The following is a 72089-nucleotide window of genomic DNA, read 5'->3' on the forward strand; positions in this document are numbered from 1 at the left end:
GACACGAGAGTTGACGAAAATTCATGTTGTCTCATTTTTTTTCAGTAGTGAAATATTATAGATAAAAATAATATTTCTCAATTTCTTTCAGTTTAGTTTAAGTTTTTGTTGAAGGTTTTAGTTTTTATTTAGCTTCAGTTTACTAAAAATATTCTTCACTGCTTATTTTCCTTTTGGTTTTAGTTTCCTATAATAACCCTGTTTAGAATTCCAAACAACATGAAGGATTCTATTAATCCTACACAAGATGAGGACACACGATGGTTCCTTGTTTTGTGTATGTAGCTATGTATGACGTATGTTGTACATTTGAAAATCTTTTTCCTCCATTGTATAACTGGTGGGTATTAGTTCCAGCATTAGGGGAGATTATAGAGGTTTGAAGGAAGAAATAAAGCCCCGTAGCTGCCCAGAAGCCATGACCTTGGGTGGGCTAAATTGGTTTCCGTTGGCCTGCTTTGTAGCAGGGATTGAGTCCCTCTGAACCTGTGCCAGATCAGTTTGGCACCCTAACCCCTTCACTGACTCTGTTTTTGTCCTTCTGCTGCCCTGCGAAGGGCAGATGAATTAGCACATACCTTTCAGCTCCATTAGGGGAACGAGTCACGGCATCGGTGCTATTTCAGTACTATGCATTGCTGCCATTGTTACACGGACGCTTTTAAGATCTGGAGCACACACTGGGACAAGACACTGGAAATATCAAACCTATTACACATAACATTTCAGTGTTTCCCCTAGGTTTGTGGAAGACTTAGGTGCGCATATTTGGCATGGGTTTAGATAGATAGATAGACAGATAGACAGACAGATAGACAGATAGACAGACAGACAGACAGACAGATAGACAGATAGATAGATAATTAATCCCAAACTGGGAAATTACTCTGTTACAGCAGCAAGTTACAGGGCATACACACATACTCACTCACACACATACAGAAAATATTCTAGAAATAATAAGATCAAAAATAAGATAAAATAAGATAGCAAAGATAAAATGCCAGAATAACTACTGAACAAAATATACTTAGAGGAATGAAAGAATGTACATGTATATAATAAAAATGCACAACCTACGTACATAGTACGTATAATAAAGTAAATTATAGCTGCTCCGCAGCGATGATCGGGGTAGAGCATTTTAAACTCGCAGGGAAGGTGTCCAAAGCACAAATTGGTGATTTTCTATAAGATGTGGCATTGCGACCATTGAACTTTGAACTCACAATCTTCCGGTCCAAAGGAAAACACTGATCTCAGTGAGCTATTGTCCAGGTGATGCTTCTTGAGCTATTTAGGCTATATATTATTGACTTTCCTTAACTGGAACTGGATTGATTGTTAATCAGAATCATGTGTGTTAATGCAGACACACATTTAAAATATGCAGGGCAGCTGTCCACAGCACAATGACTTGATATGATCACCTTGCAACACCATGTGCTCGAACTCCATTGAGGCCGTCGGCAGGTTCTGATCTCAGGGAGCTATTATCTGGGTGATGTCACAACTGGCATCGCAACACCTAGTAGACAAGGAGCAGGTTTGGGTGAAAATGCAGAATTTAAAGCTGCTGTAAAAAAAAAAAAAAAAAAAAAAAAAAAAATATATATATATATATATATATATTCTTATTAGAAAATTCTAAGAATTTGTGTACTTGGTTGAGACAACATAGAGATGCCTGTAATTTATTTTCAAAAAGGTCAATAAATGCCAAACTGCTGTTTAAAGTTGCTCTATTTAATGCGTAGATGGGAACCCAATACAATTTCAATTTTACAGTTTTTCTCAATTGCTAAAACACAATTTCTGAAAATTGCTCCATTTTCTGAAAACATTCAACACAAAACCTCCTCTTCAAGCACTATTTACAAAACCTCTGACTCCTCTCGCAAGATGAAACTTTCGCCTCAAAACAGTTTTACCTGTGTTCAAAATCAAACACTGCTCTCAAATCATAAACAAAGTGATCAAAATGATATACACTATCAAGCAGTCAGTAAACAATACACCAAAAAATAGAATTTTTTTTTTTCAAAACAGTTCTCAGGGAGAAGTACATTTTTAATCTCAAAACAAATTTCATATTTTTCCGTCATTGTCTCTAGATGAACAAAAACATGTTCTATCATAGTAGCTCAAAATTGATCAGAAATTACTACTCTGCTTTGCTCTTTGCAATTTTTTTCGTTCTTCCTCCTACTTGTACCCCTATTTTTTACAGTACTGTACCCTGCATCTCACAAACTTGTCCTTTGTCTCTGTGATACTGTACTTCTTGTTCTTTGTTGATATGAACCTGCAACCAGTCAAAATCTACTGAGCAGTCAGTACTGTTACAGTTTTTCTCAATTGCTAAAACACTAAAACCCATTGGCTGAACAAAGTTCTCAGTTGCCTGATCTCATTTAGCTAATTGTGCAGTCTGTTGTCAATACCTTAAACCATTTCACATGGTCAAACACAATTTGCAGATCTCACTTAGACTTTTCAGCAAAACTCTAAACACATTCTCATTCTCAAAACACATTCTGCACTCTAATGCACATGTCATCCATACTGGTAAACACAAGTGGCAACAATCAAATACAAATAGAGAACACATGACATTGATGGAACACAACCACTCAAAATCAATTTCACTTGTTTCAAATGATGTGACACAACCAATATAAGCCGGTTCAGAGAGCAAACAGGTTGTTGAAGGTGGGAAGGAGAAAGTCTGAGAATGGATAGAAGAAACAATGTGAGAAGACGAGGACGAGTGCGTATGCGAGGTGTCAGGGCTGGATACGGCACACAAGAGGCTTCTTCCCCCGTTGCTTCAGGAGGGACAATATTGCTTGTGATGTCGACGAAGTGCTCTGGCCTGACCCAGCCTAAAGACAAGAAGAAGCACATTGATCACATGTTTACTCCTTTGATTTTTGTCCCCTTTAGTATTGTATACTGTAGTACAGTGCATTGTAGGCTGTATACTGTACAATAAACAAATTGTATGGCCCTGAACATTGTGCTGAATGTCCTTTCAGCACCAACCATGTTTGTGTGACACCTCAGACCACTGACTTTATATGCAAACACACACCTCTATTATTTGCTTTACATTCATTCTAAGCACCATCTACGTATGATGAGGTCATTCTATTGGTCTGTGCATCCATGTTTGGTCCAGAGCAAAATATAGCCCGAGTGGATGATTCTGAAATTATTTTGGTGACCACTAACCTATTGTGAAGTGACACCGTCAGCTTTGACTGACACTTATTACATAACAAGGTATCTCTAAAACTAATGGTTGGATTTCCACAAAGTCTTTTTTGGTGACCCCATGCCCGTTTCCCCTAACCAAACCATTAGACCAGCATTTCCACCAAACTTAATTTAAGAAATAATGGTAATGGACAGATTGCTTTGAATTTTACTATGCATGTACAGTATACTACCCAGTAGAGCAGGGGTGGCCAACCAGTTCAGCATAAAGAGCCACAAAAAAACCCGCACCATAGCAAAAAGCCACACAACACATGCACGTCCACACTACAACAGCAACAACAGTGACTTCCAGATCTGATGACAGTCATAATACATAGCAGTTTTCATAGTTTTTTTTCTCACTTAGATTGACTCAGTGGGAAATCTGACAGTCTTTGTTATCCACAATCCTTTTCAGGTCTTGCTAGAACTCGGTTGTGGCCACTCGAAGCGACTCTTTCACTCGTTTGTCACTAGAGGGGCTTTCAAACAATCTGATTCAGCAGTGAAAGGGTTAACGAGGAAGGTGATCTGTGGCAGCTTTTTTTTCCTTGGGTTGCAGAATTTGTCCTCAAAACTCTGCTGCATTATTTTTTATTTTAAAATAATTGGCAAATGTATTGACAAGTGTATTCCATTTTTTTTTGTACTTATCTGAAATGTTTCAAAAAGTAAAAAAAAAAAAAAAAAAAATCACAAAACACTTACTGTGTGGCTGGGGGCTCCCAGCCACACAGTAAGAGCCTCAAAGGAGCAGGCAAAGAGCCGCATATGGCTCAAGAGCCACAGGTTCGCCACCCCTGCAGTAGAGTATATACTCATGCAACTGAAGTTTGTGCATAAGATACTGTATCCTATCCTAATCTAATTGGCAGGTTGCCAGAAAATTGGCTTTTGAGTCATGCTGAGAATTGACGTTTTTGATTTTACTGCCTACAAGACCTTACCTCTAGCACTACCTTCTGGATAAACATGACATGTTTAGCCTTACTACTGGTAAGGCCCTAAGGATAGCAAAAGCATCAGTTTGTTGACAGATACAACAACAACTTTTGTATTATGACTTGTAAGTAATGAAAGCCACTAGTGAGGATTTAGAGTTTTATTCTGGAGATATTCAGTGGCCCTTCCTCTTCTTACCCCCAATTTCCATCAGTTGCGGAACGGCGGCGGAGTCAATAGGTCCATTAAAGTCAATGTGTGTATTTCCACTGACTGCGGTACGTCTGCGTTCCAACTGCGTCCCAGCTCCGGTGGACCGCAGCCCTCCAGAGCAGATACGCAGAGCTTCTATTTTTGCCGGACGCCGGAGAGCTCCGCAGCAATTCAGCACAATTCAGATTGTGCGGGACAGGAAGTTGAGCACAGAAGCAAAATAAAACATCCGGTTAATTTTCAAAATAATATACACTGTGCTCATGGCGGATCATATTTCCCTGCACTACACCTTGAAAACACAGCACAGAGTTGTTTCCCCTCTACTCCTCTGGATGGAAACAAACTGTTGTTGGTTTTGTGGTTCTATTCTACGTGAATTCGCGAGATCTCATGGGTCCTCGTGACTTCAGTTGTCAGTAATGGCCGCAGCCGTACCGCAACAAATCCGGACCTGGTGGGTATTGACGGACGGCAGAGCACGGAGCCGTTCCGCAGCAGTTCCACAACTGGTGGAAATGAGGAATAACAGTATTTTTCACTAATAATGCCAGTCTATAGTGTCTCTGGCAGAAGGTGACCCACGCATATGTAAGACAAGGTTAAAGCCGAGTGACGAGCTAAGATTGACATCCATAATGATCTAGGGTTGAAATGTATGCTCACTGCATATAATCCCCTGTCATATATACACTTTCTCATCTCACAGTCCCAATTATGGTCTTATTGGACATTTCCTTCCTGTCCAATGTTGAGGTCAGGTGTCCATTATAGCCCTGGTGTGTAAGCTCTGGGGCTGCTTCCAGATGTACTGGTGCATATGTACATACTGAATGAGAAAGGCACAAAAGTGGAGAGGGAAGCCAGCATGTCATCTATCCAAGTCAAAGTAGCAGCTGAACTAATAGATCTGCTGCCAGAGAGACAGGAAGGCTGGATCAGTAATTCAGCATTGTCTTTACGTATGCAGCTGGGCCCGGGACTCAGGAGTAAATGCTTCCTTTTGTTGGTCAGTTTTATCAAAGGGACACATGATACGCCTTGGAGCGTATACAATTCACATCCTCAAACCATTTTTCAAATGTTGGTTCATGTGTTCAGATTTCCAAAATGGAATCCATTACAGGTAAACACACATTCAGCTGCTTAGAGATCAAAAGATATTTGATTTGGACCAATGGAGGATGTAATGAGGCTTGATTTGTCCAATAACATAGTGCACATGCACTGGCATGATGTCATTATAGGATCATCATGTGTGTGTTAGACAGGGAATCATTGGTGAGAATGTCACTTTAAATAATGTTAAAAGGGTATTATTCAACCACTAGTCTATATTAACGTTTCGTTTCCCAGAATTGCTCCTGTGCCGCCGGAAATTCGGTTGGATGTCCCTCATTTTTGGCCAGATGTCCGTCACCTTCCTCTTTCTTTGTGTTGGCGTTCTAAACTCTGGTGGATTTCTGAGGACTATGGTTAACTGTTCCTCAGATCTCTGCAGGGTAAATCCAGACAGCTAGCTAGACTACCTGTCTAATCTGAGTTTTCTGTTTTCTGTATACATGTTCATGGCTAACACCCCATCTATGTACATGAACATATGTTCTTTGACACTACACAGAACAGACATTTTTTTTCTGCACATCTACAACATGAGATAGGTGTGTAGGAGGGGGACAAGCAGGTCAAAAGTTGCAAAGAAACTCCTGCACACTGTCTAACTTGTAAAGGATATAAAGTTTAATAGTAGGCAACGTTTTGGTACTACACCATCTTCAGGCAAATGGTGTTAAATCCGGAGTAGCTATTACACTACACAAAAGTGAACTCCAATAGGGAATTGATTGTTCACTAAGCCCAACGTCCTTACTTACTATGGCAACAGCCAGTGGCGGAGTAAGGGTGTATGAGGGGCATGGGTGGAAAAAAAGGAGGCACCAGCTGCATGCGGTGGGGCACTAGTGCAGAACGTGTTCTAGCTTGTAGGGCAGCCAGTATGGCACTGAATCACATTTTCTCCACTAGAAGGTCACCCTAAAGCATGGTTTTATTTCAGTTATCCTAATAGCTGGTTTGATTTGCATTGAGAGATGATTTTATGGAAAGTACCATGCCAATCTCTAGGTATGGTGAAGGGTATGTGATGATGTGGGGCTATTTTAATTCCAAAGGCCAAGGGAACTTTATCAGGATGCATAGTATCCTGGATCCATGAAATAACTGGCCTTTAAAAATAAAAATCTGCCTGCCTCTATGGGAATTTAACATAGGGGTGTGTATACTTATGCCCTCTGTATTTTAAGGAAGAACATTTATTTATTTACGATACATCATTCATTCACAAAGAGAACTGGTGTCCTTAAAAGTTGGATTTTTCCAATTTTTTTTAATTAAGGCATTAAGATCAATTTCCAAAAGATGACTTTTTATTCCTCCTTTTAGTCAACTTTAGCATGGGTGTGTAAACTTATGCAAGCCACTGTACACTGTAAATTATTTCACTGGAATTTACTGCAAAATTTTACGTTTTTTTTTCAGCTTTTTCTACATTAAGTGTTAATACCATAAAAATACATAAAAACATTAAATAAAGGTTGCAGTATGTAAATTGATATAATGAGATAATATAGTTGTTTAACAGGATAATTCCATTGCTTAATGGGCTTGAAAGTTAAATTACATTGAATTTTATGTAAAAAGACAAAACATAAACATCATTTTACTGAGTGTAAAATTGAGGCTTTTTTTTTTTTTTTTACAGTTAAACCTTAAATTTAATGTAAAGAAACGTAAAAAAACAGTAAAAAGTCTGGCAGCAAAAGTTGCCAAACACTTACCGTGAAATGACAGTCATAAACCATACGTTATTCTACAAAGAACTTCTTTTTAAAATACAGATATTTACTGTACATTGTCTGTATTTTCACAGTCCAACTATTGTAGAATTAAAAAGAATTGTAATCATAAAACATATTTAGAATGTTAAACAAATGTATAAATCTGTACAAACACTGAAAAATATTGCAAAATACCTTAACATTACATAATTTAAATGAAAACTGTGTTTTCATACTGTTTTCTTTGGTAAATTCACAAGATTATCCAATCCATCCACAAGAACTCCCTGTCAAAGTACAGATTTCTGGATGTAAAACACACAAAAATCATGTAAAATTAATGTAAAATTACCCTCTTTGACAGCCCATTAATCGTATCTTAAAAGCTTTAGTCATTTATTTTATTTGATTATCCAATCTATTTACAGTAAATTCCTGTTTAATACTAGTTTTCTACTGTACAAAAAAGCAACTATCTAATATATCTACATACTTACACCATTAATATATCAGGTTTACTTTATATAAACAATACTTTATAGTGATTAAATGCAACTATTCAATATATCTACAGACTTATCCCATTAATGTACTGTATGTTTACTTTGTAAAAACATTTGACAGTATTTACAAATAACTATCCAATATATGCATCAGAGACTCTTCAGAGGGTAAATATTGGTATAATGTATAGGGGTCCATTTTAGCTTATTCAATGTGGTCTCATACATACTGTGTGTTAGTGTTTTAATCGCTGTCAAACATCATCCTTGCCAGTATCTCTTAATGCAAATCTACTAAAGGGTAGGGGTGGTACGGTTCATGAAATAACATCCGAACCGCTCGGTTCGCATGTCTCGGTTCAGAGCGTGTGTGCGTCGCACAGTTCGTCAGTACACTGTTAATGTGCACTAACCACTTACTGCCGTAGTGCCCACTTTCGACACCTATGTTAAAACACTTACTGGAAACGACGAGGGGGATGAACGTGACGAACGCAACACATGGCAGCTGATTGGATGAACGTGTCACGTGGTTCTTGCTGCTCTTGAATTTCAAAACAGACTCTAATGGCGTCTCGTTCTGAATACGATCTCGTATTTTTCGAAAATAGTTCACCGAAAAGTGTTTCTGAAAACATTTTAAGCGAGAAATAGGCCATACAGTTGCTGAATCTGTCTGTTTTTTTGATCGACAAAGGTCAGTTTAAAAGATTTTCATCAGATTTTGAGAGGCGCCGAGCCGACCGCTCCTCAGGTGGAGTGTGGAGTGCTGCAGGTCACGTCACATGTAGAAATGTTAAGTGGGAGAGATAAGGAAGGCTGCCCGGAGCTGGAGGATGCGCCAGCGTCGTATATAGTCTGGTGTGTGGGAACATTTTGGATTTCATGTTACCTATGATGACAGCAGAAATAAAACAATAGATAGAACTGCCACTGTGTGCATGTATTGTGCAACATGCATTCAATATGCTAATTTTAGCTATGATAATGCTGAAGTATATTTCTGGAGTGTTAAAGATTAAAAGAAAAAATAACAAGAACCGTACAGAACCGAAAACCGTGACCCTAAAACCGTGATACGAACCGAACCGTGGATTTTGTGAACCGTACCACCCCTACTAAAGGGGTTAACAGAGGTACTGAGACAGGTAGGACCAGCCATACCTGTTTAATGCATTGAATGAGGCTGACATGAACCCTCACTGCATGGCCTCAACCACTCCACAGCACAAACCCACAAGCAATTGTTCTCAAGTATAGTTGGATCAATGTATATATTTTGTAAGCATATTTATGGTAATACAAACAGTAAAACAACTTGGCAGCACACAAGCTTAAAAAAACAGCTAAAGCTGTACTGCACCAAATCACCACTGGGGCCTATGCAGACAAAGATGCTGTACTTAGATCTGTCTTTGTAAAAATAAACATTCTTTCAACTAAATATTTGTGGAAACAAAGCCATAGCTTCAGTTAAGGGAATGCATAAGAGACAAGAATCAACCTAAACTATAAGCCTTGGATGTACATGATTTTAGTCCAAGTCTGTGATATGCTCATCACTATATAATCATGTTTTGGTCTGGCGATTGAGTTGACAAAAGAATCATGCACCCACAGTTCACATCACATAGGCCCACAACCCTATAGGCCTACAGGAAAACGATACAGTACACAAAGAGCAAGGAAGCCTGCAGCCTGTGTAAGCCTACATCTTCACCATTCTAATATTTTAGGGGGCATCTGATGTTCTTGCCTCATTTCACTGCCATGTGAGGCTATTTCAGATTCATGGCCCAACATCTTTTTCCATTGACTGCTTACATTGCTGATGTCTGCTGTGATGTCTTATACTGTGTCCACTCTGGCTTCTGATGTGTGTTCCTGTCTATATGCAAACAGCTCAGATCATGAGCTTCCCTCTTATGTGGGGTAGAATGAATATTCATGCATGTCCAGTACCTCAAATGCCTCACCAGCACCTGACAAGACCTGTGATCTGACCCACCTCTGCCTCTGAAATTACACTGCAATTTCCATACACTTGCAATGGTTACACAGGCATTGATGTACATATGGCCTAGGCAATGTGTGTTTCATGTAGGTGTAACATTAATACGTTAAATGGATTGCCTGTGCCACATCTTTGCTACACTTTTATAAGGGGTGGAAAATCAATATTCATGCACACCAGGACCTCAAATACGTACCTGCTTGCCTAACTTGCACACCACCTAACCTAACTTGTTCCACTAGTTCCAACCCTCATACAGTTTATTTCAACCCTGCGTTGATACGCCACAACAGACACGACAGAGCCATACGTGTAATGGCAGATGTTGCTTGATAGTGTCCTATACCTGTAATTTAATGTAACAATAAAGGAATCTTGAATTGTGTGCGGCTGCCCATTTAAAGTGTGTCCCCTCCTATTAAAGTCAGGTTATCTGTGATTTCATAGGCCTTTAATAAAAGGCTGTTAATTAGTGGTGTCAACAATAATCGATTCGGCAATGCATCGCAATGCGGGGCATGCACGATTCAGCATCGATGCGGCAAAGTGCCATAATCGATTATGTCACTAAAACCTGCCACACTAAAATCAAGCACGCTGGCAATACAACTAACTTCACGAACCATGTTGATCGTTGGCATCCTGAGTTGGCTTCAACAAGAACAAATCATCACTCATTCAAAGCACTGAAAGCAGTGATTTATGTTTTCTTTTTCAGGTTTGAAAATGCCATATCCAATACCCTGTACCATTCAGTTTTGGCATGGCATTTATGTCAAAGATACAGGAGAATGAAAATACACACATAGCAGCCAATAAAATATGTTGTTCAATATCTGACTGCTTGTATTGCCTCATGACTGATGAAAAATGTGCCTTGTTGTGTGCAGTAGAATTTTGATGCATCGCAATGCATCGTAGAATCGAATTGAATCGAATCGTTACCTGGTGAATCGTAATCAAATCGAATTGTGAGGGCAGTGCCAATGCACACCCCTACTGTTAATCCACTTTAAAAACGTTGGAGGCTGTCTTCCAATACAATATGTTAGACCAGAGGTTTTGAAAGTGGGAGGCAGGCCTCCTTAAGAAGCTCCAAACTGTTTTAGGGGAGGCTCGTGAATGTAAATGAAAATTAGGAATTCAGAAATACAGTAGTTTGGGGAAGTTTTTACTGTTTTTTTCCACTTTGCCACAGTCAGAAACTAATAAATGCATGCGGGACAGACCTCTTTTTTATGTATTTGGTGTACTTGAAATAATATATGTAGCATACATGTTCTTTTCCTTATGAAGGTGCATGATACATTTGTTAATTTTTTTTCTCTTAATATTAAGACCCAAAGTGAGTCACAGTGTTCAACAAAATGCAAGGTCCCTGTGCAGTCCTACTGCTCCCTGGGGGCTAATATGTGCTAACGTCAAGATCATCTCAATGGCACAGAGACACTGAGTGGATAACGTAGCTAATGCAGGACATTTCCACGATGATTCACATTCAGCTTTCACTTAAGGTAAAGTAATACTGTTGTTTTTATTTGCATGCAGTTTTCTCACGAGATATCAACTGGACATGAGTTAAGATAACACATACATTTCACCATTTTAAAATGTCAGCAGGGATAACGTTAGCACTTGCCGTTTATGTGCCTTATCAAAGTGTGTCTGGCGTTAGCTAATGTTACATTATGCCTATCCTTAGCATAACGTTAGCCTTGAATGTGAACCATGCACCAGTCGTAATGTTAGCTAGCTAAATATATAACAGTTAACTATATTATATTTGTCATTTGACTAACGCTAATTTAGTAACGTCAACGTTCCATGTTTAACTTAAGTTCCTATTTCCTTGTGCAAACACTGACCTGACAAAGACAGGTGGCAGTTAACTTAGTAATGTTAACTTGCTAAATAACGTAATGTTAGTAGTAGACCGTTTAGCAGGTTAGCTTGATTAGGTACTAATACTAGTAATTAAAGAAACGTTATAACGCTCCGTTGCTCCTAACGCTAGGTAGTTAACATTACTGTTAATACGTAACCGGTAACCCGCCGTTTAACGTTACCACCTAGGTTATGCCTCAGTTTTACATAAGCTATCTCAGCTGACTAACTTTAAGTTGGTGCTACTTTATGAACAGTGAACCACACGTAATTAACATTTTACCCCTGCTTCATTTAAGATTTACAAGTGTAACAAGTTACAACATGACAGTAAATGGAGAGTCTGCTTTTTGGACCACAACATCTTAATTTGAACGTGATCGTTATTTTCACTCATGATTGTGAATGTCCAACTTAACATTACCATTCAGTCTTTCCAGAGAGAATATTTCCATTCTCGCTTTCCACATAAAAATAAATGGACAGGGAATTGAACAAATTCAGAAATAAGATATAGGCTACCTGCTCTATTTATAAGTGTTTCTCCCTCCAGACAATTGCACTCAGTCTGTAATTAAATATGTATTTTAAGTTTCATTTTTGCTGTAAATCTAAATAAATAAATACCTGGTGGTCAATGCTGGCAAGCCTCCACAAATAAATCTATGTTCAGTACTGTTACAGTAATGTTCAAATCTCACCCTAATTCTTTAATCCTTGTTTAGGCAAGTTGGAAGAAAGGAGGATACCAAGATTAAGAAGATCAAGGAGATAAAGAAAGCTAAAGTAAAGCGATGTTCACCATAGAGTATCACACGTTATTAGCTGTACCTTACCACATCTTTCTCACCCATGTTATGGCTCTCATTCTGTGTTCAGTTCGGATCAACAGACCAGACAGCTCTCCCACAGCCAGTCTGAGAACCTGCTTTACGGTCTGAAATTATAGCCTCTGTGAAGTTGAAGACCCCTCTACTGGTCAAATGATCAATGATCAAATGGCTGAGAACAGGATAGCCCAGAGCAAGAGGGAGCCCAGCAGAGGTTAAGAAGGAGGCAGCAAAGGAGTTCACAAACCCACATACAGCTGAAGGAGGTACCGAATGACAGGTCCATTTCAGAAAGCAGGTTTAGTGAAAACTCTGAGTTTGCTAACCCTGAGATGAGAGTAACTCTGGGTTTTCTGTTTCAGAAAGAGAGGTAACTTAACCTCAGAGTCAGTTACTATGGTAACTGAGTCTGTGAACCTAACCTGGTCGGGAGCAGGTTTTCTTCAATAAACCTCGAGTTTCTCTCAGTCTCCTCCCTCTGACACAGCGCTCTTTCATTTCCTCATTCGTTCACTCAGTCTGTATCAGGCGCATTTTAGCGCAGTTTGTTATCTGCCTGAATAAAAAAAACATTGTTGGTTTATTAACTGTGTTAGGCAGACTATAAAGCATTTTTTTTTTTTTAAAAACATGGCATGTCCTTGTGTAAATGATCCCGTTGATGAAGAAGCTGTATTACTTCGCAGAGAGTTAAACATACGTCGGGAGATGATATTAAGGCCCCGACGCATTTCAATTTCCGGATAACTTCCTATTTGAGCGCCATAGTTTTTCTTCCCAGTCTATCAGTTATGTAGCCTACATAACCTTATCCGTCCTCATATCACTAACGTCACCCATCGTAGTAATACTCTACATCCCAGCAGATTATTTGTCTCACATTACATTTTTTTGCAAACGGCAGTTTTCTTTACAACATTGGTGATGCGGATCATATTAGTAAAGCTGTATAGCAAAGCGCCGTCAGAAGAGTGTGCCTCGCTCTGAAATGTGTTTTAAACGTTTCTGTAGTGTTCCCTGGACACAAACCAGTAAGAGATATTAAAAAGGAGTTCCACAGTATTGCAGGTGAATGATGTAAACCCTTTGAAATAAAAGATTATGAATTATAATTCTGTTAATGATGGTGCTGCAGCCTCAGAATGGGATTAGTAGGCGTAGTACTTTTTCACCCACAGGATTGCACCTAAATGAAATAGATTATAGGTTCAATACCATTTCACCAGTAATATTATACTTATGATTAAATATGGTTGAAATGTCTCCTCAGTGTTGCAGGAATTTCAACAGTCAACAGTCCTTTGTTTGACAAGTTTAGAACACCACAGATTCATGTGGCAAAATATCACAATAAAGTAAAATCATTAAAAAGTAAAAAAACAAAAAAACAAACAGATTTCATTGTGACTTAAAAAGCCACACTGTGTGATTTGTAAGTGATTAATAAATCTCCAGGACACAGTGTATCTTGCCTAGTTAGAACAAAATAATTTGGCTGAGTGGCAGGGTGTCTTCGGATCTGATAACAATCTGAGCCGGCTGGAATTCCCAGGAATTCCAGTTAAGGAGACACTGAGGAGCCATGTCTCACTGGGCAGGTTTCTCTGTCTCCCTGTCACGGACTAGCTGTGCTGACAGATCCCGTCAACGCTCTCAACCCTGCTCTGCTTTACACATCCACACATCCACACATCCACACACACACACACACACAGTGTACTCTTACATACGCTCACACTCAATCACTCACCATCCTCTGACTGCCATTTGGTCTTAACTCACACATGTAGTCATTAGGAAAATCTGTGTGTAGTAAGAAATATTACCATACATGTGAAAAAGCATATGAGCATCACATATAGAAGTGCTAAACTCAAATGTATGAGACAGAGCGGCTGTAATGCGTGCAGCTTGTCTGTGTTGTTTGTGCCAAATCTGAAACTCCTGTGTGTTTTCTAACACCCTTGGGTTGGTCCTCTCAGTGTGCTGTATCTTTTTTTTTTCTTATCACTGAATTCCTATCAGGTCAGCCAAACATGTCAGAGTACAGTGATCTAAGACATTTCTCTGCTACTCTGCTCAGCGAGGTTCAGCGGGGCTGGAAGAATGCAGCCCTGCCAAGATTACAATACGCCAGTGTGTACTGTATGTGTATCAACCCTTCACTTCCTGTCAAAGTAAAGTAGCTCAGACAGGACCAAATGACATTAGCTGAGCTTAATCACTACTTAAGAACTACTACTAAGAACACTACTGTCTGAAAATCTCACACCGACATTGGACCTCATTCACCAATATCTTTGTTATTCTCTTTTGTTTGTTCTCTTTGTTTTCTCTTAAAAATGTTCTTAAGAAAGTCCCTAAGAAAAGTCTACGTCTGATTCATGACGTGTTCTTAAACAGCAGAATTGTTCGCAGGTGTGTTCTTAGAATGATGAATTTCAATGTCTTTGTAAATTGAAAGCTTGTGCCCGTTGCTCCTATTTACTATTGGTAAAATCCCCGTTAATTCCCATAAAAGGGCATGAGATGGCAGGGCCGTGTCATGTGCACACTTAGAGAAATGTCCAAAAGACGTGGCAAAGAAGGTGAAGGCCTCGACTCCAAAAGAAAGAAAAACTTTAGTAATTCTGAAGTGGAGGTACTGCTGCAAGAAGTTAACAAAAAACAAGACATCATATTTAGTAGCATCAGCAGTGGATACTAAGCAACAAATAAAACCGATGCATGGAATGCAGGTACTCATGCAGTGAATGCTGTATCCGGAGAAGGGCGCAGAACCGATGAAATAGAAAAAGAAATACTTTGATCTGAAATCTGAGGCAATTTTTTTTTAAATTTAAAAACATAGAAGATACTCTTGGCATATAAATAGCGTGATCAATCACTTATTGGATGGCAGGGTTCCCCGTTAACATAATTAATGTGAACTGAAGGCAAAGCAAGGCAAGTTTATTTATATAGGCTTAGCACAATTCATAGGCAATGGCAATTCAAAGTGCTTTACAAATGAGCAGTAGTGTGCATTTATTAAAACAAACATATAATTATGTGTAAAATAATGAAAATAATTAGTTACAAAATGGAGAGAAATGTTAAATTTGAAATTAGAATGGACGAAAATGGTAAAGCTACTTGTTTTGCGCAAACATGTCAGCTCTCAATTGTGCGTAAGAGTGCTCTTGAGTGTGCGTAGATTTGGTTCTTACCTAAGAACAAATAAAAATAAGAAAACATTGGTGAATACCAGAATCTTCATGAAAACTGCATAAGTGGAGTTTAAGAACACATTTGTTCTTAAGAACGTTCGGTTAATTGAGGCCCATTGATGTTTCAGACAAAAAGGTCAAAACATCTAGCCTGGATGCCAGCCGAACTTAACCCCACAACATTCAAGGTCGGGAAGTTCGGTCTGGACTTGATCCGTTGTGGAGCAATTATGCTCGAACAAGAGCTGTTCAGACCAATCAAATTGTGAGGGCGGGCTTTATACGATGATGGACAGATACAGTAACGAACAGTAACGTCTCATGCATGCACGCACGCACGCACACGCACACGCACACACACACACACACACACACACACACACAGCTGATGGTGTTTCTGTGACTCAGCTGTTCAAGTCACAGAGGCTGGTTTTAGAATGTAAGAGACTTCACCTGTTTCAACGGCCAATAGAGAAGTCAGCTGGTAAAGTCAGCTAAAAACTAGAGAAATAAAATTATCAATAATCCATTTTATTTCTATGTTACAAACAGCTTTACAAAATGGCAGAGTTTTAGACAGAGCGGAGCCTCAACAACCTCCCGAAAGCACGGTAGCGTTTAAATGGTGGTATATTAGAAGCACTTTTCCGGTGATGGCTGAGCGTTACTGAGCAGCCTCCAACTGAGAGAGACGACGTAGATGTGACGTGAGCAACCTGTCTGAAAGTTGGAAGTCTTCTGGTAGCTGTGCCAAGAGAAATCTCAATCATTCCCAATCTTGCAGAGACGGAGAGCGTAGCTATATGTAAGGAGATAACATGGACACAGGCTAATTATTGCTAACTAAAATGCTAGTTAACATTAGTAATTAAACTTAAACAGCTAATTTAAGTCAAAACTGTCTGCGAGCTTCTCCTGTACTATACGGTAATTCCTCTACTATGAGACAGTAAGTCTCGTGGTTATGACACAATCGTTAGCCTATTTTTATAAAAACGTCTGCTACGGAGCCATAACGTGAGGTACAAGGTAATGGAGCCTTTTATACATTGTCGTGTTTCTTTAGAAATTAACAATGGACAAATAAAGTCTTTAAATGCTTTAGATGTAAAGTTATTCGCTGTCAAAGTGACGTCAAAATAAATGGCAGTCAATGGAATGCTAACAGGGGGTGATGGCTTATTAGTATCAAAATGGCGCCATAGGAGGTTCGGGTTATGAGGAGACGCTTACCCCCTTGGTCTGTTGACAGTTGAGTTGAGTTGAGTTGCTCTGATTGGTTGTAGGTCTATCCAATGAGTGCAGAGGAATTTTCTTTCCTGTTTCGGTTGAAACACGCCCCATAATCACAGCCCAATAGAGCGGTTTCAGACTCACATTCTGACTAGAATCTGAGTATGACAACGTCAGGCTATAAAACATCACCAAAGAGTAGTAAAAGGATTCCTCTCTGTCAGCTCCACAAAATGAATGCTGAATTGACTATTTTACAAATATTAGTTGTGCTTGACGCGGTTGATGTTGGCATGTGGCTGGGAGTCCCTCATCAGGATCGGGATAATCTGCATCGATGACGAGTCATTTAGGGGATAGTTCCGGTGACGCTGGAAGATCAGCCGGATGTCCGTCACCTTCCTCTTTGTGTTGGCGTTCTTAACTCTGGTGGATTTCTGAGGACTATGGTTAACTGCTCCTCAGATCTCTGCAGGGTAAATCCAGACAGCTAGCTAGACTATCTGTCCAATCTGAGTTTTCTGTTGCACGACTAAAACTACTTTTGAACCAAAACAAGGCCCGAGGCTATTTTGCAGAGGCACCGTTGATCCGTCCGGTGCGTAGCACCGCCCAAGACGATTGTGATTGGTTTAAAGAAATGCCAATAAACCGGAGCACGTTTTTCTCCCATCCCAGAATGCTGTGTGGACTAGCCAGACCCTCCTCCGCAGCGCTGTGGAGAAAAAGGTCTAGCAACGCGAGACTAGGATCGGGAAATCAACCTGCCGGTCTCCTGCTAACCTCCTGCAAAGTCTGCTAGCCTGGGTTAGCTAGCCAGGCTCAAGCTTTTAAATGTAACCATCAGAGTAAACACGGGAAAAGGGTTTAATAGATAAGATCAAGCTAGCAAGACCCTTCCTGTGGCCATCTCATGACTATGAGTCGCTTATCAGGATAGGAAATCAACTCCGCAGTCTCCTGCTGACTCTGCTAGCCTGGCCGCTCAACGTTTTCAAATGTAAACATCAGAGGAATCACAGAGGAAAAGATGACGATGTCTATCAGCTACGTCCTATGACTATGATGCCGACTACGTGCACAAGCAAGACCATCTCTAAGTCCATCTCCAACTCTACATCAGAGGGGGCACCGAGGCAAGCATGGAGGAATTGAACACCGGCTGCGACGTCTCTTCTGGGCATGCTGGCCGGTGTGCAGGCATCAGACGGGGAGCCGGGTGGCCTCCATGCCGGGTGGCCTCCGTGCCTCTGTGGGTTTCCAGCGAGATGGTCAGGAGCTGTGATGTCCTTTTTGTCTGAGACTTGGCTGGATCCTGGAGCGCTGGTGCTGTTCAACCGGGTGACTCTTTTTCTGTGTGCCGATCTGACGGCCACATTCTGCGTTATGATGAATCATGCACAAGTTGATGAATCATGCACAAGTTGATGAATCATGCACAAGTTGATGGGAAAACATTCCATAGATAGATGGATAGATGGATAGATGGATGGATGGGTGTAAACATGAGTGTCATACAGTAAATATAATAAATCAGTCCATAACAATGTGTGAGTAATGCTATGCTAAATAAAATGCTTTTAATGTATAAACACAATGTGAGTTTGTCATTGTAAAGTAAAATAATGAATATTGTGATACCATTGGATCTGGTTGAAGTTCATTTCTTTAACTTGTATTGTAGCTTTAGTGATCTCTCGACGTCATGACTGGTTGTTCATAGCGTATGCAAATTAGTTTTTTTTCTTCTTTTGCTTCTCTGCATTGTTTAACTGGTTTTCTTTGATTTACAACATGACAACACTTCACTCTACGTGTGTTTTTGGAAGTTTGTAAGGCAACCACCGTGCAACCACCAACAATTGTATGTGGTGACATAAAAATGGCACTGTGCAGAGGTTTAAAGTTTTAATCCAGGCTTCCGGCCTCAGAGTCATTTAGTCAAAGTAATTAGAGGGTTGTGTCAGCAGCGTAGCAGAGTAACACACTATAATTCTGGTCAGAGTTAATTTCTCCCTACTCTCACATGGTATTTGCCACACACAAAGCCACACATGCTCGCACACACATGCACACACAAACTCCTGAGCTTCTTCCAAAAGTAACCTGTGTGATGAGGGACATAAGAGTGAATTTAAAACCAAGATTATTCCTGACCATGCAGACAGAGGACGATATTTTAAGACAAGAAAAAGAAAAGAAAAAAAAAAAAAAGAGTCATATTATTGTAAGAGTCTCCAACAGTGCTCATCCCGTCTGGCTCTGGCAGTTGGACCGCAGACTGACAGTAATCACGCTTAGATTACAGCAGTGATGACGCCAGAGGAATCATTCATAACATTGAAGTTGCATTTTTCAATCTTTTGATATTAACAATGAATCAAATGACTATGTGTAATGTAAAAGGTGATCCTGATAGTGAACCCACAGAGAGTTATTGCACGACTCTGCAGCTCATTGTTTAGCTTTTTCAGCCCGCCATAGGCGTAGATTTCAGGGGGGGGGGGGATACAGGGGATATGTCCCCCCCCCCCATTTGTCCCCCTCAAGAATTATGAAAGACAACCCACTCCCCAAAAGAGGTAAAAAGAAAAAACGTTCAGGGGCCTCAAAACATGTACAGAAAACAAGAACTGTGTCTACTTTGCTACATCGGGGGGGGGATAAAGAACACAATAGGAGTGAGAAAAATCAAAATACATTTTTGTAGATTTAAACTTTGCAGCTTCTGGCTTTAACAAGGTCTCATTCTCTAACAGATTGGTTGTTGAGATGTACAAGATTCCTAAAAAAGACGCGTGATGTTTTGAATATGCAGAAAGTCTTGAACAATACAGGAGAAAAATGATTTCTTTTACATAAATAAAAACATTTAAACCATAAATTGATGCAGAAATATTCACCAGAAGGCAGGAAATGAAGTGTTTGACACCCAAAATTGTGGTTATGAAGTGTGCCCCCCCCCCCGAATGTTGAAAGAAAACCTACGCCCTTCCAGCCTGCAGTTCTACTGTTACGATCCACTCTCACAGCTCTCACTGGACCTGGATTCCAGCTGCAGCTGTTTTCAGCAAAAAACGATCTGATAAACCAACTGTACACGGCACAAAAACACCCGATTTGTTTAGTTTGGTTGTAACGAACTCAGCGTGTTTACCTGCTTAGTTGGACTGGTGTGAAAGCTATCAAGTATGACTCATTTTAATTTATCTTGTTCTTGTAAACCCATATGGGCTGGGTGTAGTTGTATCCATAACACAATAATAAAACTGTCATTCATTTGTTCATTCTGAAGCGACCAAACAAGAAAAACAAGGACTGCCTGGTTCAAAGCGGACTAGTTTGTGGTGTGAAAGCAAAGCAGAGTAATCTTGTAAGTAATAGTGGAGAAAGTGGTTGTATTATTAATTCAAAATCTAAACTACTATTACATCCATTTGCTTATCCTAAACTGTTAAAAAAGCGAGATATATATATATATATATATATAGATATATATATATATATATATATATATATATATATATATATATATAAAACAATGCGGGCTGTTCTTATGAACCAATCCTACATTCATTCAACCTTTATTTATCCTCGAGAGATCATTGAGGAGCAACCCTCATTTTGAATGTCATCGGGTCAGATTACAAAGACAAAAACAGAGCAACAACACAGAAAGTACAGTCATAAGAAACATAGAAAGACAAAACTTTATGAATTGGAAAATGATTTGATAAAACAAAGTGCAACTACAGTGTGTAAAGCAGTTACATAAAGACATTTGCAGGTTTAAAACCAGATTTCTAAATTGTCCAAGAGGCACAATTGAGTTGATTTTATAAAAGTGTTGTAATTTGTTCCAGGAGTCGGGTGCACTAAAACTAAAGTTTTTCCAAGTTCAGACCGAGCTTGTGGAACATATAGCTACGAAAAGTTAAGCACTGTAATTTGTATTTATTCCACATATTTTTTGGTGTATGCATCACGATGACTGCTGCTGTATAAGAGCGCTGTGGGTTGCGTAGGGACGAGGTCGGGGGGGGGAACTTTTTTCTAATCTTAACTAGTCGTTTTGGTGCCTAAACCTACCGCTGATATGACGGAGCTCTGTGGTCGGCGTCACATGAGCGGCCGGCGGTCGCCTAGTTTCGTAAGATATCATACGAATTTGGTGTACATACATTTTCATACTGTATTGTACATTTTAGCATAGAAACTCTGCCTAGAAATATAGGAAATATTGGATAGGATATAACAACATAATGTAATTCTGCTAAATAAAACATCCCGTTCATTATTCATTTTCACTTGTTTTCATTTTAAACAAATTGTATATCTGAATCATAGAAATAAAACGGATAGAAAGGCCATTGAACTGTTTCCTGGGGTAGTTTGTGACAATACGCGTCAGTGGGGCTGTAAACTGTGTCGCAGCTCGCTGGGAGGAGAGCGCATATGGGAGAGCAGCCCGACGCAGCTCGGGAGACTTTCTCAGAGTTGCAGGGATTGAGTTAGACCAGACAGTTAGACCCAGCAGCAGTGGGTCAGCGGACCGCTAACGTCAGACCCAGCCCGCTGTTCAGCTCATTCTCTGTAACCGATGCATGCAGCATAAAAGCATGGCAGAACCAGCCAGCCAGCCAGCTGGTGTTAGTTGGCTAACGTTAGCTTACTAACTCCGCCTTAACGTTACCCCCTCGCCACATCGTTCACAGAAAACGAGCCGAGTAAAGCTGTCACTCGTGGTGATAGCAATGTGCTTTGTGTGGATTAAGCATTAAATTAATCTGACTCATTTAGCGGCTGGCTCTCTGCCTCGTACTCCACTGCTTGTTTGTCCATTAATGCAAAACCTCAGCTCCGCGACTTGACGGAAGTTGGCTTATTATTGGAAGTTTATACGTAACCATGGCAATGGTACACATAAAAATGTCTGCTTCTCTGACCATTCTGTTACATGATTTTAATGGAAATGGCCTTTCTATCCATTTTATTTCTATGATCAGAATACAATCCACATTTTCTATAGGCTCAGTCTGCCACTTAAAAAAAAAAAAAAACAATTCCAGTGTTGGTTCCATGGTATCAGAATTTTGGATAGTCGTCATGGAAACATTAATTGGTCATGTGACAAGGGCTGGGAAGGTTGTCAGAACAAGCAGCCGAGTGACAGTACTCTGATCCAATGGAAATCACAATTGTCAGATTGACAGCACTCTAGCCCAATAGATTGGGGGGCAGGGCACCAGGTGGGGGCAATCATATTTCGTTGCCACCCCGTGCCCCCCCTTTGAACCACGCCCCTGATCAGCAGCACTGATGATGCAGGATGAGAGTTGCCACAACTGTCCCATGGAGCGACCTGTCAGTCTACATGGCTTCATACTTTCAGCTATTGCTTAAATTCTAATAAGTCATTGTGAAAACTAAGCGCACAATGTATCATGCATCAGATATCTCTTTCAGGAGTTGAAACCAAACCAGAGCTAAAACAAGAGTGAATATTGGACTTCAGGGTTTCCCCCAGTGTTTTGCAAGCCTGGGAATACGTTTTTTTAAATGTATTTTTAAGATGTTTTTTAAACTACAGTTACAGTGGGGCGGCTTGGTTGGAAACTTAGACTTTTCATATTTTTTAATCTCCAGTTAGCTTTTAGCACTGACTTAATGTAGGGACCTATGGAATATGTCATATATGTCTGTTATCACAGAAACTACTGGGCTCTACATTAATCTGCCATCAGTCTGTGACTGGCCCCAGCCAGGCCCTCGTCGAAAAAAAGACACTTGCCACCGGTCTAAAACAACTTTTCTGAGAGAATCCCCGGACTTATATTCATCAGGTGGAGGAAAAAAAACACAACTCCAAAAGCATGCAGATGTGGCTTTGTGTCTGCTGGATGCGTTAACTGTTTGCCAACACATTTGCCATAACAACGTAATGGCAAAAATATCTGAACTATTCCTTTAAACCAAAATGAAAAACCAGCCTGAATCCTCGCAGTGACAGTTCTTACAAGCTTCCTGGGGGAATGGCATCATCTATTCATGCAGGTGTTGCCACTCTGTCATCGCATTAACATTCCTATGTAAGACTCGTGTCAAGAAGCGGATATTCTCTAACAAAGAAGAAGAGAGAGCTCTACATACACAGGTGGGAACAAACAAGTATATTTTTTAGAAGTGGAAACAAAAGATAAAGAAAGGTAGCATTCCTGCCAGATAGCATTAATCTAATATTAAAGCTGGTAGAGCGATTTTTATTATTGCATGACATTGCCAGTAAATAACACTTTCATGAAGTCCATTTCAATAATGCATAATATAAACATAATATCTCATCAGTTTAACTAAAATGTTCCTTTAAAAAGAAGTTGCTTATCTTTTTTTCTGTTCCAATATTGTTTTGTTGTTTATTGTTCATGTTGGGTTATTTTATGTTGTATCAAACACAAAGTGTAAAAGTCGGGATAATCAAAGCTGGCATGGTTCAAACACTTCTTAGGCCCTGTTTACACGTACATGGTTATTTTGAAAAACGGAGACATTTCCCTTCGTTTGTGCCCTTCGTTTACACGCAAACGGAGAATTCGCCTCTGAAAACGATTCTTTCTAAAAACTCTGGCCAGAGTGAAGATTTGGGAAAACTTTGTTTGCACGTTTGCATGTAAACTGAGACAGGAAGTGAGGAAGAGAAGAGAGAGGAAGTGATTCGTTGCTGTTGTTGCTATTTTTGGGATCCTGAGTCGGTCAGCCCTCTTTGATCCAAAAGGTCATATCACTGACAGGATTGGACCCTAGCTGGTTGGATAAACCTACTTTGAAAGTAGTCTATATCAACGACGTTTGATTTACGTGATAGTTCCGGTGCTGCCGGAGGTTCCGCCGGATGTCCGTTACCTTCCGCTTTCTTTGTGATGGCATTCTAAACTCCGGTCGATTTGGGAAACATCCTCTGAGCTAGAACCAATAATACAATTATATTTATCTTTTTTTTTTGAGTAAAATTCTCATCACACACTCGAAAGCCATTTTAATTCAAGAGCTCTCCTTGTGCCGCAAAACAAGTTCCTTCCCGAGGCTATTTTGCAGAGACACGGTGGCTCCGTCCGCTGTACAGCACCGCCCACGACGATTGTGATTGGTTTAAAGAAATGCCAATAAACCAGAGCAGGCTTTGCTCCCATCTCGGAATGCTGTGTGGACTAGCCAGACCCTCCTCCAAAGCGCTGTGGAGGAAGGTCTGGCAATGCGAGACTACTTTGAATGTAATCAATTACAATTGTAACTTAAACGCTGGCATTTAAATTCATCGCGTTATGTGTTTCTGTTTGTAGTTCACTGTTATCGTCGGGCGACAAAGAAGGGGCTAAGAACCAACGACATACCATGACATCTGCTCCATGTCTTTCAGTGTTTGGTGTTTTAAGCCCCCAACGTCGTCTTCCAGGCAGCGCTGCCTGGAAGGCACTAGGATTAGGCAATGGCTAGGGTTAGGGTTAGGGTTAGGTGCCTTGAAGTCAACGTTGTGGGCTTAAAACGCCATCCCCTGCTCTTTCTTAGGTTTTATAAAGTTGTCCTTTCCAAATTGAGGGTTCAAGGTTAGGGGGTATCATATGTTGGACACAGAGTAAAGCCCCCCAAAACTAAATGGATCAACGAATTGAATCAACATGCCACGACCATGCCCTTATACTCCCTGTTATTCTTTCATTTCAACTTCCTTCTTCTCCAGCCCCACCTGTCCCTGATAAGGGAACAAACACTCTTCTCTATCAATCGTAGCCAAACTTAGAGTCCAAGTCAAGTCCAAATCAAGACCAAGTCAAGATGTAGACAAAGAAAATGTCCTCCTCAATGTTCTTCATATGTTCTTTACAGAAAGAGTATTATAATTTAATCTAATCAAATACTGCATACATTGAGCACATATAAACTCATTTACCTCAGCGAGATAAGTGGTTGCGTCTTCAGAAAAGCCAACCACATGTCTAAATTCGATTAAATCTTTGCTCAAATTGTGATTATTACTCTAACTCTATTATCAAATTGATAATAATTTGATCATTTGTTAAAAGCACAATATTTTTGCACAAAGTTAAAACAACCTTGACAGAATATTTCTCCTATAGAGGAAGACTGTACAGCTGTATGCTGGTGGCTCTGTTAGCACCGCCGTGCTTTGAGCTAAATGCTAATATCTGCATGTTAACATTCTCACAGTGACATATCTAACATGCTGATGCTGAGCAGGTTTTTTGTTAACCATGTTCGCCATCTGTATTTAGCATGTTAGCATGCTAACATTTGCTAATTAGCAACAACACAAAATACAGCTGAGGCTGACGGGAAGTTGTGCAGGAATTTGGTTTTAAATACTCCAAGCAAAGTCTTAATAACAATGTGACCTGATGATTGTGCTAGATGTAAATCTAAGGGATCACTAAAACCATTGGGGATTTTAGACCCTTTTTAGGGGGGCTCAAGGCCCTCTAAATTTCATCTCTCCCTAAAAATTATTATAATAATTAAAAATCAAGTCAGAGTTAACACTTTTGCAAGGCACTGTATACGTGTCACATTCTCATTAGAGGCTGAGCCCCCCTAAAGGTCTGATCCTAGAATCGCCTGACTAAAACAATTCCAATTTATCTTGAGCGGAACATAAATGTTGTACAATTTACAATGTACAATATGTAATGCTAATCCACGCAAGAGAATGAAAAAAAATCTTTCGGATGAGAGATGAAACGTCTTCGAGAACCATAACCAAATCCAGATTTCAACTTTACTTCAATCAAACAAATAGTGGCCAAGACATTTTACTTGATTAGGGCTACAACAAACCATTATTTTCATTATTAATTAACCTGTTGTTATTTTCTCGATTAATTGGTAAATTGTTTTTTCTATTGATTGTGAAAAATGTCCCAGAGCAGAAGGTGATTTACTGAAATTACTATTCTTATGCGATCAATAGTCCAAAAGCCAAAGATATTCTGTCTGTAACAAAAACACATCATATTTGAAGGAGAATGTTATGTTATGATTATTTTCTGTATATGTCTGCAAATCGTTTAAGCTCCACACGTGATAATCTAACACAATAGAAACAATGTTGAGACTGCTACTACTAGACTTAAATTCTACAGCCTTATCTATTTGTATAGTCCCTTTTTTCTTAGTTTTGGTTCCGTGTGGTGTGGATGACCTTAAGTGCGATTTAGTTCAAGACATGTTTGTTCTTTGTTTTCTGCTTGGGCTGCCTCATGGACACATTCAGAGAGGAAAGATGTAGGACGAGCAAACAATTCAAAACCCTCATGTGTTCTGCAGTTTTACTTTAGTCATCACTCCAGTGTATAACGTAGTGTTCAGTAGGGTCTGATGTTGAGTTCCTGTCTTTGAGCCTTCAAACTCAGATATTCTCTGAACATGTATTTGTGATGTAAAACAATCATTTACTCACACATCAGGTACATACTGGATCAGGAATGTCGGGGATCCAGAAACTATGAAGGTAAATATGGTGCAAAATGGGAGAGCTTGTAGAATACGATGTGAGAACTTGCAGAACAAAATATCTGAACTTGTATGTTAAAATTTGCACTTGTAAAAAATATTCACACACATGTGATCTGAATTTGAAGTCATACAAAGAAAAAAAACATGAGCTTGTAAAAAAAAATCTGAACTTGTAAGTTGAAATATGCACTTGTAGAAAATGTTCACACACCTGTATTCTGAATGTGAAGTTACAGAAAAAATATTCACAAATGTGTAGATTGATATTTACATGAACACAATGACAGCTGCAAACTTATAATGCAACATTTACTCGTATACTTTTTTTTTTACTCTGGTTCATTTTCCATCACAACCACAACTCAGTGATTACAACCTCTGGAATCTGTCACTGCAACTTCACATATGTGCTCTCTCGCATCACAAAGTGGCCAATCTGCGCACCTCGACTTTCACAACACTCTTGACGATACATTTGGTGCAAAACTAATTTGTACCTGTGGACTTAGGCTCTGAGCTAACAGAACGGGAAAAGCAGGGTTTCTATCGCCAGATGAGGGACAACTTTGTCTGGCTTATTTATGTAGCATGGAAACTTGGTGGAATAGCATGCTAGCGTTAGCTAACTAGCAGCCAGCCCGCTTCTAAATAAATACCTTTTAATTATCTAAACACTTTTTAACAGTCAAACTAAAACACTGGCGGTGAGCTCCATGGCCTGCAGCCGCAGACGGACCGTCATCAGTGGGGATCGACCAGCGTAGCAACACTGCTTTTGCCAGAAAGCTTCGCTGCCGACCTCGACCTGCAGTCGGAGCTCCAGCGGGACACGGAGAGCCCCACATCCGGTAGCAGCGGCCCATCCCCCGGCCATGACCAGAGCTTGCTTTGCTGATGTTGTGCATCCCTGCTAAGAATTGCACCCGCTTGGACAGAAAACAATAATTTCTGCAGAATTCATTGCTGCCGAAAATTGCATCTAGGTAGCAAGGAAATGCTACTACAGAGTCTGATAAAACATTGATGTCTCTAAACCTTCTAAAATTCTAATCATTATTGATGAACATGACAAAGATATTTACTATTGCCTAGTTTTTAAACAGTACTTTGCCTTATAAAATCATTATTTTCCCTAGTGGATGCAATTCTCGGCAGGGATGCGAAACTTTGCACCTGTTACCCACTGATGACGGTCCGTCTGCGGCTGCAGGCCGTGGAGCTCACCGCCAGTGTTTTAGTTTGACTGTTAAAAAGTGTTTAGACAATTAAAAGGTATTTATTTAGAAGCGGGCTGGCTGCTAGTTAGCTAGCTAACGCTAGCATGCTATTCCACCAAGTTTCCATGCTACATAAATAAGCCAGACAAAGTTGTCCCTCATCTGGCGATAGAAACCCTGCTTTTCCCGTTCTGTTAGCTCAGAGCCTAAGTCCACAGGTACAAATTACACAGTATGCTGTTCATCTTCAAAGTGGTGCCTAGTTTTTACTTTATTATGGCCATCCAGAGACCTGAAGGAGAGAACGTTGGACATCAATAAATCATAACCAGACAGTAGTCTTTACTGAGGAGACACGCAGGCTCGATTGATATTTACACTGAAGTAGAACAGGAGACAAACGTCACATGATTAGGTACAAGGAAAGAAAGAAACAAACACAATTGGTGGAATATATGCAGTAGCAGTAGGTGTAGCGGCAAACTGAGTTACCAAAGACAAGTCTATATCCACGACATTTCACTTCCGGGATTGTTCCCGTATCGCTGGAAATTCCGCCGCATGTCCCTCTTTTCGGCCGGATGTCCATTCTCTCCTCTTTCTTTGTGTTGGTGTTCTAAACTCTGGTAGATTTCTGAGGACTATGGTTAACTGCTCCTCAGATCTCTGCAGGGTAAATCCAGACAGCTAGCTAGACTATCTGTCCAATTTGAATTTTCTGTTGCACGACTAAAACAACCTTTGAACGTACACGTTCCACCAAAACAAGTTCCTTCCCGAGGCTATTTTGCAGAGGCACCGCTGCTCCGTCCGGCAGTTAGCGCCACCCAAGATGATTGTGATTGGTTTAAAGAAATGCCAATAAACCAGAGCACGTTTTTCTCCCATCCCAGAATGTTGTGTGGACTAGCCAGACCCTCCGCCGCAGCGCTGTGGAGGAAGGTCTGGCAATGCGAGACTACCAAAGACACAACTACAAATTGCCCTTTGCCATTTCTTGTGTTTGTTCATTTATTTTAAAGAAATTCATTTTAACTTAGGTTGTATTTTCTAGGTTTGGGGTATTGTTTGATAGCGCTGTACTGCGTTTGTGTTTTCTTTTGTACTGTACTGTACGCTTGAATTCACTGTTGAAATTTGGGAATGCAGCACTTTAAAAGGCGTTTGCAGAGCGTTCTGTCTAGTGATAGGATTGGTTTAGCTAAACATGACGAAATTATTGAAATTATTACCCAAACTGTCTGTTGTAAACATCTAAACTTCCTGCTTTAACTATAATGCATGTGCAGAGATTAGCAGCTGTTTGAGGCCTGAAATGCTAAGTGACCAGGTCCAAACACACCTTAAACAAGCCAGGAAGAACAAACCACTGGAATCTACTCTTGTTGTGTTTGGTTGACAATCTGACAATTGATAATTGAATAAATAATGATTTGATGGACTAGCTGTTTTTCTTTTCATTTCCACAAAGTTCTGTCTGTGTACTGAGACAATGATACACACACACACACACACACACACGCACACACGCACACACACACACACACAGTAGTGCTGACCTTATGTATGTGTACATGATGCTGCAGCTGCAGTCCACAGTGAATTGAGAGAGGACATCAAGAGAAACAAAACGGTGGGATAAATCTAGGACGAGCCTTTCCCACAGGAGGCTACCGTGAATGATACCATTCAACAACGTACAGACTACACTCAACTGTACACCACTTATTCCTCCACTACGCTCAATATACAGTACTGCACTTATAAAGAATTCTAAAATACAGTGTTGAATTGTGAAATACAACTGCAAATTTGCTGCCATGGGTATTGTAAAATAGATTTAGGCTGGCAAAATATGTAGAATGTGAATTCATACTGTACAAAGTATAGTAAAACTACATCACTAACAGGCCTTTAAAGTTAATTTCATTTCATGATCATTTCAATGTATTACTATTTTACATCTCTTCTAGTCTTACTTGCTGAAGAGCCCTAATATCTCATTATTCCTCTGCTGGAACCAGAACCCGACTACTCTGCTTTAGGGGCGTTTTTATGCCTATAATTTGTTTGCTCTTGTCCGAATCAGTTGATGAGTTTGTAAACTTGGAGCGGTTTCCCCTTGGTTCGGTGTATATTAATCCAAGTGAACCAAAATTGTGTTGGTACAAACCACGCAAGAATGTTCACTTCGCTTATTGGTCCGATGTGTCTGGGGCGGGAGCAAGAAAGTAAATACAGGAACTAGTCCTGTGTTTTGGACTAGTCAATATTTCTTCCATCTCTATGTTCAAACCAGCTCATTTCATTTAAGTAATCAGACATTGTCACTGAGAATTCGCTCTGCTGTGCCGGTCTGTCTCCAACTTTAGCGGAGTCTGTTTCTGTGAGAGAAACACTGCAAGCTGCTACAATTTACTGCTCTGCTGCATCGGAGATAGCAAAGCAGATATGACTACAGGAGACATTAGATATGACTTGTGGAGTACACAGTTGGGGCGGTTCGAGGTCGGATCACATTCTCGCCAGCAAACTAACCGCTCCTGAGTTTGTACCCAGACCCAAACCACCTTCTCAAGGAGGTCTCGGTTTGCTTGTTTGGTCGCTTTTGGTGCGCACCAGAGTGCGATTGCTGCTTTCACACCTGCCCAAACAAACCGCACCAACGGGGGAAAACAAACTCAACCGAACTAAATGAGGAACGTGTAAAAGCCCCCTAAGAGGCCCAGGGGAAAGGCAAGGAAATGGAAAAGAGAATAATATAGAGGTGTAAAATCGAAGAGAAGGGGATGGAAGACTATGGATGACCATTTTTAGGTTAGTCCATGTGTCCAAGTCTCTGGTATTGGTCACTTCTGGCCTAGTCTCGCATTGCCAGACCTTCCTCCACAGCCCTGTGGAGGAAGGTCTGGCTAGTCAACACAGCATTCCAGGATGGGAGGAAAACTTGCTTTGGTTTATTGGCATTTCTTTAAACCAATCACAATGGTCTTGGGCGGCGCTAGGCGCCGGACGGAGCAACGGTGCTTTCTCAGTCAACATAGACAGCACAAATAATGCATGATACAAACAGAGAGTGCATGTGTTATGTACTCAGAAGAACAGGTTTGGAAGTTGGTCTTGGTAGATAGAGGATTATGTCTTTTGGCTGTGTCTCTAGTTTTGACAGGATGATGGATTGTTGCGTTGTAACATGGAGGGTTGAGCCCTCGGGGTTAGCACCACAACAGAGCTGAATAAATCACTGGCAGGGAAAGATCACAGCTACCTCAGACACTGATCTGCTACAGAAAGACAAACTTCCTCACTTCTAGTATTCCTTCAGTTTGCTGCTGTCCTCTCCAGGTCAGCAGTAGAGCCTCGCATGTAACCATATGAAGGGACATGTAATTACGCATGTTAACAGACACATAGAGTGCAGTGTAATTAGAGTGCAATTACAGTAGTGGAAGCCAGTTATCCTCAGCCTACAGCTATGAGCTCTTCACACAACATCCTGCCTGTGGTCTCATCTCCGGAGCCATGAGGGTGCTGAGGGATATTCATGCCTTTACACACACACACACAATCACACACACACCGGCACACGGAAGCCTTTTCCTCTAGCGTGCTGAAACATCCGGTGCCTTGCTATGTGATAGGGATACTTGTCATTGCAGCGAGGCCAGAGTGACAGGATGAAAGATAACCAGGAATCCAAAAGTCCCGCGGGTTACTGCCAGAGGCCTGAACAGAGGAAGGAGAGGCGTGAGAAAAAGGCCAGAGCGGGGTGGGAGACGAGGGCAGGGTTGTTACATTTCTGCAGTACGCTTGCTGCAGTAGTGATGCAACAGCTGCGAGCAGACAGGCCACCTTCTCTGAATGCAACTGGAGGGATTTAACCCTGCTAGCCCACTGATGGTTACTGCCCACCTGTTCATGCTCTTAAACAAACATTCCTTTTGATCAGGGCATTCAGGTCTCACAAGGGTCCTTGGAGGGGGGTTCAACAGGTTTTAGCAGTATTCTAGTTTCAGAGATTCCACGAGTCCCATTAGGGGCTGCAAGGATAAAGTTTTCTAGAAAACATCTCTTAGCGGGCCTCCGCTGCTCCTCTCCTCCGTGCACTGGCACACCTTTCATCTTAACACACTGGCCACACCGCCATAACATAGATGTCATGACGTTTCATGATAGAAACGTCATGTTACTGCAACAATAGAAAGTACAATGGTTGACAAGTGTTCGCTATGCGTTTGCTACAGCTAGGAATAGCATCAGTTAGGGGACAAAAACAAAAGATGTAGAATGAAAAAATTCATTAGGTCAAAACTAGTCTGGATCAATGGAAGTACATCACCAGGATGATTGCCTGACATGTCCCTCACCTTCCGCTCTGTGTGTTGCCAAACTCTATTTTCTTCGAGAAACAACAACAAACTATGACAGATAGTAGATGGTGCAACAAGGCAGGCCTGCTTGGTTCTTTTAGAGAATGATTGTAAAGATTTACAAAGAATATGTTTAGGGCATTTCCTCTCTAACTGGGACGTTTTGGGAGTGATTGGTGGGCTTGCTGTGGACGAAGTACACACAGAGATACACTGGTTAGAGCCAATGAGGTCTAACCATGTATCAGCTAATTTAAATAGCTCACGTTACCATATGGTGTCAACAGTTAACTTCATGTAATATTGTATGAGGCGTTTTCTTTCGTGGGGTGCAAATGTTCCACCAAAACAAGTTCCTTCCAGAGAATATTTTGCAGAGCCGCTGTCACTGCGTCCGGAGCTTAGCGAAGGTGATTGTCACGGTTAAAACTGAATTGAACCCAAATGCAGACCATAACACTGAGCCAGAGAAGGTTTAACAGGTTTATTATAAAGTTAAATTGTTCAGGTCTCCAACAATAGGGGAAGAGCAGGTCCAGGTCTACAGAGTGGGAAACAGTTCCAGAGTTCTGAGCAGGAGTGGTACCGTACTGTCCGAGTGTCCGTGGTGAATCCAAATGACGCCCAGTAGTGGAAAGCAGGATGATGGTGGCAGGAGTGAAGCGGAGGCAGGAGTCGGGTTCCGAATAGCTGTAGCACAGGAGAAGATATAAATTGAACAGGCCAAAAACACGAAAGGCAAACAAGCAGGTTTGAGTCAGCAGCGAGACTAACGTGGAAATCTTGGCTATGATCTGACGATGAGTGGCAAGGTTGACCGGGTATTTAAGGCTGAGGTGATTATGGTGAATGAGCTGCAGCTGGAACCCTGACTCCCGCACACCAGACTTCACTCCTGCAATAAAGAACAGACAGAGGGGAGGGGAAGAGCAGAGAGAGAGCTACCTAGCAGCAGTAGGCCTAACAGTACCCCCCCCTCTACGGGCGCCACCCGGCGGCCGACAGGGTTTATCAGGATGCAACCGATGAAAGTCACGGACCAGAGCAGGATCCACAATGAAGCTCCTGGGAACCCAGGAACGTTCCTCAGGACCATAACCCTCCCAATCCACCAGGTACTGGAAACCACGGCCTCTGCGGCGAACATCCAGAAGTTGCCGGACAGTGTAGACAGGACCCCCATCCACGACCCTGGGCGGAGGAGGGGGACGAGAGGGCGGGCACAGAGGGCTAATAGACACAGGCTTAATCTGGGACACATGAAAAGTGGAATGAACCCGTAGAGAGGCAGGAAGCTGTAGTTTAACCGCACATGGGTTAACAATAGACAGTATCTTAAACGGTCCTATAAAACGCGGCGCCATCTTCTTAGATTCCACTTTTAATGGAAGATCACGTGACTTAAGCCATACCTCTTGCCCAGGAGAGTAACCGGGAGCCTGGGACCGGTGACGGTTGGCTTGCCTCTGCATGTACGACGAAGCTCGGGACAGAGCTACCCTGGCCTTCCTCCAGACCTTGAAGCAGCGGCGCATGTGGGACTGCACCGAGGGTACCGCCAGTTCCCTCTCTTGGGAAGGGAACAGGGGAGGTTGATAACCCAGAGCACACAGAAAGGGAGACAAACCAGAGGAAGCGTTAGTCAAGGTGTTATGAGCATATTCCACCCAGGGGAGCATGGAGCTCCATGACCCAGGGTTGGACCCTGTGACACAGCGGAGAGCTGTCTCCATCTCCTGGTTCGCTCTCTCGGCTTGCCCGTTGGTCTGGGGGTGATATCCAGAGGACAGGCTGGATGTGATGCCCAAAGCTTTGCAGAAAGCTTTCCATACCTGGGAGATAAACTGGGGACCCCTGTCAGAGACAATATCAGTGGGTAGACCATGAGAGCGGAACACATATTTAACCAAAATATCAGCAGTTTCTCTGGCAGTGGGCAGTTTAGGTAGGGCCAAAAAATGAGCAAACTTAGAAAAACGATCAATTACAGTCAGAATGACAGTCTTTCCAGACGAGGGGGGAAGTCCAGTGACAAAATCCAAAGCAATGTGGGACCAGGGACGGCTAGGTATAGGCAGGGGTCGTAGATGACCAGCGCTGGCCTGGGTGGAGTTCTTACTTCGTGCACATACCGTACAAGCAGCAATGAAGGCTCGGGTGTCCGCCTCCATCCTGGGCCACCAGAACTTCCGTCTCAAAAAGTCAAGGGTCCGAGTAACTCCAGGGTGACAGGTAAGGGGAGACGAGTGAGCCCATTGAAGTACCTGGGAGCGAACAGACTCAGGGACAAACAACCGGTTAGGAGGGCCGCTCCCAGGGTCAGCTTGTAGATGTTGAGCCTGTCTAACAATCCCTTCGATGTCACATGTAATGGCAGCAATACTGCAGGTAGGAGGCAAGATGGTTTCAGGGTTACTACCAGTATCAACAGCAGAATGAACACGAGACAGGGCGTCAGGCTTGACGTTGCGGGACCCAGGACGGTAGGACAGGGAAAAATTGAATCTACCGAAAAATAGTGCCCACCTGGCTTGACGGGGATTGAGCTGCTTCGCAGACTGGATGTAGGCAAGATTCTTATGATCCGTCCAAATGATGAAGGGTTGTTCCGCCCCTTCCAACCAATGCCGCCACTCCTCGAGAGCCAGCTTGACGGCGAGCAGTTCACGATTGCCAACATCATAATTCCTCTCTGCCTGAGAAAGTTTACGTGAAAGAAAAGCACAGGGATGCAGTTTGTTATCTTCAGGTGAACGTTGAGACAACACCGCACCTACCCCAGTGTCGGATGCGTCCACCTCCACGACAAACTGGCGGTCGGGGTCAGGCTGCATCAGAATGGGAGCCGAGGCAAAGCGATGTTTCAACTCTTTGAACGCTGAATCGGCCCCTTCATTCCATTCGAATGGTAGTGAGATGGAGGTGAGAGCGGTGAGTGGCGCAGCAATGCGGCTGTAGTCCTTGATGAACCTCCTGTAGAAGTTCGCAAACCCCAGGAATCGTTGCAGTTGTTTGCGGGTGGAGGGGGCTGGCCAGTCCGTGACAGCAGAGATCTTAGCTGGGTCCATCCGCAACTCCCCCTGAGCTATCATGTAACCCAAAAAAGAGGTGTTAGACACATGGAATTCACATTTCTCCATCTTCACAAATAGTTTGTTTTCCAACAACCTTTGCAACACCTGGCGCACATGCAGTTCATGTTCCTGGGAGGACTTTGAGAAAATCAGGATATCATCCAGATAGACGAAAACAAAACGATTCAACATGTCCCGAAGGACATCATTCACTAGTGCCTGAAAAACAGCAGGGGCATTAGACAATCCAAAAGGCATAACCAGATACTCAAAATGTCCCAAGGGTGTGTTGAAGGCAGTCTTCCATTCATCGCCTTTACGAATGCGCACCAGGTGATACGCATTTCGTAGATCCAGTTTTGTGAAGATGGTTGCACCATGAAGGAGGGGAAAAGCAGAATTAATTAAAGGCAGAGAATATTTGTTCTTAATGGTGATGTTGTTAAGTCCACGGAAATCAATACAGGGTCTGAGGGTCTTATCCTTCTTCCCAACAAAAAAGAATCCCGCTCCTACAGGTGACGAGGAAGGACGAATAATACCTGCCGCCAAGGAGTCCCGAATGTAGTTCTCCATAGCCTCCGTCTCCGGGCGGGAGAGATTGTACAGGCGACTGTTAGGGAGAGGGGCTCCTGGCTGGAGGTCAATGGCGCAGTCGTATGGCCGGTGAGGAGGAAGAGAAGTAGCTCGGTGTTTGCAGAAAACGGATGCCAGGTCATGATACACGTCAGGAACAGCAGAGAGATCCATGGACTCCAGTGGAGGTTGAGGAACAGTGCTGGCAGGGGTCTGAGCAGAACACAAACAGTTAACATGACAGAAGGTGCTCCATGAGACAATTCTACCTGTCACCCAATCAATGTGTGGATTGTGTTTAATGAGCCAGGGGATACCAAGGACCAGGGGGGTCTGTGGGCAGTCAATTATGTGGAATTGAATGTTCTCCTGATGATTACCCGACACTCTGAGACAAACAGGAACAGTCTGATGAGTAATACGGGTCAACAATTGTCCATTAAGACCCTTAGCCTGCAGCGGACGGTCCATAGGAATAGTCTCTAAAACCATTTGTTTAGCCAATTCCCGATCTAAAAAGCTTTCATCTGCACCAGAGTCAACCAGCGCACTAATTGGGAAATTCTGGGACTGCCACTGGAGGGATGCCTGGAGCAGAATGCGGGGAGAAGAGGAAGAATCCACTGCTCGGCTCACCAAAACTTCTCCCATTAATGATGAGCCGGCCCTTTTCCCGGACGAACTGGGCAGGAAGGAACGAAATGACCAGCTTCTCCACAATACAGGCAGACACGAGCCTGAATACGACGTGCACGCTCCTCAGAGGACAACCGTGCACGCCCCACCTCCATGGCTTCGGGTTCAGCGCTCCTAGTATGGACTCGGGAAGACTCGGCCTTCTCCGTAGGGAAGGGGCGGGGAGGAGTTGGTTGACGACAGGCAGGTTGCTTGGAACTAACACTCCTCTCACGGCGGCGCTCCCGAATCCGATTATCCAACCTGATAGTGAGTGAAATAAGATTATCCAGCGTAGGCGATTCATCATGTGACACCAATTCATCTTTCAAAGTCTCAGACAAAGCATTAATGAACACTCCTTGTAATGCCTCATCATTCCAACCACTCACTGCCGCTAAAGTCCGAAACTCCACTGCCATCTCCGCCACACTGCGAGACCCCTGCCGAAGAGAAAACAACCGTTTAGCAGCCTCCTTTCCCCGTACGGGGTGGTCGAAAACCTTCCTCATCTCAGTGGTGAAGGCAACGTAAGAGTTGCAAACGTCCGACTGACTCTCCCAGACCGCTGATCCCCAAGAACGAGCGGAACCGCTAGTAGAGTTGATAAGGTAGGCAATACGGGATCTTTCTGAGGCGTAGGTGAGTGGCTGTTGTTCAAACACTAGCGAGCATTGAGTCAAAAAATCACCACAGGTTCCCATGTTCCCGTCATAGCGCTCTGGAGCAGGAACAAAAGGCTCTCTGATTTGGGCTGGAAGAGCAGGAAAAACAGGCGGAGTGGGAGAAGGAGCAGTTTGTATGCCTTGAACAGGGGGTGCAGCATTTACTTGGGTAGTAAGGGCAGACACTTGATTGGTGAGTAATTGAACCTGATTAAGCAGCATCTGACTGTTCTCAGAAATAGTCTTAAACAAGGTATCATGTTGGCCAAGTAAAATGCCCTGATTGGCTATGGCAGTCCGAATTTGAGTGAACTCTGGGGTGGTATCTGAGCTGTTGTCTGCTGGGTTCATGTTTATGGTCAGATCATACTGTCACGGTTAAAACTGAATTGAACCCAAATGCAGACCATAACACTGAGCCAGAGAAGGTTTAACAGGTTTATTATAAAGTTAAATTGTTCAGGTCTCCAACAATAGGGGAAGAGCAGGTCCAGGTCTACAGAGTGGGAAACAGTTCCAGAGTTCTGAGCAGGAGTGGTACCGTACTGTCCGAGTGTCCGTGGTGAATCCAAATGACGCCCAGTAGTGGAAAGCAGGATGATGGTGGCAGGAGTGAAGCGGAGGCAGGAGTCGGGTTCCGAATAGCTGTAGCACAGGAGAAGATATAAATTGAACAGGCCAAAAACACGAAAGGCAAACAAGCAGGTTTGAGTCAGCAGCGAGACTAACGTGGAAATCTTGACTATGATCTGACGATGAGTGGCAAGGTTGACCGGGTATTTAAGGCTGAGGTGATTATGGTGAATGAGCTGCAGCTGGAACCCTGACTCCCGCACACCAGACTTCACTCCTGCAATAAAGAACAGACAGAGGGGAGGGGAAGAGCAGAGAGAGAGCTACCTAGCAGCAGTAGGCCTAACAGTGATTGGTTTAAAGAAATGCAAACAAGCCAAGGCGTTTTTTCTCCTATCCCAGAATGCATCTGTGGTGTAGCCAGACCTTACTGAACAGCGCTGTGGAGATAGGGCTGGCAATGTGAGACTAGGTCAATGCAAATGAAAACTTAACAGTATGGTGTTCTCCTACTTTCACCACATCAACAATGTCATAAATCTGAAAACTTCCATCTCTATGAAAACTAGTCAATTTGTTTTGTTTTAGGCAGACCACCTATAAAAGACCTGGCCTCATCACTTCCTAATCCAGTTCCAAGCCAGTCATTTGTCTTGTGTTAAATGGCTGACTGAAAGCGCAGCATGTTTTTGGGTCCTGTGAGGTCCACGTGTGCTTCTGCTTATACGGAGCTAAAATTGAGGAGATTGATGATGAAAGCTGTGGTCAGGGAATGTCAGATTGCAGAACAGTGAATTGCTGGTGTCTGAGCTCCCTTCCACCCACAATCCCTATTATTCCTCCCCTCCCCATGTATCCACAGTAAAGAGGCTGTAACCTGAGTCTGGGCAGCTGTGCTCTGTGCTCTATAGTGAATTGAAGGACTTTGAACATATCACTGCTTCAGTCTGAGGAAGAGAGAGATAAAGCGAGTGCAATACTTGTGGCTTCATTGTGGTATAAACTGTATGAGGACAATGCCAGAGAAATGTATATTCCCAATCTCAAATCAAACTGTAATCATTTTAAAAACCTTCACCTAATCTCACAGAAAAGTCACATCCAGTTATTGTCGTCTCTCTCCAATCTCCTCTCTGCTGAGCTCTGTGCATCCTTAAGGAGAGTGGAAACGAGGAAAGGGTACAAATGCCAAACATTAAGCCTGACAAAACTGTGGCAAAACTTACATTTAAGACAACACGGGGAAATGTATGTGATGACAACAGAATTTCTAATATTGTAATAAAAAAAAAAACAGGATGCATTTACTTTGGATTCTCTGCCTTAATTCAGCACCACAACACAAGACAAAGGACAACTGTCCGTTGGCTTTACCAATGTGCATTGTGGTCCCTCATGCTTGTTTTTCCTGAATTTTAATTGGCTCAGCAGCTCCAGTCCAGTGCCATGATTGAAGTAGGCAGTAATAGTTATTAAGTAGGCTGTGATCTTATCTGTTTACAGAAATAAATAATCCAGTCTAGTCAAAGGAGTTTAAATGTTTGACCAAAAATCTCCCACACTGATTTGTTATAGCGTATTTCATTTGTGATCTTTTTGTTCAACCTACTTCCCCACGGCAGCAAGATTCTCACAATATCACAAGATCACCCGAACATCCATCTTGTCAGGCTTCAGTAATACATTTGTGTCCGGACCACCAACGGTTTGGAACAATCAAGAGCCCTGTGAGGAACTACTGGCAGCTATGGCCATGGTTTAGGTGTATGTAGTCTGGATCGACAACGGTTCATCTACCCGCCGGATGACCCTGACCTTCCGCTTTCTTTGTGTCTACGTGAAACTCCTATCGCATCAAGCAACATCAACCGAAATCTCTGAGCAACGTTACACGCTGAAAAAGTTTGGATAGAACAACAAGGCAGGCCTGCTTGGTTCTTTCGGAGAATGATTGTAAAGATTTACAAAGAATATATTTACGGCATTTCCTCTCTAACTTGGACGTTTTGGGACTGATTGGTGGGATTGCTGTGGACAAAGTACACACAGAGATACACTGGTAAGAGCCAATAAGGTTTAACCATGTATCATAAATAGATCACGTCACTGTATTGTGTCAACAGTTAACTTCATCTAATATTGTATGTGGCGTTTTCTTTTGCGGGGTGCAAATCCTCCCCCAAAACAAGTTCCTTCCAGAGACTATTTAGCAGAGCCACCGTCGCTGCGTCCGGAGCTTAGCGCCGCCCAAGACGATTGTGATTGGTTTAAAGAAATGCAAACAACCTCTGGCCGTTTTTTTCTCCTATGCAGGAGTGTATGCTCATGTTGCCAGACTTTCCTCCGCAGCGCTGTCAAGATATACAATCAGTTCTATCAGAACCGGAGAATATGGCTTCATTGAAAGAAGAGTAAAGAACGGTACTGAAGATTTTTCTCCATGGAAAAGACTGTCATATGTGTAGACAATCAAATAACTAATTAAATATTGCCATAAGTTCCGCACAAATGATAAAATACAGAGACCTTCAATTTTGACTGGAAGGGAAATGTATTCAACAGTTTGCACCGTCTTGCTATGGTTTCTAGTTTGACTGACATGTTTCCTCGGAACGAGGTCAATAGCATGCAATGGGCTTTAAGGTACGTTTTCTCTCGTCCAATCAGCAGAGATGTGTCTGTTAACTCGTGGTAATCAAAAAGGCTATAGAGCTCAACAGTCCCGCCCACAGCGGGTTCCGGAAGTAAAAATACAATGCAATTTCTCCATTGACAAATTGGAGTATAAGCCATAAAATCGTAATCGTCGATGGTAGACTTAAAACCAGCTACAACATGACTAAGCGATTGTATATGCTCATATATATGCCAAATGTTCATGGAGCACCAACCTTGTTTTGAGATAAATGTCTTTTATTCGCGATGTCTTGGATAAGTACTCCATTACCCACAATCCTGAACAATCCCACAGTGATGCCTCCGATTGGTGGAATTCATGCTGGTGAGGAGGGGGAGCTGCCGGGAACTGCCTGCACGATCCGTCATGCACATGCCCAAAATGATAATCCTGTTTTATGAGGATTGACGACACTGCACGAATCACAATCTGTTCCACGCTTCTGCCGTTAGCCTCCACCGGGAAGCTAACGTTAGTTTAGCTAACAGCTAATTTGGCTAACTGCTAGCTCACAGCTTGATTCAGTCTAAGATAACGTTAACTCAAACTAAACACTGGGTAAAGCAGGCTACAGCTGACGTAAAAGCTGTTATATATTTTAACGGTTATTTTCAGGTTTTATTTTGAGGGTCTTTTAAAGTTATTACATGCTGTCTCAGCTAGCGGTTAGCCGAATTAGCTGTTAGCTTCATCTAACTTAGCTTCCTTTATTCAGTGGTGTGCGGTGGTTTATGGGATGAGTAGTTCCTTCGCTCGATAATGAAACTATGTACACAGTCTTGTACCTTTGACTTTTTTGTGATTTTCTGTTCGTTTTTTCAGTCAAAATTATATGTTGTATGCTTATGAGTCACGTCGTAGCTGGTTAGCCTAAGGCATGGTCTAAAAACTCTTTATGTACGGATTTTTCCAGACGTCAATGGGAGAAATGAATGGGAAATTTACTTCCGGAACCCAAGGTCTCTCGGAGGAGGGGCGGGACTGTTGAGCTCTATGCGCTTGCGCGCACAGCAGGGTTTTCTACGCAGCCCAGTTTCGGTTTAAATAAACATGTTGCTGGTTATGTCGGGCTGAACGTGGCCTATGTGGTTCTGTGTAAGAAACCATCTGGTGCGTCCGGTCACTACATCAGACAGCGTTCTTCTTGCAGGATGAATACAAGCTTGCAGTTCGCCAGCTGTCTTTATTCCCTTCAGACAATATTTAGTTCAGCAAAAGAAAACACTTTTTTTGCGCTCCCTTGTGTAGAATAATGTTCTTACTATTTGCAGATAAATATAATAAGAATGTAAAAGGTTTCAATAAAAGTGTGTTTTGGTGTATGCTTATTGCACAGAGTTGTGTGCTGTCATAGAGACGGTGGTTCCCCGAACAAAGGAAACTCTGACGCACAGAAGGTTTAGCTTAAGCCATAACTATAGAGTAGTTAAAGGTCATGAGTCTCGAGCAAAGTACATTAAGTAATAATAACAAGTGAAACAGGAACAGAATGTACCGCTTCGCGTGAGAGCAAATGAGGACGAGACATAATACAGTGGCCCCCACCCTGGCGTGTATTATCAGTCCTTCCAGAAAAATGCAGAGCTTTTTTGTGATTGTTGCGGGTAAAAATCCTTGATCATGCGGCACTTTTTCTTAAAAAATGCGATGGAATATGCGGGATATTTCTGCAATTTTATGCGATGAAATTGCGGGAACTTGCAAAAATTGCAGGAACTTGCAAAAACTGCGGTTTCATCATGGCTTCATCGCGGGGTTTGCAGCTTCTCGATGATGTTCACGTCGCGTAATTACGTCACTTCATAACATTCCCATGGCAACAGGGGAAAATGGCTACTCTTGTGTGAAGTAAACATTTTTCAACTTTCTGCTTATATATGTGACTTTTTTTGCAACGAAAATGCGGGGATTATGAAATCATGCAAGCCCCGCATATTTTGCGCGGAAATTGACAATTTATGCGGCGAAAGTGCAGCGTATTTGACAAAATGCGGCCCCCGCATAAATATGCGGACTTTGGCTGATTATGCATTGAATTATGCGATCGCATAATCACGTTTTTCTGGAGGGACAGTGTTATGAGAAGATAACCAAGAAAGAAAGTATAAGAGATGAGGGGAAGAATAGATCGGGGCTCATGAGATCTGACAGTCTAGAGATACGTGGACCGGCTCTGGATTTTTGTCTGTTGCTAGGGAAACGTAGTCACTGCGTGCTTTGTGATCCCACAGATCTGTTTATTGAAACTCAGATGCTTGACTGATTACAGTTTTTCTCAATTGCTAAAACACTAAAACCCATTGGCTGAACAAAGTTCTCAGTTGCCTGAACTCATTTAGCTAATTGTGCAGTCTGTTGTCAATACCTTAAACCATTTCACATGGTCAAACACAATTTGCAGATCTCACTTAGACGTTTCAGCAAAACTCTAAACACATTCTCATTCTCAAAACACATTCTGCACTCTAATGCACATGTCATCCATACTGGTAAACACAAGTGGCAACAATCAAATACAAATAGAGAACACATGACATTGATGGAACACAACCTCAAAATCAATTTCACTTGTTTCAAATGATGTGACACAACCAATATAAGCCGGTTCAGAGAGCAAACAGGTTGCAGAAGGTGGGAAGGAGAAAGTCTGAGAATGGATAGAAGAAACAATGTGAGAAGACGAGGACGAGTGCGTATGCGAGGTGTCAGGGCTGGATACGGCACACAAGAGGCTTCTTCCCCCGTTGCTTCAGGAGGGACAATATTGCTTGTGATGTCGACGAAGTGCTCTGGCCTGACCCAGCCTAAAGACAAGAAGAAGCACATTGATCACATGTTTACTCCTTTGATTTTTGTCCCCTTTAGTATTGTATACTGTAGTACAGTGCATTGTAGGCTGTATACTGTACAATGAACAAATTGTATGGCCCTGAACATTGTGCTTTCCATTTGTTACTGTAACAGTACTGACTGCTCAGTAGATTTTGACTGGTTGCAGGTTCATATCAACAAAGAACAAGAATTACAGTATCACAGAGACAAAGGACAAGTTTGTGAGATGCAGGGTACAGTACTGTAAAAAATAGGGGTACAAGTAGGAGGAAGAACAACAAAAAAAATTGCAAAGAGCAAAGCAGAGTTGTAATTTCTGATCAATTTTGAGCTACTATGATAGAACATGTTTTCGTTCATCTAAAAGACAATGATGGAAAAATATGAAATTTGTTTTGAGATTAAAAATGTACTTCTCCCTGAGAACTATATGTTTTAAACAATGTGTATTGTTTACTGACTGCTTGATAGTGTATATCATTTTGATCACTTTGTTTATGATTTGAGAGCAGTGTTTGATTTTGAACACAGGTAAAACTGTTTTGAGGCGAAAGTTTCATCTTGCGAGAGGAGTCAGAGGTTTTGTAAATAGTGCTTGAAGAGGAGGTTTTGTGTTGAATGTTTTCAGAAAATGGAGCAAGGTTTCAGAAATTGTGTTTTAGCAATTGAGAAAAACTGTAAACGAATGTAGTTGACTTTATCTCATTGTCTTATTTGGCCCTTGCTTAGAATCAATGTAATACTAATTTAACGAATGCCCGGGGATATATAGGTCTTTTATTGGAGTCAGACACATTGTCCCAAAAGGGGGGGACACAGAGGAGGGAATCCCCAACACTTGATTTTCAGACATCAACAACATCCCTGCATCAGATCTTAATTAACTGCACTTTACTTACTGGCTTCATGAATGTTTTAGTGATGTTCTTGTAGTATATGATGTTTTTTTAAGAAAATAATGAAATCAAACAAAAAGGCTTCAAAAAGATACAAACCTGAAAAAGGAACACTGGGATGTAACTGTATTCAGCAATGTGAGCAATGTAAAAGTGAAGGTAGGTTTGATCATGTGCTTTCTACATACAGGTTAATGTCACAGTAGATTATAGATTGTGTCGTTAGCTCTAGTTTCTGCTGCGAGTCACTCGGGTATAGTGTTCTATGGCAAGCAGAGGTCTTTGAACTAAGTAGAGAAAGGTAGAAGGGTGGTGGGTGGGGAGGAGATGTCTGAAGGTATTATCATTATTACAGAGGAGGGAACAGGGAATAAAGGAGGGGTGAAAGAGAGGCTGGGACAGAGCGTATCAGATGACAGGGCTTCCTCCAGCAGGATATGGCCTGTCTAAGAAACCACTCATTTGTGCTCAGGCACAGGGCCGTCACTCCGCTCTGATAAGAGCCAACACCTGTTCATTCAGGCTGCAGAGTGGAAGACAGACATCAACAGACAAGCACAGACTAGCACTGACTGCTGTCAGGCCTCACTTACTCATATAAGGGCGCTCACACTCTGTTTAACTGTACTCTCCTTCTTCTTTGTAATACTGCTTATTTTCTGTATGCCAGCATGCACACATGTACTGTCAGTACCTCTCCTGGAAAACATTGTTTGTCGCATTGACTGCACTGAAGTCGGCATCAAAAGGTGCATGCAGAGAAGGTATAACTTTAAAAAAAGAACCGCCTCTGTGCTGATCTCAGCGCCAGACATACTTGAATCATTAAAGAAATCTGAGATGTGGGTCCTGATTAGGTGTAACAGAGACCACCGTTCAGTAAACGTTTCACAGTCACTTTAACTGATTATTGAGAGCTAATTAAGTATTGTCAGTCGTATACGTTTACTCCAACTGCCCACCTTGATAATATTAAAACACAAAAAAGGAAAGAATGAAAGATGAAGAGGGGAAAAAATGCAACTCAGCCAGTGAAAGAAATCACAGCTGACATTTAAGCCGATGCTTTCTCATTATCAATACAAAAATTAAATTACATAGAAAAGATATAAAAAAATGGATACTATTCATAATTAGAATTATCTTGATTGTAGCCAGACTGTCCAATAAAGATTGAGCAAAGATGTGGCCTACGTTTGAACCACAGAAGTGGCTGGACATGTGTATGGTGCTGCATTTTGTTCAGTCTGTTTATGGTCAGGACAGTGTGAATATTGCAAATTTGTCAAAAAAAGAGACTCTTTTTGTCCAGAGGGACTTCAGCCAAAGAGGCCAAAGTGTCTTGATGAACACTAGAAAAAAGAAAAATAAACACAGGTACGAACCAACGCTAACTATTCTGAAAGGAACAGGTACGAAGCAACTGAGTTTCAAAAAAGTAAGACATTTGAATTGAAATTGAAAATGTCTGAAAAAGCGACAAAAAAGTCGGAAAAGGCGACAAACTGTCGAAAAGACCAACAAAAACATTGTAAAAAGCAACAAAAAAAGTCGGAAAAAATGACAAAAAAAAGTTGGAAAAAGCGGGAAAAGAAAGCAACAAAAAATTCATGTCCCTGGTTTATACAAAGTTAGCAATGCAGCATGCAGTGTTCCTGCTAGCTCTAGCACAGCTGCATCTCCAGTGATCCAGAGATAATGGAGGCTGGAGAAAAACACTGCGTTTTCCTAACAGGCTGTCATTACTGTTGCTGTCAGACGAAGAGATAGACTGGTCAGACAGAGACGGATATCTCCTGCAGGGCTAATGACACCGTTCCATTAACCTCTGACAGAGACAAGCAGCCCCGTGTGGAAGGAGGATGTCATCCGTTTACAAGGTAAACAGGAGCTGGATGAGGCTCATCGGGCACGTCTGTTTGCTGTCACACAGCAGCACATTTTACCTGAGGCATCTTGAAAGCCAGATTCCAGTTATTCCTCTAAGTAACATACAGGGCTTCCCTGCCAGCATAAGTCTTAGGTGCAGCACCCGCGCCATTTATGGCAGCAACTAAGCAAAATGAATGTGAACTGCGGCAAAACAGCTCCAAAACACTTGCCAAAACAGTGAAAACAGCGGCAAAAACATTTAAAAAAGGATCAAAACTAATTCAAAGACTTTTCTCAGATCTAATGGTTATAGTTGGACTTCTTTAGTAAGTTTTGTCTTTAAGCTTTCTGAGTGTTATTTATTTATTTATTTATTATCTGCTCTAGCTTTTCCAACATTACAGACACTGATATGGTAATAATAATGGTTCAGAATTATGTCAAATTGCATAATTTCTTTCATTGAAAAACATCACATTTTCCTAAGGAAAGACACCTAAACCCCTCTACCAAATATGTGCACCTAAGTCTTCCACAAACCGAGGGAAAACACTGACATATACCAAAAGGACATGCTCTAGGTTATGTTGTGGTGGCCTTAATTATAAAAACATAATAACATAATTTTTGAGATGGCTTTAATGTGTTGTTGTATTACTTTTGTATGCTCTTTTTCCACTTTATTTTTTTCTCTGGTTGTATTGTTAAAGGGACAATACTGCATTTTCAACCTTATCTTTATATCTGAATGAGGGATATGGTGTCAAAAAAAGCCAGCAGATCTTTCCAATGTTCTCTGTGTCTCTGTGGCTCAGCCGGGTGCAGCTGCAAAATCTGCTCCACTTCCATCCACCAGAGAGAAATACTAATACTAAATATTACAGAGTGCTACTTCAGCTTCGGTAGCTGGGGACGCAATGCCATTCACAAACACGATTGTTCTCTCCTCTTGTATTGCAAACTAGCCACGTTTCCATCAGCGACAGGATGTTTTGGACAAGATTTTTTCAGCCGGAGAGAGGCCGAGGCAAGCTGCAGCTGCAGCGTGGAGGATATGGCTGGTGGCGGGGAGACTCCAGAACATGAGCTGCCCAGAGCAAACACTCGGTGGTGCCTTCGCTAAAGTTGCCCTTTGATGCCAACAAACATGGAATGATTTTGCTGCAATAAATGTCAGCGTGGGCAGTTTTCGTTGGATACTCTCGCCAACGACACCTCTCATGGGGCTATATGTGCGTTACTGAATGTTTACTTAAGACATAAGGAGCTTTATTGTCATTGCACCAATGTCTACATTATTACATTAACAACATTACGTTGGTACTCCGTCAGTAAGGGGAACAGGTGTGCTGGAGACCTTCTTCATGATCCAAAAGATAAACTGGAAGAGAGAACCAAGACCAGCAAGGCAATTTTGGGGCGGTTTTCATTGTGTTTTTGCGACTTTAATGGTCTGCTCCTGCAACACGCGGCGCTTGGTCAGGTGCCTTTGGTGATTGGGACCTTTAGTCAAAACAGACCTGACCCTCCCTTCACCAGCAATAAATTTTAGATGACCCTCCAAAATGATATGGAAAAAAGGGATGACCCTCCCCAACAATTTATTGATACATTCTGTACTGGTTTGTGCTTGGCAAAGACATACAGATGACCATTGTTTTTGTACAGCCATGACATATGTGACTAAACCTCTGATTCTCATCTTATGCATCCCACTCCTCTGTTATGGTGTGGTGGCCATTTCAGTAGATTTACCCACTAACATTGTTGTGAAAACACAATAAGCATGGAAACTAAATGCACACTTCCTACATTACTTCAAATAATAAGTTACTCATCTAGTAAACTAGTATTCACATGAAATAAAACAATAAAACATTGAGACCATTCAGCTAAGCACACTGGTTAATTCAACACTGGTTGCTATGGACTTGTCACTAGGCTTCCTCAGACATTGTATATTTTAGCATATAGGTAAAGCTGCCAAAGCTGAACATTATCCAAAACTCCATTTCTCAGACGAGCGTCAATTTGGGAGCTTGCATGCTACCACTCCTTCCTTCTCGTTTATATAATATCACCGGGACCGAAAGGATATTTGAGTCGGGTATGGCTGCAGCCTGGAGACCTCCCGTCTCATGCCCTCCTGGCTTGGTGCAGGCCGCAAGCTTTGACTTTTCAAAATAAAAGCTTGCGTCTGGTCCGTTATGTTTTCGTACGGTGTTTTGGCTGTTTTTGAACTAAACAGTACGGCAATCATGCTAATGAATAACATTATTTTTTCATCAGATGTCTTAGTTACAATACAATGGAGCTAGCAAAGCAGTTTTGTGTTTATATGTGTGAGCGGGATTTATTCAGTTTGGGAAATCCCACGGTCTCTAAAGCTACAGTTCAAATTGTCTAGCTGACTAAATAGGGAGGGACCCATCTGCTAGCGATAGGGGCCGAGACTGAGAGAGCTACATGGATAAATATGCAACAAACAAGCCACTTTAAAATGTTGCTGTTCTCACGAATACAAAAGTTGGGTGACCCTCCCCCCTAGACTAAAATAAATTGGATGACCCTCACCTCAACAAAGAATAAAAAGACATGACCCTCCCCTATTTTCCTCCGGTGGTCTACTCCATAAATACCGAACGGTCCCTTAACGTCATATTTAGACGCGCTTGGTCGGGACCTGGGTCAGGACGTACGTTTAACTGACATGCAGCACAAGAACGGGACAGTTAGGTTTAGAAAAAGATGGTGGGTGGGGTAAAATGTACGTTTTAGTGACACGCGGGACAAGAACGGGACATGAACCCCGGTCTCCTGGGTGAAAGTCCTGTGTTGTTTGACCCATTAGGCACCCCAACCTTTTTATCTTTATTTTTGAATATTTGTTCTTGTATTCTATCCTATTATATTAATTATTTCTTGTATATTCTGTTCTCTTAATACTACATCATCTTACAGCGCTGCGGTGGAGCTGCTGCTCTGCCCGGTGCGTTGAATTTTTGGTGTTGGTATCTGATGCTGAGAGACACTGACCATGCGTCAGGATTTTACCAGTTGGGAGAGAGAACAGGTCGGCCTCCGAAGACAGAGTGAGAGTGTTTACCGGCCAGCTGCTCAACAAGGAGCCAGGACTGCAGAGAGAGACCAAGGGGGAAATACAGCGCCTGGAGCCGGCATTTTGTCTCATCTTACTCACATCATACTTATTGCTGGAACAGTGGAAAGACATTTTCCATATCGTCAAGACGTCATTGTAAAATGGCAGGTCCCAATGTGATGTCCAAAAAACATCTGCCCACGTAGTCAAAAATAAACAAATATTACTTTTACTATTGAACGCGGAGTAAAGTGCCCTTTAAACAGTCATTTGTCTGTGGGGAAATCATGAGGATCAAACAAGGTATATAAAACTGATGTTATGATTTTGAAAAAAGAAAAGAAAAAAAAGAAGCTGTTTACTTTCCAATCTGGAACATTTTCATACTGTAGGTAAACACTGATAACGTTGATTCTGACCCAACAACCTGCTAGTGAAAACACACACACACACACGCACACGCACGCACGCACACGCACGCGCACACACACACACACACAATCAGTTAGCTTTGGGGAACTTGTGAGGGATTATCAACATCAAAGTCAATAGAAATGTCAGCTTGGCTATCTTTGGAAATGCCAGCAACCCTTTGCATATCCGTACCCCAAACACACACACACACACACACACACACACACACACACACACACACACATACATACACACACACACCTGCCCCTAGCAGAGGTGGTGATTAAAGCTGCTCTGGCGAGTGTGGCTTTTGATGTCCAAACATACTGGAAAGCCCTTACAGGCAAAGCAGCAGAAACAGATGACATCACAGCCAATCAGGGTCTCCCCCAGCCCCTCTGGGCCCCTGCTCGCAGCACTATCAACCACATTAACAGGATTAAGCAAATACTGCCAGCTCAGGTCAGCACTTGGGCTGAATGTATTAGTAATATCGGGGCATTTTCAGGTCATCTGAATGAGGTGCATGGACTATTAGGAGGTAACAAAGTCAGGGCTGTGAAGATGGATTCCAGCAAGCAAATGTCTGTGGAACTCAAAAAAACAAACAGAAACCCTGAATATATTTCTGGTATAATTTTATTATTAAAAGCTTGCAAAGTTGTTAATATTTTTGCCCGCTAGTGGCAGCAGCTGAGGATGTTGGTTGATCAACAATGGTCAAAATGCTATGAAATTCAGTGGAGGTATTTATGGTGTCCAGGTGATGACTTCTAAAGAATTCTAATGGCGAGGTTACACTGACGGCGTTTCACACGAATTGTGCGGTGCGATTACATACAAAGTCAATGCAAGGACGCAAATTTGCGGCGGGTGATGCAAATGACATGCTGAATTCACGTTATCCGTGTATAGTTGAAATGTTTCAACTCAAGCGAGAAATTCGTGTGACGCTGTGTTGCAAAAGCCTATCAGTGTTTAGATTCTCCTGTCATATCAAAAATGGAAGAATTATTGTAGCCTACCTTATATTTCTACAGAGACCGGACAAAAAAGGAGCTTTCTTTGGAAAAAAAAAAAAAAAGAAAGTTGGACTACCTGGTGAGTTCTGAAATGATGTGTCTGTTGTGTTGATGACAGAAGACAGACCTGACAAAGTATGAATTCAGACTTTTCACAAATCGGCATCATGATGTTATTTCGGCATCATTTTTATCCTTTTATTGCAATAAATCAAAACCCTCCGGTAAAGCCGGAAGCAGGAGTCATCTAGATGTAACGTTACTTCCTGGAGAAAGCAGTGAAATTAACAAGAGTTTGCTCCTCCAGATGATGTTATGAATCCAGACACGACGGCGCTTGGTTTGCCGACATATCTGGTACTTCCACAACAGGTACGAAGCCGCAAAAGTGGTTATTTCGGCCATGTTGATGACCGAAAGAAATGTTGTTGGAGCCTACACCGGCACGAGTAACGCAATTAAACTCCCACGAGTAACATGACCCAAATATTCCCCCCGACCTTTCCTGTAGTGCCTCAGATCAAATGCTCTCTCTTGGATCATAACAGCATTCTATATTTAAAACTCATTAATAAATATATTCACTAATTGACCCCTTGACCTCTCCTCTAAAACCTCTCAATCCGATTTCACTTTGAAATAATAAATACTATCTATACTGGGCGCTTTAATTCAATTTAATTTTACTAAACACGTTCTCAGTCTCCGGAGGATGAACCCTTTCCATTTCGGATGCTCCATGGGCCTAAAGCCCCGCACTCACGAAAAAGTGCCAACACAATACGGGTCAAAATGAAATGAACAATGAACAACTCTTCTCTATTAGTCTATGAGTACAAATGACAAACTAATTAACAAATCACCATTCCTCAACATAACATAATATTGGTCTGAATATTGATAACTGCACAGCGCCCCTCCTCATCTCTGCTTCTCTGTCGGATTCATCTCCCAACCTTTTATTAGGCTGGCTCAGGTTGCTTGGACCAGCTCTTAGTTATGCTGCAGTTTTAGACTGCTGGGAGCTCATTCCCCAGAGTCCTTGTGCTTTCTCACTTTGCAGATTTCCTCGGATTGTGGTGACACCTGGATCGTGGTTGCAGCTGCTGCTGTGGTCCTGCTGAAAGCCCTGCACTGCTACTACTATTATTTCTAGTCATAGTTTTATTACCTTTACTGTTACTATACTTGTCACTGTTCATCATGCCAACTGCTATAATTATTATGAATCATATTTCTGTTTATCTGTATATCTGTGTCTCTGTGTCCCAACCGGCAGCGGCAGATCTAGACCTACTTTATTTGTAAGGTGTCCTGACATAACTTCAGTTATGATTTGACACTATAAATTAAATTGAATGGAATTGAACTGTTACAAGTTCAGTTGTGATCACTGATGACCTTTGACCTTTTGTGCCTAACCTCATTAAAATATTCCTGTGAGTCTGTGTTGTGTTTGAGGTCCAATAGGAAAAGCTCATAAAGCTTTCAAAGGGACAATAACACAGGCTGAAATGGATCCATCAGACCTCATCGTCTCCTCCCTGTTTACTCCACACTGAGGAGGAAGCTTTGTTGACCTCTCACCCCGCCCCCCCATTCACCCATCTCTATCCAGACAGCGGTAACAGGAGACTGCAGAGCATCTCAGTGTGTCCGGGACGCCCCCCCAGGCTCTCCCACGTCCCCCTGCAGCTGCACCTCCCCGAGCCAAAGAGGAAACAGCCAGAATGGACAACTTTGTTTAACCCACTCCCTCCCTCCATCCATACGCCTCAGGTATCACAACATATGGAGCTCCTTTAAGGAAATTTGAACTGTTCGTCTTAATTAAAAAAATGAAATGGTAACACCCAACGCAATTTACAAAATGAGCTGATAAGCTGTCTGTCCTGATCAATAATAAATTTAAACAAATTTGTTTAAATAGTAAACCTAAATTGTAACTCAGTGTCATTTTTATACATTTAGTACAACCTTTTGTTACTACCGTTTTTCATTGCTTATAATTTATAGGTTTATATATACTTTTTCTATTTTTATATACATATATTTAAATACATGTGCATTTTCAACTAGTAACATTACATTCCTACAAAAACACACATTGATTCAATTATAGTTATTTTGTTATTTTAACTGTCAAAATATTCATTCATAAACTATAAACAATAAATAATATATTCATTATTTGTTACGAGGGGCGGGTTGGTGTGGTTAGGGAAATGATATGTGATTTGGGCTGTGCCATGTTTATGTTGTATTTTCATTATTCCATCGTTTTCTTTATGTGTGTTAAAAAAGAGCTGCACTGACATATGGGGGCGGTTTCCCAGACAGAGATTAAGGCTAGTCCTAGACTGAAAAGGCCTTTTAACGCAGACTAACAGAAATCTGCTTTCTTGGTCATGTTGTCAAATAGTCCTAGACTTGGCCTAGTCCTGGATAAACTAAGCTGATTTCCTGAAGGAAGATCAGAGATACTTCAGGACTAAATTGAGGCTTAAATTAAACCACCCAGGAGGCAGGTTTAACTTCAGATTACAAGTTGTTTGTTAAAGAAGACACATGGATTACTTGGAGTATGTCAATGAAGAACAACGAATACCACCAGCTAGGCAAGTTCTTGCTGACAGAAGTGACCCATTGCAATGCTTTGATGACATTAGTTTTCGAGATAGTTTTCGAATGCATAAAGTAAATGTTGTGGATCTCATTTCACTTTTGGAACCAAGGCTTTCATCTGTTACCCAAAGAGGACGGCCTGTAGCAGTTTGCCTGCAGGTGCTCATAACTTTACGATTTTTGGCATGTGGCACCTTTCACAGAGAAACTGGGGACTTATGTGGTGTCAGTGAACCTACAGTATGTAAAGTCATTCCAGAGTATGCATGGCTATTTGTGAATTGAGAAGACATTACATAAACTTCCCTGATGCTGCGACCCAGGCAAACTACAAGGTACAATTCTATGAATATGGGAACTTCCCAGGAGTCATAGGCTGCATAGATGGAAGCCATATTCCCATAAAACGTCCCTCTTCTCCAGATGCTGAGGAATACAGGAACCGCAAGAACTGGTTTTCTATAAATGTCCAATGTGTATGCACTCCCCAGTTACAGTTTTCAAACATTGTTGCGCGTTGGAAAGGTGCAACTCATGATTCCCGGATCTTCCTTAACTCATCTCTGTGTTCTCAGTTTGAAAGAGGAGATCACAAGGGAATATTACTTGGTGACAGTGGGTATGCTCAGAAGAATTTTCTGTTTACACCATACTTGCACCCAACAACTACTGAGCAAAGGTGCTACAACCAGGCTCATATGCGCACTAGGGGACTAGTAGAGCGCATGTTTGGGGTTTGGAAGAGTCGCTTTCAGTGCCTTCGGAAAACACTTAGATTCCAACCAAGAAGATGCTGCACCGTTATCATTGCAACAGCCGTTCTTCACAACTACCTGAAACAGCATGGATGCCCAGATCCCCCGATACAGGAGGATGACAATCTAGATATACCACCATTTACAACAGACCACACAGAAGGACTTGCTTACAGAGATGCTTTTGCATTGTGTCACTTTTGACATTGCCTTGCCACACTTTTGCTGGGATCTGATACATTTTCACATGTAATGAGCGAATGACTGTATTTTAAAAGTATTTGTCTGGTATATTAAAGAAACACCCAAAACATAAAAAATGATTTAATAAACAATTTTTATTCCATATTCATTGTTGTCATATTTGAGACAGTTGCATCTCTCTCTCCTTCATCTTCATTTCCAGTTCTACTTGGAGGATCTTCATTTTCATTTCATGCTCCTCCTTAAGGTACTTCAACTTGTGTTCATGAAATTCAATGGTCAGCTTTTCGTGGATTGTAACTCTTTTGTTTTGATGACCGGTACTGGCAGACACTGCCACCATAGTTTCTGAGGATGTGGAGGGTAAATTACCTTGCAGCGCTTCAGTTATGTCCCTTTGACTTTCTCCTTGAAAGAAAGAACAGTTCATATATAATCAAATAAATGCACATTAAATGAGAAATGTTCCACATCAAATGAAAGAGAATGAAACAAAGAAAGGAAAGTTTGAAAGGAGAGTACGAAATGCCAAAATATACGTATGTGTGTGTGATCCCTCATCTGAACTGTCTAGATGGTCATCATCTGGTATGTTCTCCAAAGGTTGCTGGTTCTCCATTATTCCTGTCAGTAAGTCATCCAACTGATCAGTATCTTTATTTGCAGGTCCTCCACCAGTCTTAAACCTCTCTCTTCGGGCTTCTGCAGCAGTTTTTTTTAGGTTGATTTTTATATTCTTCCACAAAACCTGTACCGAATATAATACTGTAGTGTCAATCCATTGATATCACAGAACAATAATAAAATACAGCTATCAAGGTAATACAAATTGACAATCCTTACCTGAAGCTGTTGTATTGTTCTTGTGGATGTTTGTTCATTTGCATTAAATTCATTACAGATGGATTTCCATGCATTCCTTTTCTTTGATTCCACAGCAGATGTGTGCTGTTTGTCTTCAATGACCGGGTGTCTTGATACTATTGTCTTTAAAAGACTTTTCTCATGCTCACTAAAGTTTTTTTGATCGCAGTCTCTTTTCTGCTGCCATTGCTTTTCTTTGTCCATTCCATGTTTTATAGGCAACCTCAGTCCAGCTAATTCAGACTGGCACAGGTGGTTTTAAATTAATCTTGTTTACTTTAGTACAAGACTTCATAGTCCAGGTGTTCTTAATCTCTAATTAGTCTGTGTTTCAGAAAGCCATTTATTGAGCAGTGATTAACTATTCTAGATTAAGGCCTAGTCTTGGCCTAATTTAAACACTGTCTGGGAAACCGCCCGTTAGAGTTTAAATACTTTAATAATTATTTTTCATATACAATGGTAAATGGGCTGCATTTATATAGCACTTTCCTAGTCTTATGCTGCGTTCCATTTACCTCGGAAGTCGGAGCTCAGAACTGGGAATGACCAGTAACAAGTTAGTCATTGTTAGCATTACCAGTTGATAACAACGGATTATGCGGTGTTTTGCGCTGAAATCACTACATATACAGTATGTGAAAGGTGTAGTTAGGAATGTGCAGATAAATATCACCTCACTCTGCAGTTCGCTTCATCTCTATAGATGGGTTAAAGTCTTTCATGGCTTTGTTTTGGTTTTACGGCCCGCAACTTTCCTGTTTGGTTCACTCTCACAGCTCTCATCAGCTTTATTTTTCCAGCAGCAGCAGCTGATTTTAGTGAGACAGCTCACATAAAGCCACTGTAGTCTACCTGCTCAGCAGCAAACAGCAGACAGACACAGTTAGAGACTAGCTGGTGATCACAGCGGAGAATTTAGCAGATATTTTTTCTCAGGAGTCGATGCAAACCAAAGTAGAGCTAAAGGAGAGTGAATATTGGATTCCTATTGGATGCCGACTCCTAATAAATGCTAACACTGCCCCTTGTCTGCTGGATGTGTACATACGGAACTGTTTGTTAACACAAGCCATGTTTCCATTCACACATTTTTATGCAAATTAAGTAATATCAAATAAAAAATTCCTTATGGAAACGAATATCGACACAAAGTTTGTACGTTCGATCTCATCGGATTTTCTCTTAATCTGTAAACAGCTTATGTGATAAGTGCTGGTGGAAATGTTATTTGCCGAACAAATAATGAAGTGCGATTACGTTTTACGTCATTTTATGATTGTAACCCGCTATAAAACGAAGACGTTTTAGATCATTTCCGCCACTTTTTTCCACTTTCTTTGCAGACATGGCGGTTGTCAACATAGACAGCCTTTTAACAGCCTTTTAGACAGATATAAGAGACTTTTTCAATTTACACACTTTCACTGGCTTTATTCACATGAATGTTTTTAGCGAACTTCAGATAATTTGATTGACAAGTGGATGGAAACATAGCTACATAACATAAGATGCTGATGATATGTTAGTGTGCATACAGCTTGTTCCACTGCCCACAAGTGGCAAAAAAAATATTAATGGTACTTTAAGGGGTTGTGTAATTATTTGCACCTTCCCCATCTTATTAAACCATTAGGTTTACTTCATTTTAAATACAACCTAAATGTTGTAGTGTTACATATACTGCAAATGTGTCATAGTCTCACATACACATTAACAAAACTTATTACCAATCATTTCCTAGTACTGACCAACATACAGTATTTCAACTGAACTTAATTTGCGGTTTCCAGACACAAACCAGAGTTGGAAATGTGTGGCTGCTGCGAGTGTTTTTGGAGAACATAATTGAATCCAGGAAGCTGGGAAACCCAAATCCTGCCAGTGTGGTTTACAGTTCAAGCAGCTTTGCCATGACACTGCATGCAGCAGTAGCCCCGCTCCTTGCTTAATTAAAATGGACTATGAGAAATAGCTTTACAGCAGTGGTCGGGGCGGGTTCAAATACAGTCTAAATCATTAAAATCTCAGCTTCAGCATGTGTTTGCTATAAGGGCAGAGCAGGGAGTCCATGTCCAGTAACCCTTTAAGGCTTTAGACAGGAGAAAGAAACCAGAGAAATGGCTTTAATGTACATGTTTTTTTCGGTGTTTAACTACATCAAAAACCCAAACAAATTTTCTCTGTAAGAATTTTCTAGCGTGTAATTTGGTCCATGCTTGTCTACATTCACTCAGTAACTGATGCAGTTCCAATCACACTGTCACAGGCTGTGTGGATGAACACTACATTGTAGAATGAAAGAAAAATGAGGCAAGCATAATGTTTATGTGAAACAGGATTAGAAGCCAATGAAAGACTGCAATGTTCATTAAAAGTGATGGGCCAAAAACATAATGACAATTGTGCTAGTCATGGTAAAAAGTGTGTCCTGATGAAAGTTCATGTTACAGCCTATTCGATCTAGACAAAATGTAGGTTTGATGGTGGTTCAGGAAGGATCAGTGGGTCACTAAAAATGAACCTGAATGCAGGGCTTTCAAGCGGGGGAGCGGAGTTTGTGTCCCAGAAGAAGTTAAAGGTGCAGTAAGTGATTCTGCACACAGATTGTTGATATTTGAACTTAACTGCCAAAGAAATACAACCCCCGCCGTGGCCACGCCTCTTTAGGAGACTAGTGGCAGATCCTGAGTGTATTAATTCCAACGGGAGAAGTGAACGTGAACACAGATTATGAGCGATTCTTTCGCCCCATAGTCACTAAAGTAAATATTGGAGCCATTCTTCACGAGCCACATATCTCCACAACATTCTGACACTAAAATGGCATTTTTCAGACGGACACATCAGGAGAAAATGAACTTTGTTTGAGACCTGTTTCTGTCTCAGGACCAAACTCTCGCGAGATCTGTCAACATAGATAAGCTAACGTCAGCTCACGTTCAAAAAGGCCCTAACAAAACTAATCTCCGTGATGCTAAATATGGCTTTTAGCTGTGTAAATATCTGTTAGCAAAAGAAAATATTAATACATTATACAAATATAACATTTCATCCATCCACACGACATTCACTACACTTTCAAACGAGGCCACGCCCATTTAGGAGACAGGAAGGGTGTACCGTTTCATAACATTGACGCTGCTTGAAATGCGCTCTCTTTAGTATAGAGGATCTTTGGCTTAAGCAAAGGCTACAAGTAGAAACAGCAGCTTGCAAGTCCACCCTTGCAAGAGGTGATTTACAAATGAATACATTGCCCTGGGAACCGCCATGTTTGTTTGCCCTGCATGACATCCCATCACAATGTGGGCAGAATGAAGATGAAGATAATACTTTTTTCTGTGAATCCAAAGCCCTGTGGATCGGATGTTATTGTCCAGATAACAGATTCATAGACAGATTACATGTTATGGGCCCTAAATCCTTCAGTGTATTGCAAAAACTTCAAAATCACCAATTATACAGATAGATACATGGATACAAAGATACATCATGTATATAGATAGATACATGGTTTTCTGTATACAGCAACAAACTGAAAATATTGTGGAATTCCAGCTGGATGTCTTCTTCAAAGAGTAAAACTCTGGTCTAGGGAGAATTGTGCCTGCTAGTTGTGTCAGAGGAAAGTTAAAATGGAATCTAAATTATCAGGTATATGGTGTTATGTGAAAACGCAAAAACAATACAAAATGCCACCTACCATGAACATTATGCAAACGTGGTCTGCTGCAACTGAAACAGTGAGCGGGCTGGAAGAAAACACCTTAGACCCCTAGGGCCTGGCCACAACACTGGAAAATGTTCTGCTGACCCGGTGGGTGTTTCCAACACAGCTACAGTTTAGAGCTATACAGCTTGAACTGTCTGGAAAGAGCTGGAAAGATCCCCTGACCCTCAGGGCAGAAAAATATCAAATGAGCAGGCTCATTTTCACTGGCTAATGAGAGGAAATAGCGCTAGCACAGTTTGATTCAGACTTCCTTCTCTTTATAAATGGTATAATCTAGATATATGGGTAATTGGCTGGTTGAGTGAGTGCAGAGATTTGGCCTGAGCTATTGTGCCAGTGGAGCAGGTCTCCGGTTTCAGCAGGAGACGGATGAATGAGTTTCTTGTCATTGTGAGTGTGGAGAGCCTCGGGGCCTGTGCTCCAAACAAACACAACACTCATCCATTCATGATAAGTCCAACAACACCAAAGACTGCATAGGACACCAAATACACACAGGATGCTCATATACCAATACAAGGGAACAAAAACAAAATATCATGACAATCATCCTCAACTATTTTACCCCCATATTTCCAAATAAAGTTTGTAATTTAATAATATGAAACCCTATATGAAATTGTTCCAACACTTGATTGAAGCTACTGTATTATTAAATGTGATACAAAATAGTTTATCTGTCTCTCAAGGGTCAATTTAAAGGCATACTATGTAACTTTTCCCTCTTCGGTCCCCCTACAGGTAGTCTCATTGGAACTACAGCCGCTACAGTTTAGAAACACACACAAACATTTCATTCACACTCATAAAGAAAATCCCAAAATGCAAAAGAAAAGAGGAAATAAATAATTTAAATGCTGCCAACCATATCCAACACACACAAGGGCAAAGGTTGGTTGAGTAATAAAACAAAAAGCTATGAAAACAGGGAATCTTGTTTTAATATTTCAGTAATTATCTTACACACTATACATTAATCCAAACAATTAGGAAATGTTTTTTATTAATCAAGGAACTAGTTAGTGGAAGTGATAAGCACAGCCCACTTCACTCATTAAATATGGGAACTTTGCAGTGTTTGCTCGTGCTCCATGAAGTTTATCAAGCCTTATATTATATTTTATGTAGATTAAATAACTTGACTTTAGTGGAGGCCCTGTTTATTTCAGACAAGGCTAAATGTTTACTTGTTTTAATGTATTTAAAAAGACAGTTTTTAAAGATACTTCATTGATCCCCAGGAGGTAAATTACACATTACACACAGGCCCGAAATAAACACATGCACAAACAGGACCTACACATGCATTATAATGGAGAGATGGCAGAGTGAGGGGCTGCCAATGACGTCACAGCGCCACAGCGTGTACAAATAATAAGGTCACATGAGACACAGCCATCTTCTAACCGTATATAAACTGGGAACTATATTCTCAGAAAGGCGAAGCACTGCTACTTCTGCTACTTGGGCGGAGTGATATGCTTTGCAGCACCTGAGAAGCTCCGAGCAGATCAGCAATGCTTCGCCTTCTGAGAATATAGTTCCCAGTATGTATACGGTTAGAAGATGGCTGTGTCTCATGTGACCTTGTTATTTGTACATACTGTGACTATACAAATCACAACATGTAAATAGGAACATGTTGGCGTTATTTTGTCACTTATTCAGAGCAGTAGGCTAGATGGAACCGATTACCTTCAGGATCCGTGCTAGGCTAAGCTACCGGTGGAACCGTCGGACAGAGTTACAACACGCATGGAGATGAGAAGGGTATGTATGGACTTGTTTAACTCTGGGGGTTACGGTGAATAAGCTAAAGTCCCAATACATTGGCGTGTTCCTTTAAACCGGTGACCGTCCGGTTCCCAAACCAAGTCCCCACGGATTGAGCTACTGCTGCCCCAAGACAACTTCAAGCACTTGGCTGGGGCTCAATGAGGGTCTTGGTTAAATAATAATAAAAAGTCAAAAACAAAGTCCTGACAAGACAGAGTAGGTTTACTTTTTAACACAGTATTTAACCAAAACCATGATCTTTCTCTGACCAAGTGTTTTAGTAGCCCAAACCCAACCGCATGACACAAACCCTCCAAACACAAAGGCTGTTGTTTGCCCACCATCGACCTGACTCTACGGTACAAAGTGTAACCCTTGCTGAACTGAAAAACAAAAGTTGCTGAAGTGAAAGGAATCAAAGCAGCAATTACCATCCTCTGACGTTTGATGTTTAGCAAAACGCTTAGCTTATATATAGTATATTAAAGTATATAAACGTAGTTTAGGAGACAGGTTGGAATTACTGGTGGCTGTTACTGCAGATGTACTGTAAGTAGACATTCGGACATTTATATAAATAATCAAAATATGTTGAGCCATAGAAGTCTCAGGATCTAGGCCTCTTGTAAACACTCCTTTGTACATAGGGTGCTTATCTTTCTTAATAAAAAGACTATATAAAATACTTGTGAGACTCACAGAAAAGCTTTTATGTAAGGACTGGGAAACATTTCAAATACAGGATTTTGAGGATTCTGGAGAGAAACACAGATTGCGTTAAAGCTCTCAGTTATCCTTCTATTATTAATGCAAATTGTTCCATCCACAATGGAACACCTTAATGCCTCCAAAACATGTTTTAGGATACCAAAGTCTAGATTGATATAACTATCAATCACTGAGAAAGGTTTCATTTCACATCTGCCAACAGTCAACAAAGTTAAGCTAAAGAAAAGATTGGTCAGGCTTCACAAAAAAAAGAATCCCACTTACAAAGACCAGGATAGGGATCGAACAACACTGGGTTTTTGATACCGTTACCCATTATTAGTAGTTAATGAAACCAATAACTGATATTTGGAACCGATATGCATTTAACAGTGAAAAGTCAAAATTAAGATTTTGAAATGTTACAAACTCCAACACAAAACTTTGTTTAGATGCTATAAGCAATTATTTAATAAATTAGAAACATTCAACATAATCCTCAGTGAAAGAGAGTCAGATAGTGTTGTGGGGGGGGACATTAAGTCAGACCATCTCCAAGAAGACTGAGCAACTCCGTCTGATGAGGAAGGCCATAAGGGTGCGGTTATAAGCTTCATAAACAAGTAAGTTGGAGCAAATATGTTTTGTTTTGTTTTGTTAGGTTGGAGGACTGGATCACCAACCAGGCAGAGTGGTCAACTGCCCTCAGGCTGTGGAGCAATTGCTTTGTGGTAACATAAATTTGTTTGGTAACGCACAAATGATAAAAACGGAAATAGTAAAGGCCTTCAGGTGGCTCCAGCATTTGTACCCAGTTTTGAGGCCCTAACAGAAGGGCCCTATTTGAAAATCTAGTTGTAAAACCTTTAATATGTCAGGTGATGTCATGCTTACATGGTGTATAAATCAAATGATAACAAACTGACATACAGCCAACATGGGGCAGGGAACTATAAAACTAAAGGTTGGTTTCTGAGGCTCTGAGCAATAGGTGGGGGTTCAATGGTGCCTCTTATCAGTTAATCTAGCCCTGGGTTCTTGCTATTTCCACTGCTCTCTGTTACGTAAATTCTGGTTTAAGACCCGGATTTCAGCTAGCCAGTGAAACCATTTCCTACTTTGTTTTTGGCTTATTCACTCTACTTCTCTTAGGTAAGGAAATGCCTGTGTGTACCCACAGAATAACAGAATGAGTGCATATGAACATAGTATGCAGACAAAGGGGAATTGAAGCCTTAAATATTTAGAATGCAAAAAGAAGATGTAGCATGAAAAGAATTATGGAGGTACAATGGTAATAAAATGTGGAGCTCCTTGGCCGTCCCGCAGGGCTGCAGGTCTGATGTTAAGCCAGCCTGGCTCAATCTGTGTTTTCTCTCTCCTCTCTATGGGCTGCGGCAGGGTTTCTCCTCACCAGAGGTAATGATGGCCTCATTTTTGGCCGAGATTTGGAAAGAACAGGAAATTCTATGGCTGTCCTTTGAGAGGTGGTTATATTACTGGGACGCCACTAATAAAGGCTGGTGCCTGCCTGGGATTCCACGTCTTGCTCTCTCTGCCTCTCTTCTCTCTCTTTTCCCTCTGAAGTCTCTCTTTCCAACTCTTCCCCTTTATTCCTTTCGCAGAGAACGGCTGCAGTATTTGGGACTCATCAGAAAGCACATCCATCAGAGAAGACACAAAAAAATAAATAGGTCTTTGTCTGTTTGCCTGAAAGTCACCGACTGCTACTTACGACTATGATTCCACCCCCCTTGACAGCTGTTCTGTATAAATCATAACACTCACACTGCAGATTGTTCACTTCCCAAGCCAGTGATGAAGCTGCCAGCCACACTCTGGCACAGTTGCCTGCCCAGGCCTCACACAGTGTTAATACCCACACAATTCATCTCCCTCCTTCCAACTTCTTCCTGCTCAGCCAAAAATGATATCTGAAAGATAAAGCTTTTTGATGGAGGCAGGCTCTGCCCTCGTCTCATCTCAAGCTGGTACAAAAGGTGGTGTTGAATCTCTGTAGCATCACAATGTCTGTACACACTATCAATATGTATTAGAGAACTGACTGCAAGTCAACAATCTCCGAATAGTGCTATAAAGAAGGCTTTTCCCCCCCGGAGCTTTCTACTGCATATATAGGGGTCCCTCATTTTAACATGAATTTCAACCCTTCACGCAAATTGCATTGAAAGAAAAGCATTTCAACTTTTGTTGAAAGTTTATCAGTTTATCATTGGATGGAAGGAATTAACATTTGGCTTAGATGAGCTTTGAGGGTGTGGGTAACCTGACCTCCTTGTTTATTACTTCCACTGCTTTCTGCAGTATATCGTAAAAAAAAAAAAATAATCTGCATGTCTATATTTGGGTCAGGCCCGAGTTGCACATGTAGAATCACTACTGCTGTACTGCTGTCCCACTGGGAGCCCTTGACAATGGGCTGAAGATGCACAGACCTCCCTTTACCTAAACACTATAGGCTCCAACACATTGTGAAGATACTGGGAAACAAATCTGTGTCTGGAACGGTTCAAATCACTGGACACCTGAGACATATAAGACTTATAAGTAAAATGCGGCATGTAAATAAATGGCATGCAAAATAACAGCAACATTTTCATCTTTTTTGGTCATGAAAATGAACAGCTGCTCACATTGTAAAAGGTTAAACACAAAGCTTGATACAGACGTAAACCAACTGCCGTATGATCCCACACTCAATTTTGGGTATGGAGCATTGTTATGGAATGAGTCATTTAGCAAAGGTCTAAACCCACCAACATGGTTCTCATTACCCTCACCATAGCTTTAAAATGTGCTGGCATTACCTCCCCTTTTGGGCGCGCATGCACACACGCACACACGCACACACACACACACACACACACACACACACACACACACACACACACAGAGACACAGAGAGAGAGAGACACACACACAGAGACACACGGAGAGAGAGAGAGACACACACACACACACACACACACAGAGACACAGAGAGAAAGAGACACAGAGAGCGAGAGACACACACACAGAGACACAGAGAGAGAGACACACACACACACACACACACACACACACACACACACACACACACACACACAGACACACAGAGAGAGAGACACACGATATATTTATACCCAGGTCTGTGTTTCCCATCAGAACGGCTCTGTCTCTGCTCCGCCACACAGAGGAAATGGAACTCTGGGTTCAATCCCCTCACAGAGAGCTCCCTGCAGTCCCTGCACTGCTTATGAAGCCCTGATGAGGGAAATCCTCAACAACGTGTGAACAATAACAGGGATCTGTGTGTGGTTATTTTCCATCTTCTGTATATATTTAGCTCTGTAGGGCTACACAATTTTCATTTTGCAATTTTATAGAAATCGCGATATTATGGACTAGCGCAATATCCAAATCGCAGGCGGGTCGCAATATTTGTTAATGGCAAAATATGTGTCAAAACCATTCTGACTGAAGTATTGTGTTGCTGCAGAGAAATCCCGGCCTACAAATCCTATCCTACAGACTAAAGAAAACATCACACTCTAATATATATATATATATATATATATATATATATTTAAATATGTTTCAATGAAAATGAGAATAATGATACAAAAAGGATAATTTGTGAATCATATCGCAATCGCAATATCAGTCAAAATAACCGCAATCAGATATTCTCCTCATATAGTGCAGCCATATTTAGTTGTGTGCATAAATAATGATGTAAAGGCAGATATATAAGGACAACAAAATGCTTTAAGTTGCATACTGTGAGTATCAAGACATACTGAGGCATTTGGAGTCGACGACAGGGGTGGAATGTAACTAAGTACAACTACTCCAGTACTGTACTTCAGTCCTAATGTTGAGGTACTTGAGTATTTTATTTCCATGCCACTTTCTACTTCTACTCCGCTACATTTCAGAGAGAAATATTGTACTTTTTACTCCACTACATTCATCTGTTACAGCTTTAGTTACTAGTTACTTTACACATTAAGATTTCTGCACACAAAACACATGTAGTTTATAAAATCTGATGTTTTATTCTAAAGTGAACTAGCCAACAATATAACGTCCTACAAGTCCAGCTGAGATGATTAGACCATTATACACACAATACTTGTAACATAGTATTCTTACAGTGTGGTATTAGTACTTATACTTAAGTAAAGGATCTGAATACCTCGTCCAGCGCTGGTCGACTATGTCATATACGACAACAAATGACACGTTTTTTTGTGACATTCATTATCTCTAGATCAATACAGTGTATGGACTTACTTTTCATGTCACGATTATGTCGGTACTGTCAAGTAAAGTGTTACTGAAGTTTCTTCACCCAGCATGATTGTTGTCTGATTGTTTAGCATGAATGCTAACATGTGGGCCTTTCCAAAGGGGGCTTCTGTGTGGTCTGTGGCCTTCCAGAAGCTTTGTAATCCGGCCTGGAACTTCAGTTTCTTTTCAGACACTTCGCACAATATTTCCACAATGATAAATCCACAACTGAACAGTTCTTATTCTTCTTCATTTGGTTTTCTGGCGGTGGACAGTTATTTATTCACCCTTTCTTTTAAAAAGGTATTGTTTACAGTTAGCCACCACCATCTTGACTTCCTGTATTCAGTGGCTGCGTCAACCAATCAGAGGCTGTCTTTCTGACTATCTTCATCTTCTTCTTTGGTGTTAGCAGCCGGAATGGGGAAGATGCTGCCACATCCCTGACTGTGTTGCTTCGCTGCTACATGTACATAACATGAAACAAATGAGCCGGAATAATGATAGAACATGTAAATGTTATAAATAGTGCTTAGATTCACATTCGCGCATTTGAATAATATTGTAGGAGCATGGAGCCTAAATGAAAGTTTTTATTGGGTTTTTACAGATTCCATGTGACTTTGACAGGACATGATTTGGCCTCCTAATGTCTCATAGCAGACAGGAAATGCATTGGAGATGGCACAACCCAACTTTTGGATAAAAGCGTCTGGATTTTTATGGGAAAAAATCGAAAGAGTTTTATATTTCTGTTAGTTACAGTGTTTAGTTTTGCTTCCTCTGATTGCCAAGACTTGGGAGAACTATTTTCAAAAGCCAAAAGTCTTCTTTTTATGACCACCTTACACCAAACTCTCAGAGTTTCATTCTCATATTGGAAATTAGTCTGCGACAGTGGAGTCGCTAAAGTCGTTTGGTGTGAGGTCGGCTTTACTTTACAGGGTTCTACCCCTACCAACAGACCTGGATGCTGTGAACCCGTAAAGTCTTTAAGAAACCACTAAGATATGAGCACCAGTTGATGAACCAGTGAAACCACGCGGCTCTTCCGTTCATCACAGTGACAGTTCCCCTCTCCCTTTGTAGCTCTTAAAGGCATGAAACTGTAGCTTTACTGCTCAGGCCTCTCTTCTCCTGGCGGCTCCTCTCTGTAGCTCTTTAAGAGACAGTCAAGGTTGAAAACAGACGGATTCCATTAGGGAATTTCATGCTTGCATAGTTTCATTCAGCTCAGCCTCAGACACAGAGAGAACAGGCACGTAAAAAAACATTGCATTTGACTTTTTCTTTCCTCTAGGGAGCCGTTAAGGTACTGTGACACTCCGTACTGAACAACTGGAGGCTGAATGAAACCTGACTTTTTGACTTTATCTCTGAACATATGCTGTACGTGGCTGAGCTACATCACTGTTCACTTTAAAAAGTAATGTGTACATGCTAAAACCTTTTTTTTATGTACAGAGTAGAAATTCAAGCAATTAAAGAATGGGAAGGCCAATGCCCCCACTGTTCTTAGTGGCTAAAAGTCACTTTTTCAATAAGGAATATCAGAAAGATGGAGGTTTATGGAAAATTTGAATTAGCTGGAAATAAAGAGGTTTCATGAACCAAATACTGTTCAAGATAACCCCAATGACCTGTTGGAACGCATTGAAGTAAACTGCATTAAGCTTAAACCCACAAAATATAAGATCCTCTAAATGTGTTTGATAAAGAATCCGTCTACAGGACTTGATTCGAGCACTGGATGAAGTAATTTATGAAGTGCTGACTCAGCCATGAAGAGTGAGGAAACCATTGATGTAGCATGCAACAAACACATGCATGTTCAGCATTAATAGATTGTAAGAGTTAAGATTTCAAACTGATAATTTCATAAAATACATATGCAACATACATAACACGCCAGTGACGTCCACAGCCAAGCTGAAGTGACCCTACACAGAACTACAGCTTCCTTTCAAAAGCACGCGTCACTGCTGCTACGTCCACTCAGTCTATGGTAGAGACCTATACCAAAACCTGCGCTCCCTGACTGAATTTGGCATCCCGTACTGTAGCCAAAGATGCTGAACTCTGTTTATGGTTTAAACAATTTTAGTCACAGTCAGAGCGTTTACATGCAGTTTAAAAAAATGATTATATTCAGGTTAAGGCAATACCTCAATTTATCAAAGGGCATGTAAACACCTTATCCCGGCTAAAATCTGAGTTCTCGGGCGCCCGGAAAGCTCATTTGGTAGAGCGTGTGCCCATATATAGAGGTTTATTCCTCGATGCAGCGGCCGCTGGTTCGACTCCGACCTGCGGCCCTTTGCTGCATGTCGTTCCCCCTCTCTTTCCCCTTTCAAAATAAAGGCCTAACCCGGTTAACAGACATAGAGATCTCCTTCAGTAACCAGGGTATTCCTGCATGTATACATCTTAAACGGAGTACGATCGGTTTCTGCGCATGCTCCAACTGCCCCTCCCCACTCCCCTGGAGTGGTTTTTGAACCAGAAATAATCCGTCAGCGCTTTGAGTCGTAGTCGTTGCTATGATACCTTACAACAAAACAGCGTTGCCAGAACAGCGGTGGGCCATCGGCAGCAAAAAGCCTGGGGTCCATCTGTTTTACTCCCCGCCGAGGCAGCAGCGGACACCGGGAGATTTGCTAAACAGATTGTCCATCTCTGTCAACGCTAGCCTGGCTCCGCCCATTTTCATTTTCCTTCAGTACTCCGTCTGGGTTTGCGGTATAGTCTTGGGTTTTCTCCGATCAAATTTGAACAGGTCCAATCAGCGAACAGAGGGAGTGGCTGAGAACGATGACGTTGAGGTTCGGTAACCTTCGGCGAGTTCCGTAATGGCGGCGGAGAAAGATGCGGTCCGTTGTGGCAACGCTGCCGAATATCCAGAAATTAAAGCCTGAGCAAGAACAATCTTTGCTGAGTTTTGTTGGTGGCCATGATGTTGTGGCCCTACTCCCCACGGGGTTTGGGAAACATTTCATTTTCCAGCTCGCTCTGTTAGTGTCGTCTCCCCTCTTGTTAGCCTGGTCCTACCAGACAGTACGTAGGAGGGCAGAGCCAGGCTACCAGAGTGGCTCTGGGCAGATCCAATAGTTTTAAACTTCAAGAGAGTACCCGCCTTCAAGGAAGTTAACACTTGTCAATGGAGAGTGGCCAGACTCTCTGGACAAATGAAATGTACCAGAGTCTGGTAGGACCAGGCTATGTCAACGCCATGTCTCGGCAAAAAAGTGGAGGGACAGAGCAGCCCTCGCTGCGGCTGCTGGCTAAAGTTAGTTAGCTAATTGCTAATTCCACACGACACAGGTTAGATATAATGAGGCCAACAAGTTATCCGGGGAGAGAACTGTGCTTTCCTACGGTGTGACAAGAGTGTGTTAATGAAACATTAGGTTGTTACATTGTACTAATTTAGTGATCGGTGTCACTGCGGTCTTTGTAATTTTGACATAGGTCAACTGGATGGTTTGTTGGCAGAGCGCCACCTACTGTACCGGAGGTAGAGTTACTCCTGTCATTCTCCCCATTCTTCCCCGCTCATTTATACGGGGAGAATTGGCATAAGACCATACCCTGGTTACTGCTGTGCATGGAAACACACTGAATGTGTCAGTTAGGGAGCTTTAGAGGAGTTGGTAGGCATATTTTATTCCCTTTGGACAAAGTTAATGCTAACCACGTCCTGCAGGTTTGAGCATCCATCCCCTTGTGTACCTTCTTGTCTTAAGACACATGTAGTCAAATTAAAATCCCATTTTGTCTGCGTGGGGTCGTATTTCACCTACAGGGATAGCAAATAATCTGCGACAGTGAGAAGTGTCTTGGATCTGAAGCTGTGCAGTGGCTTCTGTCTTGACAGCATCACAGCATTCATTTTCATGAACTGTGGATTTGTCTCAGTGGTTTCATGTAGACTGCAGAAGAGGGAAACAACTGAAAGAGAGAGAGAGATAGAGAGAGACAGGGAGAGAGAGAGCAGATTGGGCAGATGCGGTGAGTGGAGATTTGGGTGGGAACTGTGAAAGATAATCATGCAACCCCCCTCCCCCTCCATCTCCCCAGACACAGCCCCTTGTGATTGAAACTGTTACCTCTCTGCCTCTCAAGAGAACAGCTTGAACAGTGCGATCTCTGATAACACGTCACACACTATCACAAACCGTCATTATGATTTGTGCTGAAGAATTGACAACAACTCCTTCGGGGGGGAAACGGAGAGCCTCGCTCTGCTCTCGCTGTGTTGTATTCTCCACCCTGGCATTAGCACAGAAGAAGGCCATATAGCCTATACAAGGGTGTAACTTTGGGTTCAACAGTAGGAGGGTTGAGATCTCCAACTATCTAAGGAGACATGTTTGCATGTATTTCAAAAAAAAGCTAAAAGCTAAAAAAAAAGCAGACAAAAACTCAAAAAAACTGCCCAAAAAAACCTCAGAAAAGGTGACAAACACGTAGAAAAAATTGTCCAGAAAAAACTCGAAAAAGACAACAAAAACGTTGAAAAAAGCGCCAAAAACATCAGAAAAGAACCCAGATTTGATTATTAAATCAATTTGTCAATTACGCCTATGAGCCTATAGGTTTAGGGATTTTGCAGACCTTATTTAAATAGTAATGCAAATTATATGTGAACACATGCAACTGTTGTCTTTCAGTGCATAGGAACCAGCAGCTGAAGGAAAAGAGATTAAAAAAAGGGAACAAGTGTAAGGCAGTGATCTGAGAGGCATCGGCAGTGACATACGTGGGTGTATGAGTGAGAGACGGTCTACGAAATACATAAAACAACACATCAGTCATCTACAGGTGGAGACAGGCAGAGGGAGTGCACAGTGTGGTGCCAGCTCATTTGGCGAGGTGCTGCAGCTGCGAGAGGAGAACAGCAGAAACACTCTGCTGACCTGGAGGCACGGGGAACTCAACAATGAGCAGTGAAACAGAAATCTCTGTGAAGGAAGAACAGTGGAGGTCCACTGTAATGACGTTCTTATTTATAGCACATTCCACTCAGTGCCAAGAGGACACACATTGTGTTCACATATTCAGTTTCACATGCAAATATGATGTGTGTACTACACTGTGTGAAAAACGGATAATGTCCTAGCAGAAAATTACCAGTACCTTTTTTTTGTTTACAGACATTCCTGTTAATCCAAAAACGAAATATTCTGTAGATTTACAGTACATCCTCTGTACCTTTAAACTGACATTTCTGCTAATCCAACAAATCAAAATATGGTAAAACACCTGTGAAGTATCGTTACAGAAAATTCCTTCATATTAACACAGCATATTAGCCCGAATTTCTTCAGACTTTTCTAAGGCTATGTTCACACTTGGTGTCTTTTTTTTAAGCTGCCTATTTTACATTATAACCCTGTGGAGTAAACCGTGTTTTCAAAGAAGTCGTGAACACTTTTTAAAAGCTACCGCCGACTTTTTTAAACGCTACCGCCAACTTTTTTTCTGCAAAAGTTCAAATTTTCTGAAAAAAAACCCGCCCTATGTCAAGTACTTTTTTGACAGCCGACCAATGATAAGTGAAGTAGCCAGACCTGTCGTTTTCATAACAACAAGAAAAAATTTTGTCAGAGCACAGCGAGTTATATGGTATGACCGGGTGCTCCCTGTACAGGGAACTCTCTTTGTCTTATCTAACGTTAGCACCTCTCTCTCTCTCTCTCTCTCTCTCTCTCTCTCTCTCTCTGTTCTTTGTCTAGCTCACTCCACCTCTTTGTTTTATCTAACGTTAGCATCTCTCTCTCTCTGTCTCTGTTCTTTCTCTAGCTCGCTCCACCTCTTTGTTTTATCTAACGTTAGCACCGCTCTCTCTGTCTCTGTTCTTTCTCTAGCTCGCTCCACCTCTTTGTTTTATCTAACGTTAGCACCGCTCTCTTTCTGTTCTTTCTCTAGCTAGCTCCACCACTTTGATCTAACGTTAGCACTCTCTCTGTTCTTTCTCTAGCTCGCTCCACCACTTTGATCTAACGTTAGCACCTCTCTCTGTTCTTTCTCTAGCTCACTCCACCACTTTGTTTTATCTAACGTTAGCACCACTCCACATAGCGATCTCGAATACTGTAGCAGTAGCTGTTGTCATAGCAACAAAAGACGCTCTTGACTGCTTTTTGAAACTACAAAAGTGCCCTAGTCTTTCTTGTCAAAAAAGACGCCGAGTGTGAACATAGCCTAACAGTGTAGGGCTGCATGATATGAGGAAAATATGCGATATGCGATAACTTTGTTGAATATCGCGATAACGATATCACTTGTGATAAATAAACTGATATTAAATTGTACTCAGTTTTGCTGCCTTCAGGATTCTGCTAAAATGCAACAAACTGCTTGTTGAATTTAAAACAAATGAAAGGAAATCATTTACAACATTCTTCTATTGAACAAATTGAACATTAACATGAATATAAAAGGCAGTTTCAACTAACACAAAAATTGTCTAAAAAAGTGTCTTTTGCGATATGTCGCAGCCTTTCACGATGTGTTTATTGCGATATCACAATGACTATAAACAAAAAGATATATTGTGCAGCCCTAGTGTGTTCATATAGTGAAAAAGCATACTGTGAGAGATAAACTGGCTATTTTCACATTTACATCATTGTTGACCATTTTCCAAAGGATATGACACTTTTTTAAATATTTTACCACCTTTCAAACAGCCGTTTGTTTTCTCTATTTCCA

At 41.5% G+C, this 72089-nt stretch overlaps 2 long non-coding RNA genes across 2 annotated transcripts; both read left to right on the top strand.

Annotated features, from left to right (window-relative positions):
* The first annotated feature begins 11184 nt into the window (after positions 1 to 11184).
* On the top strand, positions 11185 to 12426 carry LOC118496193. The gene is made up of 2 exons (XR_004898684.1): positions 11185 to 11284; positions 12380 to 12426. It is a non-coding gene; the product is annotated as an uncharacterized LOC118496193 (long non-coding RNA).
* Positions 12427 to 41582: 29156 nt separating this feature from the next.
* LOC116066662 lies at positions 41583 to 60172 on the top strand. Its single transcript, XR_004109006.2, has 4 exons — positions 41583 to 41675; positions 41803 to 41831; positions 54848 to 54857; positions 60162 to 60172. It is a non-coding gene; the product is annotated as an uncharacterized LOC116066662 (long non-coding RNA).
* The last annotated feature ends 11917 nt before the right edge of the window (positions 60173 to 72089 follow it).

The sequence above is a fragment of the Sander lucioperca genome, chromosome 10, assembly GCF_008315115.2.
Source record: "Sander lucioperca isolate FBNREF2018 chromosome 10, SLUC_FBN_1.2, whole genome shotgun sequence".
NCBI classification, from domain to species: Eukaryota; Metazoa; Chordata; class Actinopteri; order Perciformes; family Percidae; genus Sander; species Sander lucioperca.